The sequence below is a fragment of the Cavia porcellus genome, unplaced genomic scaffold (assembly GCF_034190915.1).
Source record: "Cavia porcellus strain 051 isolate PalLab524CR breed Dunkin Hartley unplaced genomic scaffold, mCavPor4.1 scaffold_1, whole genome shotgun sequence".
NCBI classification, from domain to species: domain Eukaryota; kingdom Metazoa; phylum Chordata; class Mammalia; order Rodentia; family Caviidae; genus Cavia; species Cavia porcellus.
Window position 1 is genome coordinate 137302901 of NW_026947484.1, and position 70446 is coordinate 137373346.

General features: G+C 39.9%; 1 protein-coding gene and 1 non-coding gene across 4 annotated transcripts; one reads left to right on the forward strand and one right to left on the reverse strand.

The window, feature by feature from the left end:
- Positions 1-2603: 2603 nt before the first annotated feature.
- Positions 2604-50004, forward strand: Cd101 (CD101 molecule). 3 transcript variants are annotated; one of them, XM_063256147.1, is made up of 9 exons: positions 2604-4599; positions 13473-13853; positions 15976-16392; positions 17925-18311; positions 21540-21917; positions 22745-23149; positions 35324-35734; positions 38264-38659; positions 47362-50004. In XM_063256147.1, the coding sequence occupies exons 1-9, from the start codon at positions 4596-4598 to the stop codon at positions 47604-47606; spliced, it is 3024 nt and encodes a 1007-aa protein (XP_063112217.1). In that variant the 5' UTR covers positions 2604-4595; the 3' UTR covers positions 47607-50004. The 3 variants fall into 3 exon arrangements, with proteins under 3 accessions (XP_063112217.1, XP_063112221.1, XP_003479077.1); XM_063256151.1 differs by lacking the exon at positions 2604-4599 and adding an exon at positions 4634-8634 and having other exon boundaries at positions 38264-38596; XM_003479029.5 differs by lacking the exon at positions 2604-4599 and adding an exon at positions 4636-8634.
- Positions 15554-15663, reverse strand: LOC111754378 (U5 spliceosomal RNA). The gene has a single exon (XR_002789070.1). It is a non-coding gene; the product is annotated as a U5 spliceosomal RNA (small nuclear RNA).
- Positions 50005-70446: the final 20442 nt, after the last annotated feature.

The following is a 70446-nucleotide window of genomic DNA, read 5'->3' on the forward strand; positions in this document are numbered from 1 at the left end:
CATATATACATTTTTTTTTTGCTGGACTCTATGTATTCATTTAATAGCATGTAAACCAAGAGATGTGATTATCAAAGAAAGAAGTATCAAGCAATGCTATTGGTAGGCCTGGGGCAGTAGCTCAGTGGTAAAGCACTTGCAAAGCCCTAAGTTCAATCCCCAATGCTGGAGAAGAAAATAAAAACCAAACTAATGCTGTTGGTTAACTAGATATTCATATGTAAAAGTTAAGTTGGACTCATATATGTGACACTAAAAGTAAAACCTAAATTGGACTAAAACCTAAGTGTAAGAATAAAGCTATAAAAATCCTAGAAGAAAATAGGGACAGCTTTAAAGCACTGAAATTGGTGATGAGTTCTTTGCATATGACACCAAAAGCATGGGCAGCAAAACTAAAAATAGACAAATGGAAAAAGCTTCTATATGTCTGCCTTAGTCACTTTCTTATTGCTGGAACAAAAATCCAGCACCCACAACTTAAAGCAGGAAAAGTTTATTTTGGTTCATGGTTTTCAGTCCACAGTTGGCTGACTCCGTGGCAGGAAGGGCATGGGGGAAGGGCCTGGCAGAGGGAAGCTGCTCACATCATGGAAGCAGGGAGGGTCTGGGAGGGAGGTGGACCCTTCCTTGTCACATCCCCAGCAGTGACCCATCTCCAGCGCTGTCCCACCAGGGGCCATAAGTTAGCTGTAGGGCTGCAGTGGTCCAGTCGCTTTCCAGAAGTCCCAGCTCTGAGGCTTTTGGAGGACATTCTAGATCGGAACCATAACAATGTCAAAGGAAACAATCAACAGGATGAAAAGGCGACTAATAGAATGAGAAAAATATTACAAATCATCTCTCTGCTAAGGAGTTAATTTCCAGATTGTATAAGGAACTTCGTTTACTAAATAAACTGAGTGAAGAGCTTGAATAGGCAACTCTCCAAAGAATATATACAAGAAGTCATCAAGCATATGAAGAGATGATCTGTTCTGCATCGCTGCCATAAGAGAAATGCAAATCAAAGCCACAATGAAATATTACCCTATACCCCTTAGGATGGCCACTGATAACAGAACAGAAAATAGGAAGTGTTATTCTCGTGCAAGAATGAAGCGAAATTGGAATACACGCTGTGGTGAGAGTGTAAAATGTAACCATGGAAGAACACAGTATTGATGTTCTTCAACAGATTAAAAATAGAACTAACGGGTGATTCTATGATTCCACATCTGGGTACATACTATATCGAAGAAAAAGCAGTATATAGATATCATAGAACATGATGTAATCTTAAAAAGTCTTTGATATACAACACTGATAAACCATGATGACATTCTTCTAAGTGAAATAAGCCAGTCACAAGAATAAATACATATGATTCCTCTCATATAAAATCTCTAAAAGTAGTAAAAAACTATAGCAACAGAAGGAATGGAAGATAATTACCAAGAACTAGGGAAGGGGAAATGATTGTCCAGTGGGTATTGAGTTTTAGTGCTATAAGATAAAAAAGTTCTAGCTGGGGATTTAGCTCAGTGGCATAAGCACCTGCCTAGCAAACACAAGATCATGAGTTTGATCCCCGCCTTAAAGAAAATTCTAAAGCATGCTACCAATTAAGATATGGGCAAAATAATTTAAAAGATTGAAGGTTGAGGGTAGGACCAGGGGGTCACCAGAACATGGAATAATTGTGTACTCTGTTGGCTCCACAAACGTCTAAGTTCTTACTCTGTTTTAAAGAATTCAAGCATGAAATTATAGAGAAGATGACAGAGGTTTGGTTCGTGCAAGAAAATGGTAAAGAGATTCCAGGAACAGACCTGTATTCAAGGGAAAGACATGGGTCCCTGTCAAGAGCTGATAAGTGTGCATGTATGTGGTTTAAGTGGCAAAAACTTTGATACATTTTTAAAAAAATGATTTCTGACGTCACCTGAGGTTTCCTCTTAAATGTTAAACTAACAGCACAGTGGGCCAGTGGGCAGCTAACTGGGAGAGAGTTTGCTAGCATACTTACAGCCCTGAGTTTGAAGCCAGTGCCACAATGCAAAAACTGACAGCTTTAATAATGTCAGATAAGAATTTCTACTGTAATTGCCCCCACATTTATAGATTAGGAACTTAAGACTTAATTCAAGCCCAAGTCTTCCTCTTTTTTTTTTTTCTTTTTGATTTTGAGCTTTTTTAAAAAACATTTTTATTAGTACATCTTTGCAGTGCATAATGGTTACATTTGTTATGAGGAGTTGGTCCCGTACATAGTCTGTCAATTCTGTTTTTGTCCCCTCCCCCTCTCTCCCCTCCCTACCCCGTCCAAGTCTTAGCACCCTTTCCCTTTGCAAAGGCTCTGTTTCCCATGTTTAAATATCACATTGTTTCTATGGTGTGGGAAAGCAAAATGGTAAATAAGGACCAAAATGTTTAACAGATACTGGGAAATAGGAAGAAAATGTTCAAATGGGAAGGGAACAAGCAAGGGAGAGGAGAAAAGAAAGGAAAGGAAAAGAAAAAAAAAAGGAAAAAATGGGAACAAAGGGATGAAGGGAGGCGAGGGGGTTGGGGAAAGAGAAAAATCAGGATATATTATGTACAGGTACAAATTCCCTTTGATGAATGAGGTCATGGATATCTAACATGTACCAATAAAATTTTTTAAAAGCCTGAAAGTTGAAAAAAAAAAAAAAAAAAAAGCTCTATTTCACGAACTTGGGAAGGGGAATTTTTTTCTCCAGTTTTTTTTTCATCCCTTTTCCTGACCCTTCCCTCCATCTCTTGTCCCCTTTCACATTTGAAAAAGACCTCTCTACTTTTTTTTATTTTGAAGGTAATAAAATACAACAAAACAAGACAACAAAGCCAACCAAGACAATGCAGTGAAACTCGTACAGAACTTCAAGGCAGGATCCTGGGATAACAGTCATAGGTACCTTAGTATATCTTGTTATCTTCACAATAGCTGTCCATTCAATCAGGTGTAGCAAAATCAAACCAAATACAGAACATTATAAAGCCTATCGAAATAGTATATTGAATAGAGCAAGACAATTGATGAGAACAAAGCAAAACAGTGAAAACAATATTTGCCTTCAAAGAGAAGACAGAAGGAAATCCCCCATATTTGCTATATTGCATACTGTCATCCTCCCAAGAGATGCTCAGACCTCTGGCCCCAGGTCAGCATAATCAACCCAGCATACAAGCATTTAGTACATTGTTATTTAGCCTTAGTTGCTATCAGTGCTGGCTGTCCTGTCCTCGACACCATCCAGTTGCTAAACAGGTGGGGGAAGGGGAAGTTGGAGAGGTGGGATGTTTGATTCTCAACCCACGCCTCATGGGAGACACTGAACCGTTCTCTTCCTGGGGTGCCTGTTGCCGGCGCCGCTGCTTACCCGGTGGGGCTTGTTGCTGTCTTGTTAGCCCACCTAAGGTCCCTTTTATCTCTTTTAATTTGCACTTTACTTGTATTTTTGAGCTCCTCATATAAGCTTGTGTGTCTGACCCCAAAGACTTTGCAGGTTCTAAATCACTACACCAGCCTCGGTGCTTGAATATTCCAGGCATTCATTAAGTATGTGTTGAAAAGCTGGAAAGGTGCATAAGAACTACACTCTGTCGTTAGGAAATTCATGGCCTTAGAGAAGGAAGCATGCAAATAATGTATTATGGGATAAGAAGTAAAATTACAGAAATTGACCGATGACAGCTCAGAGGAGGGAGCAGTTAGCTCTATCCAAGAAGTCAAGAAAGGTTTCACATAGGAGATGCAAAACCCAGAGTTAAAAACAAATCTTAAGTCAGGTGTGCTGGCACATATCTGTAATACCAGAACTCTGGAAGGCTGAGGCAGAAAGATCATAAGTTTAAACCCAGCCTGGATAACTTTGCGATGTAGCAAATCCCTGTCTCAAAATTAAAAAGGAGAGTTGGGGTGTTGCTCAGCAAAGATCCTAGATTTACTCCCCAGTACTGTATGTATGCATTTACCAGATAGAGAGGGGGCGTTCTCCTAAGCAGAAGAAATCATGTTTGCAGAGTGAAAGAGGGAAGCAGTGAAAAGACAGCCCCAGAGAAATCCGAGTGCTTCTGTACTGCTGCCAGATGAAAGTTGAAGGTAGGGTGCTGAGAGAGTTCGAAAGGGTCAGCTTATAAAGGTCACATCAAGGAGTCTGGACTTGACATTCCAGAAATACTTGGGAAATCACCAAAAACTTTCACCTGGCAATGCATAGCTGTGTTTATGCTTTAGATCACTTACAGCAGAGTGATGGGATAGGGCAAAGCTGGAGATCACCTGAGTTGCATTAGTCCAAATGAAAACTTGAGGCTTTGCATTGTGACAGCAAGAGGTAGAGTTAACTCATGAAAGATCTGCCCCCCAGCCCAGTGGTGTGTGCCGAGAATACCAGTTACTTGGAGGGTAGAAGGAGGAGGATCAGTTGCACCTAAAAGTTGAAGAAAAAGACAATTTTAGGATAAACTAATAGAACTTTATAGTTGGATGTGAAGTCTGGTGGCATCTGGATGTGTATCAGTGTTTTGAGCACTACAAAAAATACCAGTGAAAGACAAGTCCTGGATAACAAGCCAGAAGATGTGTTAAAATGAGTAAGTAGCTTTAGGATCCAGCCATTTTCTACCCATTTAATTTTGGACTGCTAGTCCAAGACTCCAAGTCTTATTTTACCAATCCATGAAATGGGATTAATAATGCCTACCCCACAGCAATACAAGTTATTCTATAAAGTTGCACATGACATGCTTTGCCATAAACTTAATATTTAGGCTGGGCATGTGGAACATGCTGCACTTGGGAATCTGAGGCAGGAGGATGCCTGGGAGTTCAAGGCAAGCCGGGCCTACATAATGAGTTCAAGTCTTTCCTGAGCTGCACAGCAAGATCCTGTCTCAAAAAAAAAAAAAAAAAAAAAAAAAAAAACCTGAGAAGTAAAAGATCTTTGTTCCTGAAGCCTGAATACTTAGAGTAGGAGACCACAATACCTACAGTTTCCCTGAATCTTGGGACTAATATTGGAGCCTGTGAACCAGTAAGAAATTCTTTTCATTAATCTCGCAGGAATGGGCACAGAATTTTCCAGTAGTATATTCCTGGTTGCTTTGGCAGACAGTGGCCCTCTCTCTCCTGCTGAATCCAGAGCTGCATTTTCACATTCCTTTCAAGTGGTACAATGGCAAGTAGTGATTCCCAAGCCAATAGAATAACTGTCTCTTCTGCCAACTCTATTTTTTTCCCCTTTCGTCTTTTTTTCCTTGACAACAGAAAGCCTCTTTTTTCTCTCCAGCAAAGAAGTGACATTACCCTGTCAATGTTAAATTCTGGCAGAAATGGAGCCACTAAAATAGAAAGAGAAAAAATATTGTAGCAACAGCCAGGAATAAGAAGTTGCACAGAATTAACCGGGTTGTTTATATTTTGTGAATACAGAATACTCTGTATTATGAGCAGTGATTGTCTCTGTAGTTAAGGCTTACTTCTAAAATAATTCTGTTTTTGAGGTGTTTGGCAGATCTATTGTATTGATGCCCCTGTTTTTTTAAATCTCCCCCATGTAGTTCCTTCATCAAAGAGGCAGAATCCAGTAATCCACCTCTTACCTTCAGACTTGGCCATGTGACTAGCTTTGGCCTGAGGTTGTTAGTGGTCATTCACAAGTGTTTGTGTGTCCACTGGTTCTTTTGGACCCCTGACATCTCCCTGAAAATGCATAAAGCCAGCCTTCTAAAGAGAGGACAACGGAGCCATCCGAGCCAAGGCCATCTGGGATACGCTACTCTCATCAGCCCAACCACAGACACATGAGCAGATCCACCCAGCTGACCTGTAGCTCGTCAATAAAAATACTGTTAGAGGGTACAGAGGTCTTCTGGTTGTTTGTTACACAGTAGAAACTAATTGATACAGTGCATTTGCATAAAATATTGGTGTTTCGTGGAGACCCATGACTTCTCTAACTGAAGTGGTGAACAAATTCCCATACTTCAAGCTCCATTCATTCAAATAACAGCTTGGAGAGTCAGTCTGAAATCTCCATTCTAGGCAAGCTGCCCTTTAATATTTCCCTAAACACAGCCTATGCATCCTGGCCTCTTTTTTGTGCTGTTAATTTCTTCTTACTGGAATGTCTTCTCTTCCCTGCTTCTTTAAATCATGTCTGATCTCCAAGGATCTACCTAAAATCAGCCTTCTCCAAATGACCCTGGGTGACTGGCCCCTGCCTTTCCAGCCTGTTAGGCCTTAGCGGATTTCCTGTCTGAACCATGAGTTGGCTACTGACACGTGCTATCTTATATACCCAGTTTCTTATTAACAGTCATTTACTAAACTAAAAAATCCAAGTTCCTGGAGGGCAGAGTTTTTTTGGTTTTTTTTTTGTACTGGGAATTAAACTCAGGATCTTGTGCCTGCCAGGCAGGCACTGTGCCAGTGAGTTATGTCCCTTGCCCAGAGCTCTTAAGGTTTCTTTTATCCTCACTTCTTGTATAGAACTTTGAAAAAGAAAATGCAGGGTCTTTCACTACAGACTTTAATATCCATAGGTTAACTGGCATTAAGGGCTAATTGATAGGCATTATTACTAATGAGAAAGAAAGAGAGAGGGATGACTGGTGAATGGACTCTCAGACAGATGAAGGAAAGAGAAATGCTTGAATGAAGTTCCAGGCTTCTGACATGAGTGTGTGGAATGCTGCCCTTTTCTATTACAATTTTCACTAGAAAAATAAATTTTACCCTTAAATATTGGCTTTACCCTGAGGTTTTCCTCACTTTCCTGTTCTCCCCAAATGAAATAGGCTGCCTCCCTCCTCCAAATGTCAGCATATCTCTTTGTCCGCCTCCTAGGGGGCCTCAGCCTATTTCCTGTATGACAAGCAGCGGCTTTTCCTTCCCGCTCACATCCACCTGCACTCCTTGAGCTCAGAGGCTGTGCTTTTACTGTGCCTGGATCCGTAGCACTTGGTAGCTTATCACATAGATGATAAGTATTTATATCTCTTCTCCGTTTTCCTGGTTTTGGGTTTGCAAGGTTGCCCTGTCTGAGCTCAAACTTTGGATCCTGCGACCTCAGCCTTTCAGAGTTCTGGGATTACAGATGTTTGTACACATCTGGGATTACCATCATGCCCAGATGCCTCTTCTGTATTTTAGATGCCCCAATTCAGGCACTCATCATTGCTCATACAGAAAATGGCGAAATCTTGTCATTGGTCTTCTTGCTTCTAACATTTTCACCTTTTTAACCAGTTAGCAAGGCACAAGTATCAGCTTCAAGTTTAAAATAAATTCCATAGAAACAAACAAGCAAGCCCTGGTAACATCTTCCCTCTTCCTCAGGATAAATTCAGGCTCCTCAACCCGGCATGCAAAATCCATTACGATCTGTCCCAGCAAACCTACAGACCCTTCTTTCATGCCAGACTTAACTTTCATCTCCAATAGGAGCGAACAGCCTGCACCGCTTACCCACAGACTTTCTCCCCAGCCATCCCTTACCCGTTTTGTTCCCTTGTTGTTTCCTGTGGCCTGGTCCCATCCACCCTGATAGTCTCTCCTGTCTACCACTTTCCTTCAGCCCAATTAGGTGCCCTACTGCATTATGATTATCTGATTTATGAGGGAGTCTTCTGAGAATAAAGGCAAGGTTGTATACATCGCTGTACATTCAAATTTTACCATAACTCTTAGAACATGGACTAAACTGTTGCAAGCTAGCTGGCTGGAGCAGTGATCTGCCTGTAACTGTGATCTAAAACAACCAGTTTACTGACTGACCTAAATCTAGACTTAGAGGCTAAAGCTGATGTTCTCCCAAGTTCCTGTCATGTGTGATCTTGCATTCAACAGCTAGAGCAGGATTAAATTGGCTGGAGTTCAGTGCCACTAGTTATATATGCCATCTTTGGTGTCCATACTGATACCGGGCAAAGACTCACTTAAATGACCCATGGTGGCGGTGTGGTAGCTAATATTCATTGAGATTACTTGTACTGGATATTTTTCTGTTTCAGATTAATTTATATGTTCAGCTTTCATAGCAATCTTGTAGGGTACATACAATAAATATCCCCATTTTAGAGAGGAGTTTAGAAAAGGTTAATTGGCTTTTCTAAGATCCCACAACTACTTAGAACAGAATCTGCGTGCAAACCAGACAGGCTGATTCTACAGTCTGTGATGTTCACACCTCAGTGACCCCAAGTTCATATTTTCCAGGGACCTTTCTCTTATTTCCTCTTTCAAGATGAAAAAGAAAGGGCCAAAGAGAGAACATTTCTCATTGCTTTTTTATTTCTTCAGTTTACTTAAATTCCCCTATTACTGCCAAATGATACATACTTAGTTAGGATGAGTCCCATCTTATTTTCATCTGTATATGTTTACTTAACCACAAAGGTATTTTTTTACAACTTAGCAGAGAACAACATAAATTAGTTTTGCTTTTTTGCAAGTCATCTGTGTTTCTCAGTGTGTTGAAAACCACACTATAGCTTCCTCTTTACCATTGTAGTGAGAGCATATTTGTCACTGTACTTCTGAGCAGCTTTGGTGACGCTTCTGGGAAAGGTCTATATTGGTCCAAATGGCACACATCGTATATGTGGCATCTTTCTCCCTCCTTCTGAGTAAGTTTCACCATTCTCTGTGTTTCTATCATCACAGGAACTGGTCAACAAGAGGCTGTTGAGTGATGGAGCAGGACAATTTGGTCTTTACAGAATCAACTATGCCACATACTTCTGTGGTTGCCAATAATTTCTGATTTACTGGTGACAGTTCTTTGCTTTCTTGCATAACCCTGAATTCCAGGGAAGGGTGGTGCTTGGTGCTTTACATTTGTCTGCACTGACAAATATTTCACTTTTGCCTGGTTCTGATTCTATCTCTTCTTAAGCCACCTGTCTGGGGAGCATGTGAGTTGCTGTTTCCCAGACTGAGAAGAGACCTTAAGGTTTGCCTGATGTTAAGGTTTGACTAGACACACATGCATTGGAGTGGAAGCTGGGTAGAAGAAAAAGTTAAGAGACTAAGCTAAAAGACGTGTCTGTACTTTGCTTATGATTAATGTGGGAATTACCTACTGAGAGCCTAAGACAGGAGCAGGATGATTATTTATTTGACTTACCAGGCTGAGAGACATTTATACATGTTAGAACAAGCTTATGGAGGTGCAATTTGGAGGTAGAGGGAAGAATCATAGGAATCAGGCAAGGAAGAAGATAGTTTTAGACTGGACAGAGTAGGTACCAGGTTCTTTTTTGTGCTATAGCTTTCTTTAGCATCCAGAAATGCGTTGGGCACCCTATCTGAAATTTTTGTTTTGTTTTGGTGGTTCTGGGGATGAACACCAGGTTCTCAGGCTGTGCATACTTATGAAAGCACTCTACCACATCTGCAGACCTCAGAAGCATTTTTAAATGCAAAAAATAAGATGCATAGGATTGTAAAGGACATTAGTCACACTAAAATAGTTATCAAAAATTTTAATAAATTCTGAAATAGTGATTTATTTGACTATGTATTATATAAAAGATATGGTAAACGATCTACTAAACACTAAACATCAGTGAAGTGATGAATATAAATAATATTTTAATATGGCTGCATGGATGGCAATATGATGTGAAAATATGTGATTCACTGTCCACATTCCCAACTGAAGAAAATACTAAATTTCTGAGATTAATGAAAATAAACTATACAGATTTTTGTTCACTGTAGTTTATGAGTCTTTTAATTTTATTTGTGGACCCAGATTAAGAAAGTTTGCTTTCAAGAGGTGGGTAGAGTTAATGCAGGCTGGGATTTTGGAGGAATTGAGTGAAGCTGTAATCAGGGTATCCAGGTCTATGGCTGAAAAATTTAAAAATATAACAGTACAAGGGGTTGCTGAGTAAACACTGGCTAAATTGACTTAGCTGCTTTATCTCAAGGGACATGTTGGTGAGGATCAGGTTTGGGCCTGATAGGGAGAGGGGTATGTGGCAGGGAGTTCACTAGGATCCCTTGCTGGGTCATCCAAGGCCTGTCAGTCTGGCATGGCAGGTGCTGATGGGCAGGTGTCCTGTGGGATCCTCTGGGGTCAGACGGGTTCCTGTTTAGTTGTCTGTGATTCTCAAGTGTATGTGCTTTGTGTATTTCAGTTGTACATTTGCTTTATGCTTAGGAGGAAACTGGGTTTATATTGTACAATAATTCGGATAATTGCAAATTCTCTCTCTGGTTTTTGTTGTGTTGGCTCATTGTTGTTTGCTTGTGTATTATTTTGGTAAGCAAGCCAGAGGCCTGGAGGAAGGGAAGCAGCAACCAAGATTCAATTCCTGACACCTCTTAAACAACTATTTAAGTCTTTTTCTAACTTCTGATTCCTTTCAAGCACTAATTTTGTATGGAACCCAGTTTTTATGTGAAGAATATATAAATCAGGAAGTAACTTGAAAAAGTTTTGGAAACCTGCTATTTGTCATTACAAATGTAGGAGAAAGGAAGGAAATTAATTAAATGATAATAAATTGGTCTGTTACAGATAGCTGTGTATTGCTGTGGCCTCATGAGTCGAAACTAAACTTTTAAACGTCAAAGTCAAGTCCTTCATGAACCAAAATTCCAACAAGTCCTATCCTTTCTTTTAATCATCACGCAGCCTTTCCCTCTTCCAGTTTACTCCCTGTTTTCTGAACAAATCTTTTGATTCCTACGCATAGTCTTGTCACTAAGTCTCCTTCACCTAAAAGCCCTATCTCCCCATTTGTTGATCTTTGCAATTTTCCTGAGTTCACGGGAAGAGCCCATCTCTCCCCTAAACCTCGTCTATGTCCTTAATCTCAAACGGTGTAATTTATGCTTTTATCAAATCACTCAAAGCATTTTATGTCTTTCTCCTAGAGAGATGACTATCTTTGACTAGATTATAAAATCTAGGAGGGCCTATTCCAGACTCCTCTTATCTTAGGCTCTGCGACATCTGAAATACAATTAAGTGGTTGAATAAATATTTGCGTTGGCAAGTAAACAGTAGAGAGTGAAGTGCTAATTTTCGCAGTGAAATGTTTTCAAATGTACTCATCTCACTGAAAAGTGACAGAAAATGTTGGAGAAATGTTACCTAGCCACCAAAATTAACATTTATGGAAACATGCTCTGATATAAACAGGTTAGTGATACCTCAAAAATCATATTTTTAAAAAGTTATGGTGAAATATATAGAAAAAAGCTAACAAGACACAAATGTGCAGCTTATCAAATAAAAAACTAAAACCTGCAATCACCACTCAGGTCAAGAAACAGAGATTGCCAGGACCTTAGAAGTGTGCACGCATTCTGATCAGAGTCAGATATGAGCACCCCCTCAGATTACAGTGCCTCCCCCACAGTCACTCTCCTGATGCTCAGACCACAGCTTCCAAGCTTTTTAATTCATTGCTAAAGAATACAGTGTGATTTTGCCTGTGTTTAAACTTTACAAACAATGGAATTATTTTTGCACATCAACAGAAGGGTCACAGTGTCTTGAGCCAGGCATGGTGGCTCATGCCTGTAATCCCAGCACTCTGAAGGTTCAGGCAGGAAGATCACTATTAGTTTGGGGCTGGCCTGGACTAAAAAGTGACTTCAAAGCTAGCCTGAAATACATAGCAAGATCTTCTTTCAAAAAACCTAAATAAATAAATAAAAAAGAGTCTTGCATAATTGAGTGAATGTAATCGTCCATGTTATTACAAATGGTTGTCATGCATTAATTTTCAATTCTGTATAATACTCTGTTTTATGACTCTGCCATTCTCCAGTGTCTTTTGTGCTGCTGATGGGCATAGAGGTTGCCTCTTGTTTGGGGCTACGGTGAACAGTGAGGCAATCAATGCAGCCAAGGGTGCAGTGCACACATTTCTTTAAGGCAGTGTTGCTGAAAATGTTTTAAACTGCTTCTGTAGCATGACTTTTTGGTAATAGTTTATATTTTCCTGAGGTGATTTAACTCATATTTCTGGATGGTTAATACAAAAGGTTAAGATGTAGATATAATAACTAGGATGTGTTAATAAATCAGTGTATTTAATTTATCACTAGAAATGTGTATGGCTAGTTGATTGACTGGGTACTGGTTAGTTAGTTTACCAGTGTGAAACTGAGCACGTACACATGCAGGTTGTGGCTGGCTGCGTCAGGTGAGTACTTACTGTTCCTGTCCCTCCCTTTTGTTTTCTCTAAGCCCCCTTACATTCTTTAGAATTGCTTTTATTTCATCTAGAATGTCCATTTGTGGTCTTTTCAGGGTCTCTGTACTGTTATTTTTTTCTTTCCTTGACTTCTTTTCTTATGTAGCCTCCTTTTCTGGTTGTCCTTGTGAAGGGACACAGTTTAGCATATACTCTGTTTCTTGTGACTTCTATTCTTTCTAGAAACTCTATTCTGTTAACTCCAAAACAGCAGCTATCACTCCCTTTTAGGCTTCTGATGTCTTTCAGTCTTCTCTTCCCTTGTTCACTGCATCCTGGCTGCTAGAAAGAGACCTAGTCTACCCTTGCAGTGTCTCTGTCATCCGTTTTGTTTTTTCAGAGACAAAAAAATGAACTTGCCCATAATTAATCATACTAAACATAAACTTTATGATTTCTGAAAAATGCTGGATTAAATTTTTTTCTAAAGAAATGTTACTATTATTTTTTCTTTAAAAAAATTAATAATTAAGATTTGTTTCAATAGAACACATTCCATAATGATCCCACCTGAAAGCTTTTGTTTAAAAAAAGAGAAGAACTAAAATAAATTTTGATCCCAAAACTTGCTGGATTTTATGGTCATCCAGTATGAAGCTTTTCAGTAAAGCTATAGTGACTCTCTAGAAATTAAAACGAAACAAAACAAAACTCTCCACATTATAGAAAGGAAGTGCCACTGCCACTTCAGATGCTAATTTTGGCTAATCTTGCATCAGATCTGGCTGAGAGCTGTAGATATTTCTAACCAACCAGCCAGAAAAATTAGGGCACTGTGGGCAGAGTGACAGACTTTGCTTCCCCAGCAGCCACTCTCCAAGAATAGCGCTGGAAACTGAGATTTGAGAACGTGCTGAATTTTCCCACAAAATAGTATAAAAAATAAATTATCACACATTATATTTGCTTTAAAACTAATGCATGTTTTATGGATGTAGCTATGTTTTATGGATGTAGCCACCATGTTTTATGGATGTAGCTATGTTACATAGATGAAGCTGAAGTTTTTTTTTTTTAAGAGGCTAGCGATTACCATGGAAGTTAAAGTTATAAAAGAACAATTAACTCATAAATCCCCTCCACTGCTGCTTAACCATAAAGAAAGTGGTGAACATTTGAGTTGATTATTTCTAATAACCTGCGGTCTCATTTACCAGAATTGTAATATAGGGAACTACATAATGTGGTACGCTGGGAACCAGAGCACTAATCTATTTTTATTCCCCTCTCTTTCTCCTGTTTGCAAGCTAAGCTCAGCACAGGCCAGAGAGAAGTAACAGTTCAAAAAGGACCGTTGTATAGAGCTGAAGGTTATGCTGTCAGCATTGGCTGCAATGTAACTGGCCACCAGGGACCTTCTGAGCAGCACTTCCAGTGGTCTATTTACCTGCCCACAGCCCCAACCAGGGAGATACAGATCGTTAGCACCAAGGATGCTGCCTTCTCTTACGCAGTATATGCACAGCGGGTGCAAAGCAGAGACATCTACATAGAGAGGGTACAGGGAAATGCAGTCTTTTTGCACATCTCAAAGCTCCAGAAGAAGGATGCTGGCGAGTACGAGTGTCACACGCTGAACACGGATGAAAAATACTACGGAAGTTACAGTGCGAAGACTAATCTAACTGGTAAGATGCTTGTCCCCTTCTGCTGCCCGACTTCTGAGTAGCCAGTCTTCACCCTCACAAGGCCTTTGCTAGAGCTAGATTTTGCACTATTTTGTTTGATTTGGGAAAGGAGTCCACCTAACTAACCCTTTGGATAGTTTGGAAATTTGTTCCAAGTAGGTATTTCACATTCTCTAAAACCTTCAGTTTTCCCAATCGAGCTATATTTAAATAGCATGAGGCCTTCCCAAAGCCTCATCTACAGATCTTCATAGGTTGGTAAGAGCACAGCTTTAGACCGATCTTGAAGTGTTCTCATAATCGTGGAGTCCTGCTATCTTCTTGGAGGCAGAACAGTACCTTGGTGAGAAAACTGGTATCAGGTAACAAGTTATTAACCTGGAAATTATTATTTTCAAAGTACCATTCTCTAGCACTTTTTCTTATAAGAAGATCATATTCCTTGCAACTGTCATTTTGTCCCTTGGCCTAAATATCTGCCACTCCCTTTCTAGCTTAGTGAGTTCCTAGATATCTTTCAGGAGTCAGTTTTGTATGACCTCTTCTGTGGAACCCGTCTCATCTTCCTTCCTCTTGACGCTCTGTTGAGCACATTGTTATTAACACTCACCCAGATATGTGGTAACTGACTGTTAGAATATACCTCGCCCATCGTTCTGAGATTCTTGAGAGAGAATGTTTATCTCAGCTTCTAGCGCAGTGGCGAGTACAGCAGAGTAGATGCTTGCAGAGAGCCCTCCCTGGACCTTGTCTCAGTCAGGTAGGTTTATATTTATAATCCTATGGATACATTATTGGAATTCTAGCAAGTTAATTACAAACGACCACTTCCAGTGCAACCCAGTGAGGATAAAAACACTAAGACATATTTGTAGTTATGGGGAGCCCAGGGGTTCTAAGTCCAGCCAGGATGAAGGTTCATTGGAACAAGGGCTTCGACCCAGGGCCCATCCTTGGATTTTATTAATTCGTGAAAAAGGGAGTGGCTTGAAGATGAGTGACTGTGAGATGGCAGGAAATATGTGAGTGTTGTGAGCTTGGGTTAGATAGGAGACCTGAAAGCATCTCTGCAATACATAGAGAGAAGGACATGCAGAAAGACCAATCTGCATAACACAACTATGCTAGCATCTAATGTTTTGGGGCTAGTGCTTCAGTTCTGATATGTAAACTTTTCTGCCCATGGGAAGTCATACCATCTTATCACATGGTTCCATCCCAGCTGATATCCCTGGAGTGGTGGCTCTTCATCCTGCCCATTCACCCATGTTTTTTGGGAGTCACAGCGCAGTGAAACAGCTATTGTTCCTAGCTACAAAGTTCACACATCCACACCACAGCTAGCCCTATTTACATTGCTTAAAGCCAATTGAAGAGGAAAAAATAGCTTAGCCAGCTCTGTACATATCAATACATGGATATAGGGCAAGCTGTAGCCAAAATAGAAATAATTGCTCTTTATTCAAGGCCAGTGGTCCAGGTGGTCCTATACAGATGTTCAATAGTAATCCGTGGTTCAAACTATGTGTTCACTTAACCTTGAGCTGAATTATTTCCTTTGAGGGAGAGGAAAGGCAGCATAGTAGGATGGTTACAAAAACTTTAGTAAAGATTATATTTTAGTTCTGGATGATAAATTATAACCAATTATTTGAGAACTTTTTTCATAAGAAGCAGAGCAAGACCCAAGAAAATGAAGTGATATGACTATGTTCATGTGGTCAGATGGGGACATATTTAGGGTCAGAATCCACGGAAATCTTTAGTAAAAGTCGAAAGATTTATATGCTCTGAAGAGAAACCAGAGTATGTCAGGTCAGAATCTAGGTCTGGGAGTTCCCAGTGCTTTCCCCTATAAATACTGTATGTCTGAATAGCTAAAATAACTGCAGCCTATGCTAATGGAGCAAAGTCAGAGACTATATATATCATCGAGCCACTTACTTTGCTGGGTTCCTTGGACTGTACACAATGCCAGTGGTTCCACTGCCAGTAGGGAAGCTTATGGTTGGTGAAAAACCAACTCAAAGGACGTGTTTTGCCGATGAGGGTTCAGAGCTCCATCTTCACTGAGTTGGGCAAGCGTGGGCTGGGCATATGATCATCATTCCTTTGTTTTCAGTTATTCCAGATACTCTCTCTGCCACCATGCCTTCCCACACTCTGAGTAAGGAGGAAGGTGAACCATTAGAACTTACCTGCGAAGTGTCCAAAGCCACAGCTCAACATACTCACCTCTCTGTCACCTGGTACCTGACACAGCAAGGAGGAAGCAGCCAGCCCACCAAGATTATTTCCCTCTCCAGAGATTTTACGTTGACCCCTGGGGCTTCATATGCAGAGAGGTTTGCAGCTGGTGATGTGCAACTCAGCAAGCTTGGGGTCACTACCTTCAAGCTCTCCATAGGCAGGCTCCAGCCCTCAGATCAAGGCCAGCTGTTCTGTGAGGCAGCTGAATGGATTCAGGATCCAGATGAAACCTGGATTTCCATCACAAAAAAGCAAACAGATCAAACAACGCTGAGAGTCCAGCCAGCAGGTAATTATCTTCTTGGGAAATCTGTGAATTCACTAGTAGTGAGTAGAAGGAATGTTTTAAATTTTTTTAAAAAGACTTTTGCCGACCCAAAAAAACTTAGCTAGAAATTTTGAATCACTTTCGTTTTATCATCTGGGAAGCATAACAAGAAGTACGTTCTATTTTGGCTTTGTTCATAGAAGCATTTATATGGGACAAGAACGCTAAATGATTAGGTGGATTATGCAAGCCAGACATGGAAATAGTTTTGTAATCATTTTTTTTCTAGGCACTTTGTGAGAACATTATCTACGTTATTTAATTTAGTCCTAATAACCTATGAGCCAACCAGTCAACTCCCTACTTCAGAAATGAGGACCCTAAATGCAGTGTGGTAAATGTGCCCCAAAGCTCACCCAGCAGAGAAGAGGTGGGGCTGGCAGTCAAAGGCAGGCCTGTCTCTCTCCAAAGCCCACTTGGCACAGATGCGAGGCCTCAGAGTAGCTCCAGTCTGCAAGAGGAAGATTATAAGTTTGAGTCTATCCTGGGCAACTTAACAAGATCCTGTCCTGAAATTTTAAAAGAGTTGGAGGGGGTGTTGGACTGTGTCAGTGAGAAAGCCCTGGGATCTTCTCCTTGTCCATACTAGGATTTCCTCTACCTGATTTCTTTTTCCATCTTGGATAGTGATACTCTTCATGATCTACTAGCATTTTTGTCAAAGTAGGCAGACCTTGCTATGGTTTCTAGTTCTCTGCATAGTATTTGACCCAATAAGAGGGAGTTGCTAAAACCATATTCACTAATGAAACCACGATCTCGTGGTGGATCACTGAAGTTTTCTTTCTTTTTTTAAGACACATGTTATTCTACTCCATTAAAAATTGTCCTGTTAGCCTCAAGTACCCAAGTTCTACTCAGTGAGTCCTACAAAGCCACATTACACGTGCTTTTGACTTAGAAAAATTCCCCTGGATATTAGTAGATGAAAAAAGAGAATAAGAAGTAAGGACCAAGGTTGTTTTTCTGGTAGCCCTTGTACTTAGCGTACATGAGGCCCTGAGTTCAATCCCCAGCACGAAGAGAGGGAGGGAAGAAGAGAAGGTGAAAGACACAGAGAGAGAGAGATCATAATTTACAGCAATTTAATATTTTGTTTTCATTTACAAATCATATCTAACTATATAATTTGCACATCTGTGAATACTTTCTGTGCAGTCTGGGGACTGATCTCAAAGCTTTCTCACTGAGACATTTCTAGACCCCTTCCCCTTTTAAAAAGTTTGAGTCAGGGTCTCATTAAGTTGTCCAAACTGGACCCAAACTTGTAATCCTCCTGCCTTATCTTCTGAGAGTAGATTTTAAGCATGCACTACCATGGCCTGTTTTTACGGATTTTTTTATTCTAGTGCTTTGGTGGGGAGGGCACTATAGAACTGAATGTCACGTGAAACGCAATCTTCATAGTAAGCTTATTAAGGTCTCAACTGTCTGGTACTGAAAACATAGATGCAGTGCTCTTTCTAAATACCTGCTTTGCTTTTTCTACATAGTGAGAGATTTTCAAGTCAGCATTACTGCTGAGAGCACGTTTGCTGAAGGGAAGCCCTTGGAGCTGGTTTGCTTGGTGGTGGGCAGTGGCCAGGACCCACAACTTCAGGTTGTTTGGTTGCTCAATGGGATTGAAACAGCCCACATTGATGCTGGTGGAGTCCTGGATCTGAAGAAAGATTACAAAGACAGAGCAAACCAAGGACAGCTCCAGGTTTCAAAGTTAAGCCCCAAGGCTTTCTCCCTCAAGATCTTCTCTGCAGGCCCAGAAGACGAAGGCACTTACACTTGCACAGTGACCGAGGTGGTAAAAACTGCAATGGGCTCCTGGCAGGTGCTGCAGAGAAAGCAGTCACCAGTCAGCCAAGTGCATCTGAAGGAGCCATCAGGTAAGTGAAGTCGGGACAAGGTATGGATCAGCCCTCTCTTCAGCAGTACAGAGGCTTCCTTGGCACAGCAGAAGTCTTCCCGCGGAGTTGGACCACCTGCTGGGGCGACAGTGGGGTAAAGGAAGACACATAGGCTGGCTGGGCATTTTTGGAGTCCTATTCCTGAGCCATTAAATAGGCTGTGACCATATACACACCTCTAAATCTCAGCTTCTTCATTCATAAAGCAACAGCACACAATTAGATGATCCTTAAGCCTCTTCTTGCTGTCTTAAGTTCTTTGATTCTGTTAATTTTTAACAGTGTAAGTTTGTATACATTAACTTTTTCATCTAGGCAGAGAAGAGCCATATTAATGAAGCCCTTTGGTTGTGTGTGAGGGGGAGGAGAAGAAGGAGGTAGGAGAGGGAGAAAAAGAGGGAGGGAGATAAGAGGAAGAGAGGGAGAAAGGGAGGAGAGGAAGAGGAAGAAAAGAGGAGAGGTACAGAGTAAAGAGCTACACTTTCCACTTCCTGTGGAACCAACAGCCACGTTAGCCAAACCTGAAACTCGTCATCCAGTTACCTTCTGTTACTGCGCTGTTCCGTTAGCCTGCCGTGAAATGACAGCCACAATTCTAGCCCAGAATGAGCAGCAGGGTTGTGAGTGAAGCTGGCCACTCCATGCCCTGCACTTGGCTGAGCTGTGCTGAGATGCCTGCTGAGTGTGTGCATGAAACTAGGGATGTCACTGACGTGCTTGAGCTGTGGTCTGTCCTCTAAAGGGTCAGGTACTGGAAGCTTGGTCCCCGTGTGGTGTGGTGAAACTGAGGTAATCTAACCCTGGGCATGCATATGGGCCCCACCCATACACATGCATTAATACCGCAGGGAGAGCAGGTTGTCAGCCTCACACATTTGTTTCTGCAACTCGGAACAGCCTAATAGCTACTCACCTCTCCTTTGCTTTGGGAAGATTGGATGACTTTTAATATGTTTGAATAATCAGTGTCTTATGTGTGAAGTGAAAACAGATAAATCCCTGGCTAATATTAGGATTCTTCAGGCTGAATGTTAAATTCAAAGTCCAGAAAGAATAATTGCCCAAAAGCAAAATGAAAAAATGTTTAAATGTTAATTAAAAACTGAACTAAAATGAAGATATTCTTGTTGCACTGGCTCATTAGCGGCATCTCCAAAGACAGATGAACTTCCCTTTCATGTTCATTCCGTCTCGCTACTGGCTAGGAAGGAAGATGTGCATGGTTTGGCCTCGAGGGGCAGGCCAGGAAGTGTGATGGTGACAGTTTTTGCACTAAACATTTGATCTGACTCTCTAGGATTCAGGAAGAACAATGCAGATAGGTTTATGCATTTGCAGAGAGCTAAATTTCTGCTTTGTGTTTCTCAGGCTCCCTGAAATGTGTCTGCAATCTTAAACCCAGGATATGAGAATGTCTCCTTGTATCAAGGAGGCCTGAAGGTCTGCTTCTTGGTATGCAGCTCATCATGCTATCATCAGGGTTATCTTCTGAAGCTAAAAATAAGTCTTTGCATAGGGCGGAGTCCAGACTGGGCCCGATATGTAGAAGTAGGAGAGCTTATTAGCATATTCATTAAGTTTCCTGATTAACATTCTGTTTTGAAAGTCAAACTATTATTTGAATTACAAGCCAAGCTTTGTCATTCTATCCATATTTCAAACAGAAGGGAGTACCCTCTATCACTGTGATGTCAATTAACCACACCTAGTTATTCATTATTCCTTATCATGAGGCAGTAATAACTTCAATAAATTAAGGAAGCCTCATTTTTAAAAAATGATGTGAGTTGAAACAATAATGGTTAAAGTAGTAAAATTGTGAGCTTCTCTTCAAATTTCTAAACTTCATGTATAAGCCATTTTATCCTGAAAAAAACTTTAATGTATAATTATGTTTCTAACACACAAAATTCGCAAGCAGGTTTGCTAATCTTTATTTATTTTTTTTTTTTTTTTGGTTTGCTAATCTTTAAATCCTATTTATGGGTATTAGCCTTCGTTCAGCCTTTGTAACATGTGTACATGTATACATAAAACAGCCCAAGACTGAACTTCCTCAGCAAGGAAGAAAATCTGCAAGTTCATTTAGAGCCTCTTTAGATTTCTAATGTCAATTCTATTTTGTTTTTCTCTTTTGCTTTGAGCTGCCTCTACTTGTGCCCTTACCTCTCATTAAACACTAATGCTAATAACCGACCTTTTCAGAGTATTTTCCCCAGCCAGCCTCAGCTGTTCGCTCGCGTACACCCTTTGTTTGGTTCTCTAAACAATGCAATAGATGGGTGCTGTTATTATCCTATTTTACAGAAAAGAAAATAAGGCTCCAAGAGGTCAACTGGGTTGCCCAGGGTAATTTTGACTCCGGGGATCTTGGCCTTAAATTTAATGCTGCCTTTGTAAGATGCATAAGCTCCTGATATAGCTCTGCATAGCCCACAAAGCAAATAGAACAAGACCCCACATGGTTAGCATTTTTTGAATGAATGTCTGCATTTCTACAAATCTCAGATTTCCCATCTAGAACTAGCTTAATGTTTGTAGTTTTAAATAGTAGTTTAGCAATTAAAAACACTCTCCCAAATAAAATGTACCAATAAACTTAATTGATAAAAAAGAGTGCTCTCCCTTTACCAATAACACACAGATAATAGTAGACAGATATATATATATATATATATATATTCCTCAAAATAATTCTTTTTATTGTGGTATTGTGAGTAGAACTCTAACGTCATTCTTCCCCATTCAAAACACATGTTAAACTAATTAGGAATGAATAGGGGAAGAGAAGTAAGAAGAAGAAGATAGCATTGAACTCTGAAGGCCTGAATTCTAAAAGGATAAACTTTAAATGAGCACAGCTTCATCACTTTCAGGTTTGTATACCACCCTAGTTAATCTAACAAAATACTACCGAATATTTTCCCAACTAGAATTCCTCAAGACAAGCTACCTTAACAAACTAACAAGTAAGTGCAAGTGGTACACTGTTACATGTAAGTAAGCTCTCCTGACACACTTTCTGCTCCCTTCTTCTCTCTATTTCAGTGTCTAGCAGATCTTTATTCTGAGGATGATGCAGGGAGAAACAACCTTATATGGTTTGTCACAAACTGGTCAGATCTTCACTGATAAGATTTCATTGTAATTTAGAAAAATTTTCATTTATTTGAATCACTTTTTTCTTCTAAAACCTGTAATCCATAGCAAGAAGCGTGGTTGTGTCCACCAAGCAGCAAGATGTGTGGGAAGGAGAGCCACTCACCCTTCTCTGCAAGACAGGTGGACCAGAGCGTCCTCTGTCCGTGAGCTGGTGGCACATCTCTCAGAACCATGCCACGCCCATGCTCGTAGCTGGCATGAAGCAGGATGGCACTCTGCAGCTGGGCAACTCCCCTGGGGGCCCAAGAAGTCATGACAACACAAGGCTGGACAAAGTGGACTGGGCAACCTTCCGGCTGGAGATGGCCTTCACCACAGTCGCAGAGAGTGGTGTATACCAGTGCAGAGTATCAGAGAGAACCCAGAAGCAGGCTGGAGATCAGTATTGGGCTCACAGTATTTCAGTCACTGTAAAATCTCTAAGTAAGTACCAATAAAATCCTTTTTTGAACTTGAAATTCATTTGCTGTGCAATTTGGGTGCCATCCTGAGTCCCTCAGTAATGATACGTGTATCCGAGGGCACAGAATACAATCTCTGGTACTGGGGCTGTCAGTTCTCCTTGAAACTTTTATTCCTCTCCTTTTATTCCTCTTTACAAACCCTATCTTGAGAATGCAACATGTTAATTGGCATTCAAAGTTAAAAACAAAGTCCTATCAATTGGAGTGGTCTTTTTTCTTGCTTTTTTTCTTTTTTTCTTTTTTTGATACTGAGGATTGAACTATCACACTAAACTACATCCCTAGTTCTTTATTTTATTATTTTATTTTGAGACAGGACCTCCTAATTCACAAAGTTGTCCAGGCTGGGCTTGAACTTATAACCCTCCTGCCTCGATCTGCGGGGCACTGGAATTACAAAACTATAACACCGTACCTGTGATCAGAGTAGACCCAGATAACTGTAGCTGAGCCTTGTATGTTTCGTCTTTCGACAGCTGTGGTGGAAGGAAGGAGGCAGAACCACAGGCCAAATGTGCTGCTCGGCAGTATCTCTCTAAGCAGCAGCTTGGAGAAACGCTATTTGTTGTGGCTGCTGAGAACAGTCATAGCAGTAGGTCAACTTTGGAAAACTAAGGTCAAATTCAGAACAGACTACACTGAATCAATGTCTACCAAAAAATATATTATAGTCTAAATGTATGAATTCATATTCCAACATGAAGAGTGGCACTAGGAAAATTTGGAAGTACGATGCTTTGATTTGGTAAACGTATCAGAAAATGTGTTTTACTTTTCTATCTGCAGAATCAAGTTTACAAGTTTCTCTGATGAGCCGTCAGCCAAAAGTAAAATTACTGGACACTTTCAGCCTGTCCTGCATAGTGGGGACCACCTACTCTGGCCTTGCGCTGCCACTCACCGTGACGTGGAAGTTCCAGCCAGCCGGGTCTCAAGTCTTTCATCAGATAATTCGAATTGCCCATAATGGCACCATTGAATGGGGGGATTTTCTCTCTCAGTTCACCAAGAAGACGAAGGTTTCACAGACTTCATATCATTCTCAACTCTCAATCCATGATTCCACCATGGAAGAGACAGGAATGTATCAGTGTAAAGTGGAAATTTATGACAGAAATTCCCTCCACACAAACAGTCCAGCCAGGGTTTCTGCCACCTCTTACCCACTGCAAATATCTGTCACTTTACCAGGTAAGCACCTCTTGAAATTAATCCTGGCTTTTAGAAAATCATTTTAATTTTGGGTATGGAAACAAAGTCCCCACTCCCCATGTTTGTACTGTATAAATAAAGTGCCAACCTACATTAAGTTAGCATGTCCATGCTGGATATTTAGCTTAGTAGCATAAGTGCCTGTCTGGCAAGCATGAAATCGTGAGTTCAGTACCCAGTACCAAAAAAAAAAAAAGTTAGCATGTCCAGGATAGCCATATTGGTTGTTAAAACACTTGAAATACTCTTACACTGGCTAATAACCATACTCAGTGTCCTTTTCTCATCTGTCTATAAATTCCCATCTACGAAAGGGTCTGGAATGGCACAGTAGGGGCCCCAAAGGCTGTACTCCAGGTGGAGAGCGTCTTTTAGGTAGGTCACTACCCATGTGTTGGAAGTCAATTAATGTTGGGAATGTCCTCCCTACAGGTAGGAATAATGTAGATTCTATTAGGATATACTTGTCTGCTTATTTGTAATGTGCTAATACGTAAGAGTCAGAGAGTTTATGACTGTAGTCGAATACAATCCGCCTTGTCAATTGGTAACAGAGCATGGAAGTTAGGAGTGAGACACAGCGCACGCAACGTTCTGCTGTGTTGCGCATCTTCTCTCTCTTCACTTGCATTCTCTTAAGACAGAAAATTTGAGGAACAGTGAAGTCATCTAGGTCTGAAGAGCACTGGAGGCAGCATGACAAAACCATTGTTATTGCTTCTTTAAATTACTGATGTGCCACTTAAATGTGATAACATGTAACGTATAATGGGCCAGCAGTGTCTGATACAGCAAGCTTTTGCTGTCATATTCTCTTTCCTGATGAGCAATATTTTTGGTAGTATTTGGGATATTTGAAATTGTTGCCATGCACCTTTCTTCTTGACATTTCTTTTTTTTCCCTTGGCCCCATAACAAGATTTTCTTGCTGTCTTTCCTAACTGATGGATCCTTGTTCTCTTTTATACAATTCTCTTCTTCTGCTGATTCATTCTTTAAAGACAACTGTTCCTTTGGATGCACCTCGGTTTTCTCTCTTCTCATTATATAATCTCCTAAGGTAGATTCATCCCTACCTTTTATGTTGACAACTCCCAAGTTCATTTTCCTAAAAAATCTTCTCTTCTGATCTCCAGAATCACACCAGTCACTTCTCAGACATGTCTGTACTCATTGTGTCATAAACTCACCATTATTGTCCAAAGCTACTCTTCACCCATTGGTTCCCATGTTCTACCACCTGCCAGTTACCCAAGTACAACTCCTGTGTCAACCTCATGTCCAAACCCCATCAGCATGGCATGCAGGTCCTTTATAATCTAGTACATTTGGAGATTGAATATGATTGAATAGAGAAGGAGCCACCTTGGAGCTGCTCAGAGGAAATCAACTAATAACACAGGTAATTGGAGGAAGGGAGGGACGTACATCCTGATACCAAATCAACCTGACTTGTAGATCAAGCAAGATATAGACATAGGACTTTATAAAACACCAATCCTGCCACAGGGCCATCAGTGGCACTGCCACCTGTGTGCTACCGTACTGGAAAGTCTCCAAGAAACTGATGGACTGCAAAAATGTGGCTAACTCAAGTCAAACAGGATAGATTTGGAATATTAAGCCCCTTGCTTCTTTTTCCTTCTTTCATACAGAAGACATAACAGGAGCATTGCAGCAAATTTCACTGGCCTTGCTCCCTCCCCAACAGGCACCAGGCACCAGCTTTTTTTTTTTTTTTTTCCCTTTCCCTTGTACCCTAGCAGCTCACTGGAATCCCTTGCAACAAGGGTACAAACTTCAGTGGAGGTGGTATAAGATCCTTTCTCCCCTTTGGCCAGTGGTTTGAGAGAAGGATGCAGGCAGGCATGGTACAACACCCACCTACCCCACCTAGATTAAATCAAAACCAAGCAGATTTGAGCTGTCTGACTTTGGCAAAAATGAGTCAGTAAAGTTAGGGCCCACACTGCTGGTGGTAAGAGCAGTGAGTCAGCCCACAACACCTCCTTGCTCTGCAACAAGCAGCACAAGTGGAGCAGAGGAGGCTGTGCAAGAACTGGGAGGAGCCACCTGTACATGGGGCTGAGAGCAGCCTTGGTCTATCTCTTTCTGAGAATGCCATTGCAACTGGGAGAGCAGTGCAGAGTTAAACAGGGTAAGGAGTGATCAGGCTGCCAAGGGACATATAGAAAGTTACCAAAGACTCTATCCCCAGCTGCCATATCCAGAGACCAAGATGAGCCCAGAACCCAGCACTAACTCTATTGTAGATCTGGCTGGGTTACCCAGCAGTCTGGGAATCTGACTTGGACACTACCACACTACCTGTGGACACCAGAGGAATTTTATCATTATAATTATTATTTTATTTCATTTTCCTTTTTCTGTCTGGCAAGTTTTGCTTTTTTACATTGCTTAGGTCTTTACATTTACTTTTATTTTGTTCTAATCATATTCCTTCTCTCTTTCCTCAACTATCTCTCCTGATTTTATGATGTTTTCATGTACATGAACATTGCCTTTATGTTTGCTTTGATAATCTTTTGTTTTCTCCTTCATTCTCTCTTCTACTTCCTTCTCCAGTTTTGCAAAGTGTGCACAATCATCCTTTTTCCTTCAGCCTTGCTTTACTATATTTCTCTTCATTTATCTCTCTGTTTTACCCCCTATCCTTCTTAAATTTCCCCCACCATCGTGTAAATCACTGTACTAAGGGGAAATCCTACATACAAGTTCCTAAATTATGTTGGATTTATGTAACTATAGATCTTGCTCTTATGGTTAAAAGTGCCAAATTAATAATTAGTACAGTTTGTTAGGTTCTAGGATGTGCTTGATGCTATTGTTATTGCTAACCATACAACTTTGGCCAGGACACCATATCTATTGTAGTCAGTCATTCTCCCTTATATGACAACACTGTGATTGTCTGGGTTTGTAACCATCACTGTAGCCAAAGAACCAGATGGTTAGTCAAATAGATGGCAACAGCTCATCTTCTATAAATTGGGAATGTGGGATCTTGGGACAGACAAAAAGGCCAAGAACAACTTATACTTAGAAGACATCTCTGAAAAACAGGCATTTCCTAGGAAAGCCTTGATAAAGCTTCTACAATAAGAAACATAAGCATCAACACAGAAAATTCAATAAAATTTTTTTAAAAATAGAAAATGATCAGACTTCCAGCCCACCAAGGTCAAATCCAGGGGGCTATGAGATAGAGAAAATAAAAAACCAAACACCTGAATGTTCTGGAATAATAGTAATGGAAATAAAGCAAACAGACTCACAAAAGTATCAGGCTGTAAAGGAAATCAGTCAAGAAGTAATCTCTCAGGTAAAAAAAGAGATGACAACCATAATGAAGAACTTGCTCAACAAATTTAGAGTAAATATAGATAAAAACATTGAGGAGCATTGAAAAATGGTGGCAACCATGAATGCCCAACATAGGAAAGAAATGGAATCCAGAAAACAGATTCAAACAAATATCCAAGAAATTAAAAATTCCATTGGAAATTTGGAAAACCAATTGAACAAAAATGAAGACAGAATATCAGAACTGGAAGACAAGATTGTGATTAGTGATGATGAAAAAAAAGATCTCTTAAAACCAGCAAATGACCAGGAAAAAACAGTCCAACAGCTGCAAGATGATGCAAAGAAGAACATAAAATTGATCAGTCAATGAAAAAGATCAGGTGTCAGCACAAATGATGTAAAAATCTGTTCACAGAAGTAATGGCAGAAAACTTAAACCAAACATGAAAAAGAATTTGACATACAGATAAGTGAGGCATACAGAATTTCAATCAATCATGATGAAAATAAATCACACTAAGGTGTATAATAATCAAGATTCCAGAAATTTAGTACAAGAACAGAATATTAAAACCTATTACAGAGAGAAGAAACAAATCACTATAAAAGAAAGCCCATCAGAGTTACAGCACACTTCTTAACACAAATCCTTAAATCTAGGAGAGGATGGAGCAAAGCATTTCAAGTCCTGAAAGAAAATCACTTCCAACACAGAATGATGTATCCTGCAAAGCTATGTTTCAAATTTCATGGAGAAATCAGATACTTCTATGACAAAAAAACTGAAGAAATTTATGACCACCAATCCAACTCTACAAAGAATTCTGAGAAATATTCTGGAATGAGATGGCAAAGAGCACAATTCTAAGAACTCCAATAGAAAACAACAATCAAGAAAGGCAAGCAAATAAACAGAAAAGACAGAGAACCAACAGCATGAAAATAACTAAAATAATACATATCAGTTATAACCGTCAGTGTAAATGGTCTCAGTTCACCAAACAAAAGAAGCAGAGTAGAAGAATGAGTCAAGAAACAAGATTGAACAATATGCTGCATACAAGAAACACATTTAACTCAGAAAGAAATTTGTAGGCTGAAAGTCAAAGGATGGTAAACAACACTCCATGTGGCAAGAACCTGTGAAAAAGCAGGAATAACTATTCTATTTGCAAACAATGTGAACTTTAAGCCAAAACTTATTAAAAGACACAAATAAGGTTACTATCTACTTCTTAGGGGAAAACTCCAAGAAGATACAATAATCATGAATATATATGCACCAAATACAGCTGCATCCAACTAGATAAAACAAATATTAATGGACATGAAAATCAAATAGGCACTAACACAATTATAATGGGGGACCTTAATGCATTGTCAAAAATAGATCAACCTGACAAAGAATCAACAAAGAAATAGCAAAACTCAACAAAATCTGTGAACAAATGGATCTAGTAGATAGATACAGTGTCCCACCACACAAAAGTCAAAATGCACATTTTTCTCAGCTGCACATGGGATGTTCTCCAAAATAGATCACATGCTAGCCCATAGAACATGCATATGTAAATGTAAAGAAATTTAAATTTTCCCATGCATAGTATCTGACTAGTGCAATAAAATTGAAAATCAATGGCAAAAGAAACCACAAAAACTCCATGAGCACATGGAAATTAAATAACACCCTACAGAACAACCAATGGGTCACAGATGAAATTAAAGAATAAATTAAACAGTATCTACAGTTAGATGATAATGCTGATACAACACACTGGAACTGATGAGACACAATGAAAGCAGTTCTAAGAGGAAAATTTACCATAGTGAATTCTCATGTCAGGAAAACAGAATGAGCTCAAATAAGCTCTAGATGTTGAACACAAACATCTAGAAAAAGAACTAGTCAAAGCCAACATTTTTATGAAGGAGGAAATTATAAAATTCAGAGCAGAAATGAATGCAGTTGAGACTCAGAACACAATACAAAGAATTAATGAATTGAGTTGATTCTTTGAAAGATAAAATAAAAGTTATCAACCCATAGTCAGCCTTACCCAAAAAAAAGGAAACAAAAGACTCAAATTCATGCAATTAGAAATGAAAAGGGTGAAATCACAATTGAACCTGTAGAAATCCAAATGATCATCAATACCTACTCAAGAACCTTTACTATGATAAACACAAAAGAAATTGACAGATTACTAGGTACATATGAATTGCCAAAAATGAATCAAAAATATATAAAAATTCTAAATAATTATCAGTCAATGAAATAAAAAAGGTAATTAAAAACTTACCAACAAAGGAAAGTCCAGGCCCTTATAGATTCACGACTTAATTCTATAAGACATTTATGGATTATCTAATCACATTACTCCTCAAACTCTTTAATGAAATTGAAAAGGAAGCAACACTCCCAAAACCATTCTTGTATGCAAGCACTACCCTGATAACAAAACCAGAGTTGCAACAAGCCAAAAGAGAGAACAACAGGCCACCTTCTCTAATGAACGTAGTTGCAAAAATCCTCAATAAGATACAGGCAAACAGAATGCAGTAAATCTGCAAGAAGATTATACACCATGACTAAGTAGGATTCATCCTCAGCATGCAGGGATGGTTCAACATACACAAATTAATAAATGTAATGTACTATATTAACAGAGCCAATGATAAACATCACATGATCATCTCAACAAATGCAGAAAAAGCATTTGACAAAACCCAACATCCATTCATGATAAAAGAAAAAGCCTGCATTGGGATAGTCTTTATCTCAGTCTGATTTAGCCATCTTTGACAAACCAACAGCCAACATACTAAATGCTCAAAAACTGAAAGCTTTTGTTCTAAAATCAGGAATAAGACAAGGATGTCCACTGTCACCATTTATATTCAATATAGTTCTGGAAACATTTGCCAAAGCAGTTATACAAGAGAAAGAAATAAAATGAATTTTATAAAAGGAAAAGAAAGCCGTCAGGATTGGTACCCAGTGCAAGTGGGGAGAATCAGCCAACCACCCCCCCCCACACACACACAAATCTGCCCACCTCCATTCGGACTGGTAACCAGCACAGGTTGGGAGAAACAGCTAGCCAAGTCCCCACATGTCTACCAACAGCAGGAGCGTGTCAGAGGGGTCACACACGTCTAGAGAAGCCCACCCTGCACCCCACTGCCTCCCTGGAAACCTAGGTTAAGAGAAACTCGGGTGCCTGACTCATTCCTCTACACTACCAGTGGGCAGCCAATGTGGGAAATGCCTGGGACCCAACAACCAGTTTGTCTGGAGAAAGCTCAGAAAATGTCAAGACAATGGATCAAAAGACAATATCAGACCTCCAGTCTGCACAGAAGTCTGGGAGACATAGACATGGAAGATATGTTAAGTTGCACACCTGAAATTTTAGAAAGGATAGCAGGTAAAGAAACAACTTCATGATCAGATCAGAAATAATATCTTAGGTGGAAGAAGATCAGAATCAGATTAGAAATAATATCTCAGGTAGAAGAAGAAGTGACAAACATAATGAAAAAATTGCTGAGCATATCTGAAGAAGACATAGATATAAAAGATGAGCATATTCCTGGTAGCAAAAAAAACAAGGTAAAAGAACAACATAGGAAAATGATGGAAACCTTGAATAAACAGTATAGGAAGGAATTACAGTGCATGAAACAGATTCACAGAGATATCCAGGAAATTAAAAACTCCTTTGAAAGCTAACCAAACTGCTTGAAAGAAACTGAAGATAGACTTTTAGACCTTGAAGACAGGATTGCAGCTAGCAATTGTGAAAGGAAAGATCTCTTAAATATAACAAGGAACCAGGAAATAACTATTCAACAGCTACAAGACGAAGAAAAGAAAAATAATTTACAGGAATCAACAAAAAAGCAGGTCAATATAAATGACATAAAAAGACTAGTTACAGAAGTAATAGCAAAAAACCTTCCAAGCATGGAAAAAGGACTAACATGCAGATACATGAGGCAAATAGCCCTTAACTAGCCATTACCAAACTCAGTCTACCCCCAGACAAATGATAATCATGATACAAGAAATTCAACACAAGAACAGAATATTAGAGACTGTTAGAGGAAAGAAACAGATCACCTATAAAGGAAAACCCATCGAAATCATGGCACACTTCTCAACACAAACTCTTAATTCAAGAAGAGCTTGGAGGGAAGTGTTTGAAGTCCTAAAATAAAACAACTTCCAACCCAGATTGATGTACCCTAAAAAATTATCTTTCAAAATTAATGGAGAAATAAGATACTTCCATGATAAAAGAACAACTGAAGGAATTCATTACCATCAAACCAACCCTACAAAGAGTGCTGAAGGATATTCTCAAGAGAGATAAAGATGACCATGTTTCCACGAACAGCAGCAGAGAGGAATAGCCAAACAGGGCAGGCAGTTTAATGGCAGGGAAAGTAAGGGGCCAATTGCAGGAGGATAAAATGGCAGAGGTGACCAGGACATGTTGGTCATAACCATTAATGTAGATGGCCTCAATTTACCAGGAAAAAGAAACGTGTACAGAGTAGATTAGGATCCACCAGCATGCTGTCTCCAAGAAATACAGTTGACTCAAAAAGAAATTCATGGACTGAAGGTCAAAGAAAAGAAGCCAATGTTCCGTGTGATGAAGACCCAGAAAAAAGCAGAGGTACCTGCCCATCAACCACAGAATAGATAAGAAAGGTATGTTATTTTTATACAATGGAAAGCTACTCGGCTATAAGGAAGGACAATCTCAAGGCTTTTATAGGTAAATGGATGAAATTTGAGATCATTCTCATGGGTGAAATGGTTTGGACTCACATGGTGAACATCACATTGTCTCCCTAGTATGAAAAACTGAAGGAGTTAGTGGGATTCAAAATGTACCACAGACATTGTAAAAATGAAAGGAGAAGAAATGTCTAAAAGGGAAATTGGTAACCAATGTTAATTTCCTGTCATCTAGTTTTGATGTCCTGTATCATTTTCATTGTTTTTATTTTGTTTCTGTTTTGTTTTGTTTGATTTTATTATGTCTGATAATATAGACAGCTATTTTGAAGATAGCAAGATATAATATGGTAGCCATTGTTGATCTCCTATTACCTTGTTTTGAATTCCTGTATCACTTTCATTGTTTTGTTTTGATTAACTTTATTCTGTTCTGTTTTGTTAGATTTTATTATGTCTGATAGTATGGGCAGCTATTTTGAAGATAATAAGAGGCATTATGGTAGCTATTGTTGATTCCCTATTACCTTGTTTTGAAGTCCTGTATTGTTTTCATTTTTTTGTTTTGATAGGCTTTAATTCTATTTCATTTTGTTTGGTTTTATTCTCTTTAAAATAACAAAATTTAAAAAGGAAATGAAGTTGCATTAATAATGCAAAAAATCGCATTATTTGCAGATGACATGATACTGTACATAGAAGATCCTGAACACTCTACCAAAAGACTTTTAGATTTAATAACCAAATTCAGTCACATAGCTGAATACAAAGTCAGCCCTCAAAAATCAATACCAATCCTGTACACAAACAACAAACTCACTGAGAGAGAAATTAGCGAAACAACCCCTTTCACAAGAGCATCCAAGAAAATGAAACCCTTGGCAATCACTAATGAATGAAGTAAAAGATTTCTAAACTAAAAACTGTAGTACTCTGCAAAAGAAAACTGAGGAAGATGTCAGAAAATGGAAGGATATCCCTTGCTCTTGGTTAGGAAGACCCAATATAGTGAAAATGGGCATACTCCCAAAGTTGTAATACAGATTTAATGTAATCACAATGAAATACCATTAATATACTTCACATATGAGCTGGAGAAAACATTCTAAAATCCATTTGGAACCAGAAGAGACCTAAAATAGCAAAAACAGTTCTGGGCTACAAAGGCAAGGCAGGAGGCATCACAACCCCTGAATTAAAATTATACTATGAAGCTACTGTGATAAAATCAGCATGGTCCTGGCAAAAAGCAAAACAAAACAAAACAGACTTGAGGATCAGTGTAACAGATTAAAAGATGTAGGAGCAATTCCAAACACACTCCGTCATCTTTGACAAAGGGACCAAACACATTCACTGAAAGAGAGTCCCTTTAATAAGTGGTGGTGGAAAAATTGACTTTCCACATGCTTAAGATTAAAAATCAACCCATATTCCTCACCATGCACTAAACTAAAATTAAAATCGATCAAAGATCTAAATATTAAAACAGAAATACAAAATCTGCTGGAAGAGGGAATAGGTAGAACTCTTGAAGACATGATTGTAGACAGACTTTATGAACAAAACCTTGATTGTATTGGAAATACTACAAAAAATGAACAAGTGGGATCTCATCTTATTAAAAAGCTTTCGTACAACAGCAGAAACCAACAGAAGACCACTCCCAGAGTGGGAAAAAATTCTAACCAGTTGTTCCTCAGACAAAGGATTTATATCTAGAACATATAAAGAATTTAACAAAATCAGACCTCCCACATTTAAAGACTCAATCCAAAAATTGGTGTCAGATGAATAAATATACATTTCCCTGATAAAGAAGTACAAATGGCAAATAAATACATGAAAACATGTTCAACATAACTAGTCATATGACAGATGCCAATTAAAACACTGCTAGATTCCATGTCGTTCCAGAAAGAATGGCTATTTTCAAGAAGTCAACCGGTAACAAAATGTGGGAAAGGGGAGCCTGTGGGGGAAAAAGCTGTCCTTATCCACAATTGATAGTAGTTGATTGATGCAACTACTGTGCAGATTGCTAAAAAAAAAAAAGCTAGGAGTAGATTCTCTGTTTAACTTAGCTATTCCTGTCTAGGTATCTTTTCAAAAGAATTAAAATCTTCATGTCAGGTGATATATATCCCAGCATACTTTGTAATAACTAAATCTTGAAAACAACCCAAATGCCATCAACCAATGAATGTATAAAAAGATGTGCTTTATTTATACAATGGAATACTACTCAGCCATAAAGAAGAATAAATGAGATATTTATTGCTAAATGGATGCATGTTGAACTCATACTCTTAAGTGAAATAAATCATACAAACATATAAATAGCACATTGTCTCTCTGGTGTGCAAAACCAAAAGTATAAATAAGGACCCAAGTGTATAATAGATGTTGCAAAATAGAAAAGAAATTGTTTAAAAGGAAAGGGTAACTAGGGAGGGGTAAAGGGGAAAGGAAGAAAGATAAAAGAAAAAAATGTGAAAAGAAAGATAAAATGAAAACAAAGCTTTGTAAATGAGAAGTTGAAGCGAGTGGCAGGGAGTGGAGAAAGTGGAAAATCAAAATAAAATATAGAGATATAAATTACCTATGATGAGTGTGACCATTAAATATGTCTAAATTGTACCAGTAGACTTAATAATACAAAAACCTAGTATATTTATGTCTTTCATGCCATTTCCTTTTGCGTTTTATCTTCCATTCAAACTTCACTCACACAGAATTACTTGTAGTTCCTCAATAATTTAGGTTTTCTCAGTGTCTTGTTCAAGTTGCCTTTCTTCTGGTACTGGGGGTTGAACTCAGAGCCTTTGTACTAAGCTACATCCCAGCCACTGTGTTGCTTAAGTTGGGCTCCTCTTGCCTCAGCCTCCTAGAGAGCTGGAATGACAGATGTGCACTACTACACCTGTCTAGATTTCTTCTTTTATGTGAAATTCTTTATGCTCTTCTTCATCAGAATAATTCCTGTGAACCCTTAAGACTCGGTTTAGTGTTCCTTCTCTTGAGAAAACTCCCCTCACTCCTGTACTTAGATGGGTATTCTTCCTGCATGCTCTAACAGTTTCTCTGTCTCTGTCTCTGTCTCTGTCTCTGTCTCTGTCTCTGTCTCTCTCTCTCTCTCTCTTTCTCTCTCTCCTCTCACTCACTGAAGGCAAGTATCCACAGAGCCTTGAATAGTCTGGCATGTGATATGGCATGATATTAATAAATGTTTGTTGGAAGAAAATAGAAGCCTATTGCTAACATAAATAAGCACTTATTAAGTAGACTTGGTGATATCAGCAAGAAATTAGAATAAGATTTGGAAGCAAGGCTTATTGCATAGCTTTCTGACAAGGCAGAAAAGTCAGAGTTAAAAGATTTCTACTCCATGTACATATGATGTTCCCTCAGTGGAGTAGCTAAAAAGAGACTTACCATTTTAATAACGCGTGTATTCTTTTTGTTTACTTTATGTTTGAAAGCAGCTATAAGTAGGCTTTGGCAAATGATGAGTCCAGAAGTGTACTATGTTTACCATAATGAATTTATAAGTGATAATCTGTGCCACTTTTTCTCAGTTTGATACATGAAATGCTATAGAGTTTGTGTTTAAATACTGAAGCATTATTGTGTGAAAAAGAGATTGGGCTTTACTATGTGACACTTCCCCTCTCCACCCAGCAAATGATAACTAGGGACAGCAGGTGGAAGTTATGAAGGGAGAAAACTTAATGGGACATCAGACAGAATTCACTAGGGACAGAGCTGTCCCAAGGACGAACGATCTGCTTCATCAGCCCGGGAGTGGCTCAACAGCCACGCGTTCAGCGAGGCTGCTCTTTTTTTTTTTTTTTTTTTTTTTTGTCTTTTTCAGTTTTATCAGTACCGGGGATCGAACTCACGACCGCCTGCTTGCAAGGCAGGTGCTTACGCCACTGAGCTAAATCCCCAGCCAAGGCTGCTCTTTCACATGTGTGATGGCTGAAGGAAGTGTTGTCCTAGGTGATCCCTAACATCCCTTCTGCCTCACAACTGGATTTGTTATCAAAGTAACTGTTTTCATTCTTTTCATGCAGCGAGCGAGCTAAGAGTGAATGCGAGCCGTCAATACCAAGAGATCTCCATCAACTCCAACACAGTCATAGAATGTAGCATCTTGTCCCGGCGTACTAAAAACCTCAAGTTAGCCATTGCTTGGTATTTTTCTCCCATTTCCACTAGTACAACTTGGCTGAAGATCTTGGAATTGGACCAGACCAATGTTGTAAAATATGGGGATGAATTTCACACCCCACGGAGAAAACAAAAATTTCACTCTGAGAAAATGTCCCCAAACTTGTTCCAGCTGCACATAATGAGTGTGGAAGACAGCGATCAGGGTGTGTACTACTGTGCTGTGGAAGAATGGCTGCTGTTTACAAATGGCACTTGGCAGAAGCTTGGAGGAGCGAAGTCAGGACTGACAGAATTGAGACTCAAGCCCTCAGGTAAAATTTGCAAGTGTATTAGCACACGTCTTTCTGTAAAATACCCACCTTCTCTTGGACAGCTTCTGTAGAGTGTTTATGTGGAAGTAAAAAGACAGTTTGGAGTTACAAGAATACTGTCCACCTATAAATGACCGTAGGACCCACCAGTGGGTGGAGGTCACCCCATTAATCTGGAGTTTAGAGGAACTCAAATAGAAACAAGATCCTTTGCATAGATTTGTTTATCAGCCTGGCCACCTGGCCCATGCAACTACCCAGGGTATTGTATCTCCAGATCTCTATAATAACAAGCTGTGTCACTCCAGTGGGACTCTACTATAATTTGGCATGCAACAAGTAAAACGAAGCATATTTCTCCCACTGTGAACAGAAACTGTACAACTCTATGGGGATGTGTGGAGAAATTGCTTTTCAACATTGGCTGCCTAAACATAAGGCAAATAAGAGTAGTTAACTGCTGGAATGGCTTACTGAGGGAATCTCCTCTTCCTCAGGAGATCTTTAAAAATGTAATGGAAGTTCCATCCATCCACATTGCTCTAAGCGTGCTGCTGCGTACATGTAGATGGCTTGGTTAGCACTCTCAGCACTGGTTAGGTCACCTCTACTGTTGATTAAAGTTAAATGAATGTCACAGCCCAGGCTTGGGGACTGGATGAGATCCAATAGCACGGTGCAAATAAGTTGATCTATTTTGGCATTACTATTTTCAAGGTAATGTCAAAAAATAAGTTTACAAACACTACTGTACATGAGGCAATAGGAATGTAAAGATAAATAAGGCAGAGCCCTTGCCTGTAAGATGCTCACAGCCTGTGGAAGCAGCAGGGTAAGAACAATAGCTTAGTACGAGGATCTCCTCCTGCCGTTCGGGCTCCCCTTTTCCTTCTTGGGGACCGCTTGCTGTCTTTGCTAAACATGAGTGTTCCTCAGGGATACATTCTTGGCCCTTCTTCTTATTCTGTGCTTTCCTGAAAACGATCTTGAACATTTCTCCAGTTTCAAGTACTACCTTTGAGATGGCAGCTCTGGGTCTTTATGTGTAGCCTCACCTCTTGAGCTCCAAGCCCTTCTACCTGATGGCCAGCTGCATATTCATATGTGGATGCCCAGATACCCTCATCCTGAGCCTGCCCCAGTTGCATTTATGATCCCTGCCAACCCACAGAGCCATTTAGAGTATTTCTGGCCTCTGCTTCTGTGTGGCTGCCATTCCTATCTCACCAGCGTCTTAGCCAAAACCTGGACATCATGTGCTCGTTTGTTTTTACTAGGCAGTGACTTCTTGGCTCAAGCCAGCACTCCTCATGGGAAACAGAGGCTCAGTGTGGTCAGATCTTTTATTATAGCAGGAAATTCTGGCAGTCTTTTTTTTAAAAATCACATCTTTCAATCTGAAACGATTTGTAAGTAAGCAAATTCTCTTAAAAGACAGAGGGCATCAAACGAAAACTCTGAGGGAGGTGTGACCGTGGGTTGCCACTTGTACGCTGTAAATAAGGGAATGAACTAATGAAGAGGTCCGAGGAAAAGATATCCAGATGTACTGGTCAGAACTGTGGGTGGGGAGAATTCTCTCTGAAGTTAAAGGAAGAATTTCAAGAAGAAAATAGACTATAGTAACAAAAACCACCATGAGGACAAAAAAGAAAAAAAAAGACTGGAAGGTTCCTTGGGCTAGAAAACTGGACCTGGCCGAGTGTAGTGATAGAATTGGAAGCCAGGCTGCAATAAAATAGGAAGTAACTCGAGGTGGGAAAACAGTTTCATATATTCTTGCCTCAAAAATATTTTACATGTTTCTCCAAGAAATAAAGGAAAGACTAAACTAAAAAAATGCCCAATATCAAAGTTGTTTTTAAAAGATAAATACATTTGTAATGGAGTTGAAAATTTAATGTACCTTATAATTTCTTTATTTGTTCGATTACTCTGGATTTCATTCCAAGTGTTCACCTGCTACTTAGTATGTGTGTGTGTCAAAATCTGTTTGTATGTCAAAATCTGTTTAAAACATATTCTGGTCTAATAATTTAAATAGTTCCTGTGGGTGATATTTTAACACTTGTATCAAAATGTTCAGTCTCTCCAATAACCTCTTCTCCCTCTGCATCTGTATTCCACATACTATCTCAGTGTGCTGGAGGAAGATAATTTGCAAAGAACAGGGGTTAGTGGTGCAGTGCACAACTTAAAGGGGTGCTGGAAGCCTTGCATAAATCCTCCAGGAAAATGAAGAGAAAGCTGGCCAAGGGGAGGCCAAGGCACAGTCAGAGGACCCAGCTGAAGCTGGACGGTTTGCAGTGGCAGGTCCATTGGGCAAAAGGAGCAAGAAAAGTGACTGGTTTGATTTATAACAAAGAACATTCAGGAAAATGTGAAACGAAAGGACAGGGGTCAAAGAAACTGTTAAAGATGAAAGATGTGAGGTCTAAAGAGCACCAGGTGGGATCTCCCCAGTGGAAACAAGTTTTCAGACAGGGAATCGAGTCTGAATGTCCAACTTACTGCTGTTTTGTCTTCTAGGAAGCAAGGTACATATCTCCAAAATGTACCTGACAGAAAATGCCACTGAGCATGGAAATGTGGACATCCACTGCAGCTTTGAGGGCTCGAGGAGCTTGACCTCCCTGTACTCTGTGACATGGTTCTGGAGCAGAGGACACACCAGGCGTCACATGCTGGCACACCTGCAGCACGACGGCTTGCTGGAGTACGGAGATGAAGGGCTCAGGAGACACCTGCACTGCTACCGTTCATCTCCTACAGACTTTGTCCTGGAGCTGCATGAGGTGGAGGAGGAGGATGCAGGGATGTACTGGTGCAGTGTGGCCGAGTGGCAGCTGCATGGCCACCCAGGCAAGTGGGTCAACCAAGCATCAGATGAGTCACAGTCAGTGGTGCTCAGAGTGCTGTCTTCAGGTAACTAAGGTCACAAGCTCATGCTCATGAGAGCATTTATTTCTCTTTGTATGCTTTCCTTCCAGCTATGATTTGCTTTTCTTAAAGGTGAAGATGATTTCCAAATTTTCTAAAGAAAATGATTTTGAGCTGGGCATTGGTGGTGCTTGCCTATAATCCCTGAGATCAGGAGGCTGAGCCAGGAGGATCACTGTGAGTTCAAGGTTAGCCTAGGCTACAAAGTAAGTTCAAGACCAGCCCGAGCTGTATCGCAAAATCTTGCCTCAAAAAAGACCGAGGAGGAGGAGGAGGAAGAGGAAGAGGAGGAGGAGAAGAGGAAGAGGAAGAGGAAGAGGAAGAAGAAGAGGAAGGAGGAAGAAGAAGAAGAAGAAGAAGAAGAAGAAGAAGAAGAAGAAGAAGAAGAAGAAGAAGAAGAGAAGAAGAAAGAGAAAGAAAAGGAGGAAGAGAAAGAGAAGCAGAAGAAGGAGGAGGAGAAGAAGAGGGAAAAGGAGGAGGAGGAGGAGAGGAAGATGGCTTTACCATCCCTCTCAGTAGCAATTCATTTGAACAAGGCCTGCTTGAGGCTTAGGCAATAGATATTTAAATAATAGAGCCTCTGTCTGATATATTCTTTCTTCTCTCAGAAAGAAGGGCTATCAACATCATGTCCTTTTAAATAGCCAAGTAATGTGTGGACCAGGCATTCTAACCTCTTGGTAGATCTTTTTCAGAAAGCTGTTAGCAATGGAAATGAGAACGAAAGTGAAATGATGAGGTTCCACTTTCATTTGGCTGAACTAGAATTGGTTACATCAGGTTGGAAAATACTTCCCTAGTCAGAAAAGAAAAACAAGCCGGGTGTGGTAGTACATGCCTGTAATCCTAGCACTTGGGAGGCTGAGGCAGGAAGATTGCTGTGAATTTGAGGCCAGCCTGGGCTACAAAGTGAGTTCAAGGCCAGCCTGAAATGCACAGTGAAATCCTGTCTCAAAAAGACAGTGTGTGTGTGTGTGGGGGGGGATAAAACCAGAGCAATCAATAAGTAAGCACTACCCTCCTTGTCTGTCTCTGTACTCAAAAAACCTGCCAGAACTTTGTTAGTGATGGTGATGTTAAGCCTTTCCTTATTACAACAAATACCTGGCATAATCAGCTTATAACGATGAAAGGTTTATTTGGCTCACAATGGCAGAGATTGAAGTTCATGATCAATTGGTCCTGTTCTTTTAAGCCCATAACTGCACATCATAGTGGGAGCAGTTAGCAGGGCAAAACCACTCACTTCATGACTAAGAAGCAAAGGAGAGAAAGAATTGGAGACTAGAGTCCCACTATCCCCTTTAAGGACATGTCCCCAGTCCCTAAAGACCTTCTACTAGGCCACATCTCCTAAAATCTCCATGGCCTCTAAATAAAGAATGAGCTTGACCATGTGGATCTTTGAGGGACACTTACTCTGCAAACTATTTGGTGTGTCTCTTTTCACTGTGCCTTGAAAGACATGAGGGAGAAAGGGTGCCCTACAGAACATATTTACAGACTCCAACAAGGAAGGCAGCTACTCAGAGTCCCTTGGGCCAAGCAATGGCTCTGCTCAGTCAGGCATGTCACAGGCATTTATTAGGCATGTATTAGTAATAGAAGCAAAGCCTTCTCCATAGACCAATAAATCTTCTTTGGTGACCAATAACTGGCTACAGCACCTGCCAGTTGATTTTTTTTAACTATCTTGTTCCACTGAGGTTCAAGGAAAGGATGAGAGGTGAATGATACAGCTAAACTTGACACAGGAAAGGGCCTTTGGAATGGAGTTATGGTCTTGGTGCCTTACACTAAAAAAGGTAAATGAAGGTGACATTCCCAAGACACTAGGTGGCCCTCATGGCATTTCTTAGGAGGGCAGGAGTGTTACTGAGAATGTACGACAGCTCCTCAGGAGCAGGGATGGCTGCATCTAAGCCACGCACGGGCTGCTGGAGTGGAGGCCAAAGTTATGTGATGGTTCCCTGGAGCGCCATCATCCTCATCTGTCTTTTTTTTTCTGGTACTGACAACTGAACTCATTGTCACTCTACAATTGAGCTATCCCCAGTCCCTTTTATTTTTTTATTTTGAGATAGAATCCTGCTAAGTTGTCTAGACTGGGCATGAACTTGCAATCCTTCATAGGCATGTGCCATGACACCCTATGTCAGGTCCATGTCATTCTTCAGCAGATTTTTTTTTTCTCCTAAGTATCCAGGCGGAATTTTTTTTCTTATCAGCTTTTCATTCCAACAGTTATAGGAAGTTCCACACCGCTGAGCACATTCCATACATGTTTTCCCCCTGGAATTCATAGGGTCTGTAGCAGTTTTTGCAGTAGAATAAATAGACAATAACTGTGAGAAGTATATATTATGTGACTAGAAAACACATCTCCTCTGAGGCAGTTGAGACAATTGAGGTCCTTCATTTTACAGTTAATCTCTGTGGAATCCTTGCACACAGGAATAAGGTTTTAAAAAGATGAACTTTGGAAAGGAAACATTAAAAAACAGAGTGGTTTCTGTACTCTTCACAACCAAAAAAAGCTCAAAAGCCTTTGCCACGACCCACTGAGGATTCTAAGCAAGACTCATATCAAGGATATTCAAGAAAATTCTTGTAATATAGCATCTGGGTTCCACCACTCTTGGTTCCTTCCTGGTCGTGGAGTCTGGGTGATGAAAGGTCCCCAGAGGTTGGAGTCAGATAAGCCTCGGCCCATCACAGCTTTACCATCCACGAGACATGAAATTGCATCCTAGTTACTTGGGTTCTCAAAGCCTCAGCTTTCTCAGAAAATGAAGATCATAATACAAATGCTTTAAATATATCTAGGGCAGTTCCTGTGATGTTATAAGTACTAAAAATATGTGAACCCCTCTTGCCTTTATACCTCCAAACATGCTACACACAGGCATTTACATGCCATATGTAATATTTTGATAAATATATGAGGTTCCAAGAACATAAAAATATGTATTACAAAAGAAAAAAGAAAAAATGTATATGACAAAACATGTTCCCACAGTTTGTAGTCTCGTAGGGGAATCAAATCCAACATGTTGGTGTCCTCAAATAAGTGTTCCAAGATGCTAAGTTAACACCTGAGCTAGGGGGAAGACCCAAATGGGGAGGAGATCCCGGAAGGGGCCCAAGGGTACAAAACCTTTGAAAAAGGGGAAATATGGTTTAGCGAAAGGAAGAGGTAGGCAATATGATAAACAGGCATGAAACTTCATGTTATAGTTAGAGAAGTTCAATATTGGGACTGGCAAGAGATGAGACTGGGATGGTGGGGGGATCCAGCCCTCAAATGTGTCCAATGTACCAAGCTAAGGAATTGCACTTTAACATGTTAGCTAAGGGGTGTTCCTGAACAAGTCCAAAGAAAGCAGTGCCATCATTGGATTTACATTGTAGAGAGCTCCTAGGGAGTAGTATTCAAAAATGAATAGTGGAAAGGCAGACAGAGCAGAGAGAACAATTCAAAATCGATGAACAAAGATGAGACAAGAAAAACGCTTGAGCGAAGGCAGTGTCAGGGAGACTGAGAAGAACAAGAATCAAGTAGTAGGTATAATTTTCAGGGTTTAGAGACTGGTTAGATGTATGTGGGTGATGAAGGCACAGAAAAGGGAAAATCAAGAATGTGCATTTGGCATAGATAGAAGCAAAATAATGCCAGAAAAAAGTTTAGAGGGAGAGATCACTTCAAGTTTGAGTAATTTGACCTGGATATAAGCTCGGAATACCTTTGAGTGAGAGAAAGAATGTGTCAGATAAACATTGAGAATCCCAAATGGGATCTGCACCAGAATTGCACATTAGGAGCCATTGATTTGTGGCCGGTAATGATCCTCAAGGAGGGACTTTGAGATATATACCATTTATTAGGGGAACAAAGAAGCAGAACCTACAATGGGGGCTGAAGAAGCAGTCAGGAAGTAGGAGGAGAAGCTGACTTTGATGCTGTGACAGAAATCAAGCACAGAGAGGATATCAAGGGGAAAGGAGAGAAAACAGACTGAAGAGTGCAAAGAGATTATTAAGATAAGAATGAGAGGGGCTGTGGATTTAGCTCAGCGGCTAAGTGCCTGCCTTGCAAGCAGACAGTTGTGAGTTCAATCCCCGGTACTGATAAAAAGGAAACAGACAAAAAAAAAAAAAAAAAAAAGATAAGAATGAGAAAGCATCCATTGCGCTTGACAGTACCGCACAATTTCAGAGAGGTCATGAGAGAAGGCAGAGTGTAGTAGGTTGAGGAGTGAGCATGTGGACACATCAAGTGCAGATTACACTTTTAAGAGCACAAAGGGGAGGAGACCATCACAAATGGCAGGCAGTTTCAGGGAGAGTGCTTTGGTTCTGCTTTTTTCAGATTTGGTTTAAAGAGATGAAGGACTTGAGTACATTTACATTTTACGGGGGGCAGAGCCAGTAGAGACAGAAGACATGAAAGGGCAGTGGATATGACTGCCAATCCAGCACCTGGCCACCCATATGTTCCACCCCCTTACTGCAGTGCCCTCCCCACCATCCTTTCCTGGTCACCATCTGATTATTTACCTACCTACTGAACTGCCACCATCTCTGTGACTTATCAGCTCTCTTAGTCATCACACCTACAGTTACTTGTTTCATAGTCACTCTGGCTGGCAAAGACAGTCTGTGTCTTATTCCCAGCGTGAGCATCATCCTGGCACAGAGTAGATGTTCAGCTACTACTGAGTCACCATCACACTCCTGGTGAGCACTAGTCATATGTGTTAAAATCCAGGGCAAATATAATACACTATGAATCTTAGCTTCTCAAGTGAATTTTTCTCCCCCTCTAATGGGTCATCCTAGATTAACTTGGTTCTTGGACAATATAATTGAGCCATGGAACATGTGGCTCATGGGAAGACAGAAGAATTAAGCTATGGCCCAAAGAAATAAACCTTGCCTTTTATTCACTATCTTACTTTTTCACCAGTGACTCACCTGGCACAGAACTATAGCTGCTTGAGTCTTTTTGCCTTGTCCCCTGGTGCTAGATATTAATGTATTAATCTGAAGCATTATCTATGATTAATTGATAGGCTGGGCTACAAGGCTTTTCTGGGGGACTGGATTATTTGTATTGTGCAGCTCTTACTATTTCCCAGCTTTTATTTGAATAAGGATTTATTTAAAAATTCAGTTCTTAAAGAAGATTCACATGCTTATCACAGTGAAATTTCTTGAGAGGTCATGACATTTATGCTTTTCCATTACCTTCCACAGGCTTGGCATGTGGTCCTCAACAAATACTTGATGAAAGTGTGAGGGAGTCTTTAATTAGACTGAACCAGGATGGGTTCACTTACTATAGGGTACACTTACTATCAGGGAACTTTTATCTTTTGGCAAGAGCCAATTCTCTCACATGACTGCATATGGCATGGTCAATTTTCACATTTTGAGTTGGTGGGCAGGGAGAAGTTGGCAGCCCTTTGTTATCCTGTGCTTCTCATGAGTCAGTATTTCTGAGGTGGTATCAAAAAGAAGGGCTCCTTCTACTGTGTATGGAAGCAAATGATAAACTAACCTCATGATGAAGTATTCTCATTACATTTTGGCTGTATTTTGCAGGCTTTGTATTTGAGCATCAGGCACTTACTCAAATTGATTCAAAATGCCAAACCTTTTTGAGTGTCACCAATTCTAATCCAAATATGGGTGAGAGGCAGATGTTGGGAAATGGTGATGGTGGGATCCAGAGCAAACACTGCCCTCCCAGGAGAGGTAATTTAGAAGCACCAGCGCTGACAGTTGCTAGCTGTCGGCCAATTTAGCATTCTGAGGAGTGCACTTAGCTGTCCTTTGAAGGCAGATTGCTTTAAGCAGAGCAGCCTCCTCCCCATTAAGACAGTCAGGCCCTCTGGCAATCCCTTCATGGTGAAGCCTACAGTCCCAGGGCAGAAATCCCATTACCAGGTTTCTTCCTGCCTCTTATATGCCAGCTGCATCTTACTCTGCCATCCTAGCAAGTGATGCTTGGTACTGCAGACCCTCCTAAGTCTCCTCCTCCCATGACTAGAAAAGGAAGCCAGAGCCCCCTAAGTAGTCATGTGACTCTCAGCTGGATATCACCCATATCTGGGAAAAGAAAGATTAGCAGTCCAAGAGAGCTAGCTTTCCATTGCACTGTCAAAATACCCTAGATAATCAACTAATGATGGAAAGTTTTCTTTTGGCTTACAGCTTTGGAGAGTGTAATCTATGATGGTTGGTAGGTCTGTTGCTTTGGGCCTGTAAATGGGCAGTACCTCATGGCTGCAGTGGCTGGCAGAAGAAATTGATCATTTCATAACAGCCAGGAAATACAGAGGGAAGAGAAGAGAAGGGAACAGAAGGGAATAGAAGGGGAAGAGAGGGGAGGGGAGAAGAGTTGTTTCATAATCCCCTTCTCTTTCAAGGGCATCTCAGTGACCTAAGACCTTCCATAAGGTCCCACCACTAAAAGGCTGTAGGACTAAGGCTTTGACATATGAGCCTTTGGAGGACATTCTGGATCCAACCTATAGCCCTTGTGGTCCCTGTGAGAAGGCTCTAGCCCTGCTCTCTGGCTTGTCTCTTGAAAGGTTTTCTGTGATTTCCTCAGCTTTCCCAGTAACATTCTAGCTGATATTTATTGCTTGCTGACTAAATAAATACCCGAGGTACTATGTTAAGTGCTGTATTGTGCATATTCTCAACACAACTCTAGAGATTATTGTTTCTGTTTGGTTGATAAGGAAACTAATGATTAGAGAAGTCAATAACAGTAATTTAAAGAGTCATCTGTGTCTGAAATATAGTAGGTGTTCATTGGCTACTGTGGACAAATGTCCAGGACAGTCCTCTTACCACCTGGACTTGCTTTTTTCTCTTTCAGTGCTGCAGCTTATGCCTCCTTTTAACTGTACTTTCAAGTGCACTCTGTTGATTACTGGCAGAATAATTGTAGTCAAGCCAGATCATTTTGATGATGAGTCCAGTTGAATGCAGAAAGGGGACTTAAAGAATTAAAAGCTAGTTCTGCCACTGCTTTACCTTTCAACAAGAAAAGCCAAATTTAGGATGGAGAATGCAAAGGAGATTAGACAAACTCTAAGCCAGAAACTTTAGCAGGTCTTTCCAGTCCCACTGTGAGCTATCAGCCTGCAGGGAGGATATTTACTTTGTATGACATGGGTCAGCCATGTTCCCAGTTTCCTGTGGTCAGCACTCATGTAATTGACCCATTCACTAGGTTCCCCTGAGGTTCTATGGGTGAAGTGCTGTATAAGGTCACAGGAGCCACAGACCCTACCCTTCAGGAGTGTTCAATGCAGGACTTGAGCAAATGTTTAGATTCGGTCTTGGTTCCCTAAAAAGAGCTACTCTTCAACATGTAAAACACATTGGCAATGTCAGCCATGGAATTCTGGTACTAAGAGTTTGGTCAAAATGCCTTCTAACCCTGTTTTCATCTCTGAGAATCTAAAATCTCATAAATCTTACAGCTTTACCTTTGAGGAAGAAACTGCTTATGTCATTACAATTTTCCAAGAAAAGCACAGCTATACTTAGCATTAGATTTTTTCAAAACAGTCCTGATTTTAAATATGATGTCATACATAAGTTACTAGGAAACCACATTTCACGGCTGGTATCTCTTTAAGCATATGACTTTCTGCTTCAGCGTCTGTAGACCTAGTTATTTGGCCAGTGGCTCGGGGAACCGTTTCCTGGAACCTGTGATATTTGCAGTCATCCTGCTTAGCTTCCCTGACCAGGGAGGTTGGTACATGCTCTGCATGTCTGTCTGCTGATAGTGCTTCCCAGGGAACTGCAGCTGCCGGAGGATCATAGGCTTTAGCAGGCCTTTATGTAGTATCTTTGGCCTATGTGTTTGCAGCCAATCTGACTTAATTCAGATCAGCAGTTATTGGTACATGCCCTAGGCACTGTAGGGAATGCAAAAACAAATGACACTATCAGATATACTCAAGTAACTCTAATGAACCAAAGAAGATAATGAAAGAGAATGGAAGAGTCCTAAACAAAGGGGTTGTGTGAGAGGGGACCAGAAGAAGAACTGTAACCAAGTGGAGGTAGGACATAGCGGCTGAGGAGGTGTGGTCCAGCTGAACCCAGAGGACCAGGAAGATTATGTGCAGAAGAATGACCTTTGAGGAACATAAGGAAGATCCCCGGATGCTGGATGCTTGGGGGCCACGGTGGGTGAGGAGAAAAGTGCTTGCTGGCAGGTGCAGCTGGGTAAAAGGACGGTACAGTGGTATGTGCTTCACAGGCAGCTTTGGGAATATTTCACTTAAAAATTCAGGACAGGCAGCACAGTTGAGAATGAGGGCTGAATTATAGATATCTTTTCTGAAGGAAGAAGATTAAAGGAGAGTTTTCTTCCCTTTTTTGTTTTGTTTTTCATTTTGGCTGGTAGTTTTAAGTAGGTCACTGGAAGCTCTGTTGGTTGGCAATTGCTGGGCAAGTGGGAATCACGCAGCATGCGCCTGGGGGCCTCTCTTCACCCCACCCTGCACTCACACATACAATTTAAAGAGTATATGCATTTGGCCCCATTATTTTTACATACATTTGCTTGTGACAATAATTGGAGATGTGCACATGATTGATTAGTCCGTGGAAGCTCTATACTGACATTCTCTGTGATTCTTGCTCTTTTGTTGCAGAGCCTACGTTTCCTGCCAGGATCTGTTCCTCTTCACTTTTACTCTATTTCCTAGTCGCCTGCCCCATTGTACTGTTTGGCCTTCTGTTGATTTCCCTCCTCTGCTTGTACCAGAAGGCCAGGAAGTTGTCAAGGGAGAGCCGGAGCACACAGAAAGAAAAGGCCCTCTGGGTAGGCATGAAAGGGGCTGAAGGCTGGATCACAGGCAGAAAAGAAGATGAAGAAGAAGAAGAGGAGCACCACTGAATCCTGAGAGCTGGATTTGAACTGGACTGGCTGGGGTGTGAAAGAATTCTGATTCTGTCCCTTACTGTGTCTGGGGCTTTGGGCATGTCCTTCGAGGCTCACAGCAAACATTCAGTGAGCATTTAGGTGCTGCCTGGAACTGTTCAGAGTTTCTTTGTGTATTAATTGGACTAGTATAGCCTTTAGGAGTAGGTAGCATCAATATCCTAGCACTGCCCTTGCACAGCCCAGGCCCTCGCACAGCATGGAGGAGCAAATGAGTTCCTAAGGGCTGAGCCATGGTGGGGACCTTCACTCCCTTCACTCCTGTCTTTCATTGCTGATTTTCCTGGAACACCAGTTCTAGGTGATCTTTGTGCTCTACATAAGAAACATAGAAGTGTCAGCAAGGCAAAAGGAATTGGGAACACGCTCTTGTTTACTTCAAATTTTCCTCTACAACCAAAATATAACTTACTTCCAGAGAGAAATCCAATTATCTTCCTTTATCTCATCTGCAAATGCCCACTCGACAGCTTAAGAATAGAAGAATCAGTATTAATTCTTTCACAAAACGATAAAACACTTCATATACTGATGAGAGGGTGATTGTTTTGTGCTAAAAGACTTATTAAATCATGAAGGAAAAATGTTTCTCCTGTTCTTCATGGTGGGGTGTGTTTGTGCAGTAATGTATCAGTCAGTCTGCCAGGGCTTCACGTCTCCCCACCACTGAACGACCCATGGTCTGGCTACCCATTTTCTGTGATCTGACAGCGCTGAGCAGTAGGAAAAGACTGTGGTAGTATTTGGAGGAGGAGGGGTCACAGGGCCTCTAGCCCTCCTATACTAGCAAGGCTGGGGTTCAAGACAAATAACATATAAAATCTAACTCTTAAAAGTTCTCCAACTCACAGCCTGGAAAATTCCCTGCAGGGCTGAGGGGCCCCTCAACTTTATTTCAAAAGCTTTTCAGACCCAGGTGTAGCCAGAATTTGAAACCAATCAATACCACCTAACAAACTTGAAATCTGTTTATCATGTTTGTGACCAACAGGCTTGCTTTAACATTTGGTAATTTGCATTTCCAATGAGAGCAATTTATTTTTAATTATTTTATCAGAGAAACAGTCTTCTCCCAATGAAATGAGTTCCTTAGCAAGCAGATTTTTTGTGACTGTGAGAACTCCCTCCATAGACCTGCCGATTCTTTAATTCACCTCCCTTTATATCCTCATTTGAAGTACTCCAAATGTTTTCTCTTTTTTTCTTCCAAATGTTTTCTTAAACATGTCAACACATTTACTTCTCTCTCACGTAGGGGAGCATATTTTTTCTGATTACAAAGATGAAATGAAGACTTCTTAAAGAGCATGATCCCTTACCCCTATTTTACAGAACATTTAATTTTAATTAGGATTTTGAAGTGAAGGAAAATGGAGCCCAACCAGAGCATCACAGAATGGAAGGTGATGCTGAGCACCTCTACCCCACCACTTCCCCTCTCTCTGATTGACCTGGCCTTTCTGCTCTTGGCTCAAATGACACTTCTCACCTTTGAACCCAGCACTGGACAGAGACATACTCAGGTATGAAAGGCTCCCACCAGGGTGAAGCTGGGGAAGTATTTCCCAGCAAATGCTTCCTCTCTGTCAAGCACTGTGGCAGGTACAAGGGCCCCGCAAAGACTCAGACACAGGTTCCCCCCATTTGTTCTGGATGCTCTCTGTCACGGATGAAACTGACAGCACATTAGATTTTCTTAGAAGCTACATTGCATTGTTTGTCACTATTGTGAGTTTCCAGACAACTAAAACTCCAAAATCTTCCTTTTTCAACTTTTGAACATTGCTGTGATCCAGTTCAACAGACACTTTACATGAGGCTTCTCTCCAGTTATACATTTGTTCATTTTAGTGTTTGAAACCTAATGGAGAACTTCCCTTTCACTCATCAATTTTAACTGTTTTGTACTGTGTCACCACCTGGTTTTGCTTTCAGTTTTTTTATATGAATGCCGTTAGGCAACAGGACAAGACTCCATCTAAGGAATTAACAAACCATGGCTCAAGGGCCAAGTCCAGCTTACCATGAGGGATATATATATATATATATATATATATATATATATATATGTTATTATATATCCTCATATATATGATTTATTAGAATAGAGTTGTTCCTGTTTGCTTTTGTTCTGTGGCTTCTTTCATGGTAAAATGACAGAGCTGATTGAATTCCAAAGAACCCAGATGAGCTACAAAGCCTAAAGTGTTTCTCTTTGACCCTTTATAGGAAATTTGTCAACCCTGCTGTGTCTGTCTTGGGTATGTGTTATGTTTCTGGAAAACTTGACCTATTATATCTTAATCTGTTATAAATTTGATTTGATTTAATAAATAATCTCAGGCTCTCAGGATTGCTGTCTAGTCCAAGCCATTCTACAGTTTGATTCCTTCCTTACAGGCTCATATTAGAGCTCATCACCTCTGCACAATTCCACACCATTGTATTGAGAACTTATTTTGTGCAAGGCGAGTTGATGCAGGGACAAACAAGGCATGGTTGTTCCCAGGGGAATAAGTAATTTATGTGGAAGATGAATGCAATGATAGAAAATTAAATGCCATGATAATTTCTCACAATTGCACATGATCTGTTCATCATCTCAGTGTTATAGGATCCCATGGAAAGGAGATTGTTGTCTCTGTCCTGTCAGTAAGGAATTAAAACTCAAAAAGTTTGGGATTTATCCAGGATCACATAGCCATAAATAGAAGAGCCCTCCCCCACAAAACAACAAACAAACAAACAGAAGAGCCCAAGTTGAGGTCTTCTAATAATTCCTAGACTCTGCACAATAGACACTATGCTCAAATTTATGGCAATGGGAAAACCTGCCAGTAATAAAAGTCACCTACCTCACATGGTTTTTATGGTGACCAAGTCAGATACTTACATGGAGATAAGTTTTAAACCATTCAAATAGTAAATGAATGTCAATGTAACCCAAGTTATCAAAATTCCTGTCTCTCTTGTACAGAAGTGAAATCAATAGTATTTCAGGCCTTCATCACAGGTTGCTTACATGGAGTTTTGGCCATCTACAGTATCTTTCAAATACTTTGGAGAATTCCCCAAGCTCCTTAAAGTCATTTGAGCTCACCAAAAAAGGATATCCCACAATTCCCTGCTACTCTGCTCAACTCTCAAGCTCTGCTGTAGCTTGAATACTGCAAGCCCTGGGAGTGCCAGACTGCCTATTTTTTGTGGTAAGCAAGGAAAAGCACCTTACCTTCAGTTTGTCTTTGCATTACACCTCTGCTGTAGGCTTCTACCTTTATTTCTGTAAATATTCTCTTATGCAAACAATTCTATTTACTTTGATCAAATTTCTCCTTTCTTTATACAGTCCAGACACCATCTAATCTGGGGCCAGGCTGAGAGACAAAACACGCTAGCTATATCCTCTCCATTTCCCACCTTTTCTTCCCAGCTGCCATGCTATATTACCTTTTTACACTGTCCCCTTTTCTTCCTGCAAGTAAATGATGCAGTTTCACTTATGGAGAGATTTGGAGTCAGGGAAGTCTTCATTACCTGTAGGCTCAAAAGAGACATCCGTTACACTGTCTATTAATATATAACTGTAATGAAATAAAATGCAACTGGCATTTAGAAATAAGAGAAAACTCCACAAAGGAGATGTCATTTGATTTGGACTTACAAGCAGGGAAATATATTAATAGGGGAAGCTAGGGTGTAGGCAGAGGGAGCCCCATAAAAAGTGTAGAACAGTTGTGGTTTAAGTATCAGTTGTCTGGAGGAACAAAGAGATAAATGAGAGAAAAACACAAAATCCAGTGGGTGGGAGGGGCAGGAGAACAGATCTTGCACATGCATAAGAACTTGGACTGTATATGATTGACAGTGATGAGCAGCTATGCCTTAGGAGAATGAAAAACAGCAGCACAGATGTTGGCAAGGGTTGGGATGTGGAAGTTGGTGTCACCAAAGCGAGGCACAGCAGCAGCCTGCAAATAATCTTAATTTTCCTAATTTTTATAAATGGAGATAACACCAATTTTGTCAGTGTTTTAAGTATAGAGCAAACCTATCAGGAAGCTTTGAGTATCACATCAGACTCAAAAGTAGCTAAAATACATGTCAAATACAATATGACACATTACAAGATTCTTCTCTTGTTTAATAAGTATTTGTTAACCTAATTTCCTACCAGTGGATATAAGATAAGAGACAGCTACATTCATTCACTATCTCAATTGGTTTTCAATTTTTTTTTTTTTGATGCTTACTTTTACGTTTAATGTACTTGTTAGAGGTTCTACCATGTCACCTTGGAACACAAGGCTCCCTCTGGATCAGCTCTGACAGCCAAACAGAGATGTTTTGACTGGAAGCATAATTATCACGTTAAACCATTTGCAGAGACAAAATACCACATCAGATAAGGACAGTGATTAGGTTTATTTGCTATAATTAACCAGTATAGAAAAACCCAAATTTCCTGCTCCTTTAAGATTACAGTGGTAGTCGTGGGAAGGATACGTGCTTCCATTTTAAATTAACTTTTTCAGTAATAGGATTCTGGGTCAATTTATCCTAGTTTTGTTCTGGTACTTTCTGTTCTAGCCATGTCAAATTACTCGCTGGCTCCCAAATGTGTTTCTGAGTTTGCATCTGTCACTCCAGGAGACTTTTCCTTTTCTCTGACCCTTAATGCCCCACTGAATTGACTTCGGACTTGCCAAGGGTGTTTATATAAGATACTGGGGGAGAATAGAACTCTCTATGCTCTAATTTGCATGTTCTGGACTGGACATGTTCAAATTGAAAGAGGCGCAATACAAGCCACAGTCTTGGAGAGTCCACTATCCCGTTACCCCTTCGGATGTGATCCTCAATGGCAGACTCTCTTGGGCAGTTTCTCTGTGGCCTGGTGGCACGGACATGGAGAAACCCAGTGCTATGGAACCTGCTATATCACTGGTGCAATTGCACAGCTTAATACTTTACTTTTGTCATGTACAAGACAAATAGCTCTTCAGTGTGAAGGATTTTCAGCATGTTTTAGTTACAACAAAAATCATTGTGAGTACTGGGCCAACAGAACACACTATGACAATATTAATTCAGGTTCTTTGATAACACACATGTGCATATATAATAAGGCTCTAATTAAGACACGTATCAGTAACAGTCTTTTGGATACATTAATACTATATTACAAGGATCATCAACTTAGGTGTTTTAGGATGCAAGCAGGTAAATGAAAAGAAAAACAATTGGTGTGGAGATGGTCTTTCGGGAGTGATGAAGACTCCAGCAATTGGAGCATGCATTTCTATTTAAAAGCGCTCTTTCTATATAAGATATAAGATACTGCACAGGTAATTAAAACACTCTAGAAGATTGAATTCTTTCCTTTGTAGTTTTGCATCACATCCTAAAGCCATCCATAGACACCAGATCTCTGTAATCAAAACAGTATCTGAAGATTATGCTTACCTCTAAAGATCAGGGAGCTATTTGCCTATGTTTTCTTCTAGAAGCTTTGTTGTCTTACCACTGAAGAGAAGGTCCATAATATATCTCAGGTGAATTTTTGTAAGAATTATTTTTTGTGTAAAATATGCAATAGAAACCTTGAACACTACTGATGGGAATGGTATAGCTGCTGTGCTTTCATTTCTTGGCCTTTTTAAACTTAAAAAATAGAGATAGAATTACCATTTGATCCAGCAGTTCCACTTTGGGGTATATACCCAGACACCAGTAAGCAGGAACATGTGGAGGCTTTGTATGCCCATATTTATGGCAGCCCCATTACTCCCAGCAACCAAAAGGCAGAAGCAGCTCAGTGTCCATTGATGGATGAATGCACGAACAAAGTATATATGTGTCAGCTTTGCAGCACTATGAAAAAACAATACCTGATTTAAACAATTTAAAAGAAGAAAAATTTGGCTCATGATCTCAAGGATTTCAGCCCACAGTAAGCTGACTCCAATGCTCTCAGGCCTAGAGAAAGATGGAAGCATCATGGCAGAAATTCATGGCAAAGAAAAGCTGCTCACCTCCTGGCAGCCAAGAGGCAGGGAGAGAGGAAGGGGCTGGGGACCAGAGACGGACCCAAGTGGTATGTCCAAGGTCTTCTCCCTTCCATGAGGCCCCACCTCCTGTTTCTGTCATCCTCTAATACCACTGAACAATAAGCTTGTCAATGGATCAATCCACTTGATAAGGTCACAGTCTGCATAATCTAATTATTTTCCAAAAGTCCGTCTGAGCACATGAGTTTTAGAGGTATATTTTCTTTTTCTTTTTTCTTTTTGGGTTTTTTTGTTTTGCTTTTTGAGGCAGGGTGTCACTATGCATTTCAGCCTGGTCCTTCACTCACAGCAATTCTCCTGCCTCGGCCTCCCAAGTGCTGGGATTACAGACATTGCTACCATACCCAGCTACTGGGGATGCATTTTCTTTCTTTTTTTTTTTTTCTTTCTTTCTTTCTTTCTTTCTTTCTTTCTTTCTTTCTTTCTTTCTTTCTTTCTTCCTTCCTTCCTTCCTTCCTTCCTGTCTTTCTTTCTTTCTTTTTTTTTTTTTTTTTTTTTTTTTTTGGTACCAGGGATCGAACTCATGACTTTGCACTTACAGGCAGGTGCTTACACCACTGAGCTAAATCCCCAGCCAGGGGGGATGCATTTTAGATCTAAACCATAATATGTTATGGAATATTGGTCATCTTTAAAAAATGAAGAAAATCCTGGCAGATGACACAACATGGATGAATCTTAAAGACATTATGCTGTCTGTACGTTTAAATGTATAGGATTGATAACCATATTACTAAGTTTTTGTTGGATAGTTGAACAGAACTGTTTACAGTTTCACTGTTTGAATGTCCACTTTGTATGCTTCACTTTTGTAACCTGAACAACTATTTGTAAGAGGACAATATATAATTATCAACTAGTGATTTCTTACCGTTTATTTTTTCTTTGAAATTATGTATTACTTCTACCCTTTTTCTGTTATGTTTATTCTTTCTTTAAGCAAAATTTTAAAAAAAGACATTATGCTGTCAAACAACTGACCAAATGAAAAATATGCTGTGACTGTATTTATACTCTGAGTAGTCAAATTATAGAGACAGGAAGTAGAGCGATAGTTATCAGGGCTGGGAGAGGGGATAATAGGTTATTATTTTTATTGGGTTATAGAGTTTTTGAGGAAACAAAAAACGTTCTGGAGATAGTGACAGTTATATAATGCTATACACTTAACTTTAAGTTAAGTACACTAGAATGTGTACTTCAAATATTTAAAATAGCAAATTTAATTTTATGCATATTTTATATATTATATACATATATTTTAGCACATTTAAAAGTAAAAAGCTAGGAACCACTATATGCACCTGTAAATCCCAGCACTTGGGAGGCTGAGTCAGGAACATTTCAAGTTCAAGTGCAGCCTTGTGTTACTTAACAGATTCTTTTTTTTTTTTTTTTTGTATCAGGGATTGAACTCACAACCTTGCACTTGCCAGGCAGGTGCTTACACCATTGAGCTAAATCCCCAGCCACTTAACAAGATTCTGTCTCAAAAAATAAACAAACAAAAAAGTTAAAGGTCGAGATTCATTTCTGTCCATACGATTCCCATTTGCTCCTGTATCGTATTTTTAGAGTATCTTTTCTGGAGTGCAGAGGCATTTAAAGAGATTCCATTTTCATTGGTTGAAAGGTCAGTATTATTAAAATGCCTATTTTCTCCAAGATGAATAGAGTCGATACAGTTGTTAGCAGTGGAGGGGGTGGGGAATGAAAAGCAGGAATTCCCAGCCCCTGGGCCATGGGCTGATGTGCTCTGTGCCCTGTTAGGAACTGGGCTGCCTAGCAGGAAGTGAACAGTGGGTGAGCAAGTGAAGCTTCATCTGTGTTTACAGCTGCTCCCGTTGCTGCCATTACTTCCTGGGCTCTGCCTCATCTCAGATGAGTGTTGGCGTTTGATTCTCATGGGAAAGTAACTCTACTGTTAACTACAGGGAATTTAGGTTATGTGTTCCTTATGAGACTCTAATGCCTGATGATCTGAGGTACAGCTGAAGCAATGGTACTAACACTGGCTGGAGAGCCGATGCAAACACAAATTAACATTAGAAGAGAGGTTTGACTGCCAAAAACCATAAAATAATAAATTGCATACAGACTCATATTGAAACCCTATCAACGAGGGGAGAGTGACAAGCTGCAACTGGTGGTAAGTTTTATAGTGAGGTGATGGGCTTCAGTGGCATAGCTAGCGCAGTGGTGGGCGTTAAGTCAGAGTCTACTTACTTTAGGCCTGCCTGTCATTTTGTTGACTTCTTCTATCGACATCTATTTTCCACGATGTACACTTGTTTCAATCTCAGTTTTAGTAAGCTCACAAGCCAGCCCTATCTGAAACTAGTAAAACACAAATGTCATTAGACAGCTTATTTGAAAAGGGAGAAAACCCCAAAAATGATATAGCAGAAGACACTAAGACTGCCAATAAAAAAAGAAAGGTAAAAGAAAATACCAAGACTCCTATTTAAATCAGGGATTCATTGCTGTGGGTGATTGACATTCCTCAAACCTGATTGTATGATATATAGCGACTGGATATTCAATAGAACCATGAAACTTTCAGAAATGCTTTGTCACGTGCAGACCAAGCATCTTGCATGAAAAGACAAGCCTTTGAAATTTTTCAAAAGAAAAAATGTGAACATAAATAACAGAAGCAGTTATTGAAGACTATCACTTTATCAAATGCATCTGCACTGAGAGTATCTTTCTTAGTGTTTAACCACATTTCTAAAGCTAAGAAGCCCCTTAGTATTAGTAAAAGGTTGATCCTGCCTGTTGTGAAGGAGATTTGTCTTGAATATATTGTAAAGGTGAAGTTCAAAAGATAGCACATGTTCCTCTTTCAGCTAGCACCATAGTTGGATGAATTGATGAAACAGAAGAGGATATTGATCACAACTATAAGGGCTAATGAGTCACCATGGTTAAGTAATCCAGATCAACAAATCTACTGTCGCACACAAGATAACAGTGTTGGTTGTTATGCAATATATTTCTCAGAAGGTTGCACATGAGGATTAATTATCTGTATTTTTATTGTCAGCTCGCACCACAGCTGCAGAAATATTCAAGTCTTTGACTGGTTGCATATCAATAAAACTGGTCACTTTGTGTCAGGATATGCACAGAGGAAGAAGTTGCCACGACAAGATTGTTACAGGCAGCTGAGCTAGTTAGAAAAATTATAGACAGTCAGACAGGGCCAGGCCCTTGAAGAAGCTGGCACAGAGAACCAGATATCTGATGACCTTGGAGGGGACACACACCTCTTGCTGTGGTCCAGATCTCAGGATGGAAGGCAAAACAAATGCAACCACACTCTTAAGTATAATCCTTAGGGATTAAGTCTGGATCACTTTGAGAAGCCAGGCGTCACCATCCCAGCCCCCTATAGGAAGAGTTACTGATCCATAAAGAATGCTTGCTTTCTACGTGACTCGCTTCCCCATTTGTCCCTGATTTAATCGATTTTACTTGAACTATTAATCTTACTGGTTAAACATAGCTCTGTCCCACCTCATGCCCATTTACCTCATGAGTTTCCAGTTTTCCCCCATTTTAGACCCACCTCACCTTGTGATTTACTCTATAAAAATCCCTAGAAAAGACAGAATCTTTGGAACCCACTTGAGACCCCTTGTGTCTCTCTGTCAGACAGAAGCTTTCTTTCTCTCAATAAATATATTCTGCTCTTAACTTTCTAAAATCGTCCCTAAAATTCATTCTTCGATTTTAGAGAACACAAACTCATACTGCATAGAGTAGGTTGGGAGTTTCATTCCTCTATATCAAAATGGCTTTCTGGGTTCCCTACTCTGAACAAAGAGGTTTATTCTGAACACGAATGTATGTACTGTGTCACCCACAGAGAAATGCTGGCTAGTCAAAAAATGTCAATGGAATTGAACGGGGCATTTTGCAGGATGTGATTACAATTATCAGTCACATTACATGCTTTTAATTCATGTTTCTACCCAGCTCTGTGGGAAGATGGACACAGAGCACCCATATCTTCCTCTTCTGCTCAGAAATGAGACAGCCTTCTAAAGGCAGATTGCTGGCCATAGTTTCTGAGTTATGAGAACTACTCCAAAGATTTCTTCTACAAAAATGGTCAACACCAACAGCACATTTTGGTGACTCAGAACGATTCATAAAACTTGCTTACTCATGTAATGTATTCAATTTGCTCAACAAACTCTGTTTTGTCACTTCAAGGGAGAACAGCAGTTGCTTTCAAGCCAGCAGGTAAAGTGGATACTTCACAGCCAAACTGGAATTATGCAGGTGATAGGTGAACAATGGGGATTTTTACATGACTCAAACATTAGCAGAGATTTTTAAAGAGACAGAGTCTTCTTTCTCTCAGGTGGTGTATGATTACTTATCTTAGTTTTCAATAGCATTTGAGTATTTTTTCCCAACCATAAAAGATCCCCAAACTGTGAAGAAATGGATCTACGACCAATTTGCAAATAAGCCAGTAAAATTGATTTTGACCTTGCTAAAAGAGGATCATCTACTTGAGATTGCAAATAACAGTGGCCTAAAAATATGTTGGAGACAACTTCAAATCTCTATATGTTCTAGATTAGTCAAGGCAGAATATCCTGAGGTTGTCACAAAAAAGACTTGAAAGCCTGTTTTGATTTCCAATATCTTATCTTTGTCAAGCATATTTTCCTTCAGTGACAACAACCAAAATAAGTCATAAGCAATGCATTTCAGGATTCCCGGTCTCCTATCAGTCTAGATGGGACCACCCAATTTAGGAAAACAAACTCAGGGATTGTTTGGAATTGTGGTTTTGTTTAGGAAAACAAACTCAAGTGGTTTGTTTGGATCCCTTGATTTTGCACTACGGTAAATCATATTATTAGTCCATTATATGTTGTAGCAATAATAGAAATAAAGTGCCCAATAAATGTAATGCATTTAAATCATCCCAAAACCACTCCTCCCCTGGGAAAAATCATTTTTCACAAAAACTGTTACATGCACCTGAGCTAGTTAGAAATATTATAGGCAGTGAGACAGGGCTAGGCCCTCCAAGAAGCCGGCACAGAGAACCAGATGTCTGATGATCTTGGAGGGCACACACACTTCTTGTTGTGGGCCAGCTCTTGGGACAGAAGGCAAAACAAATGCAACCACACCCTTACGTATAATTTCTAGGGATTAAGTCTGGATCACTTTGAGAAGCCAAGAGTCACCATCCCAAACCCCTTTAAGAAGAGCCGCTGACATGACTCGCTTCCCCATCTGTCCCTGATTTGGTCAATGTTACCTAAACAATTAAACTTATTGGTTGATCATAGCTCAGCCCCAGCTCATGCCCATCTGCCTTGTGACCTCCCAGTTTTCCCCAACTTTAGACCCACCTCACCTCATGATTTTATTCTATAAAAATCCTGAGAAAATACAGAATCTTTGGGAACACGGTCTGGACCCCTTCTGTCTGTGTCACAGACAGAAGCTTTCTTTCTCTCAATAAATATTTCTGCTCTTAACCTCCATTGTTCCTAAAGTTCATTCTTTGATTTTAGAGAACACAAACTCGTTCCGGATATATAGTATGCCAGGAGTTTCATTCCCCTGTATCAAAACCAGTCCTGGGTACCAATAAGGTAAGGATTGCTGCTCTAGAAGATAACTAGTAATTTATGGAGATGTTTTTTCTTCTAGTGATACTGGGAATTGAATGCAGAGCGGTTCTATTCACTTTTGATGTTTTTAGGTGGCCCAGGCTGGGGTTGAACTTGTGATTCTTTTGCCTCAGCCTCGAAGAGTGCTAGGATTACAGGTATGCAACAACACACCTGGCTTGGAGAAATTTTTTATGTCATTTAGACAAGTTGGGGGAGTGTGCTACTGGCATCTGGTGAGCAGAAACCTGGACGGCCTCTAACATTCTGAAATGCATAACATGTCCTTCCTCCCCACAACAAAGAGTTATTTGGCCCAAACTTTCAAAAATCAACTTGAGAAACCCTGATTTTATGTTATCCTAATTCAAACCCCAGTATTTTTAGGGACTGTCAAGTTCATCTAACAATAAAAGAAAATACAGTCTAAGATCAACAAGGCCAACTTTAAGAATAAAAAGCTGAAGTTATTATATGCTTAAATTCCAGAGCATTCTATAAAACTAAAATAATTAAGGCTGAATGAAATAAACCCATGTATAAACAAAGAAACTAACCAAGAATTGAGTCTAGAAATATATGCATATATATGTGTATTCCTAATTTCCATTACAAGTTTGACTGTACTAGGGAAATTGTTTTCTTTCTAATTAATAGTGCTGAGTAATTGGATGATAATATGAAAAATGGACCATGGTTCTTTCTTTACATTGTATCAATTAAAATAAAAATGATATATTAAGCATCATTAGAATTAAACATTTCTGGTCATCAAAAGACATTATCAAAGTGATGAGAATACAAACTACAGACAAACATAACAAGTCAAAGCATAACTAACAAAAACTTATAACTAGACTGCATACTGAACCTCTATAAATCAATTTTAAAAGGAGAGAGCACACAACTCAGTTTAAAAATGGGTGACAGACATTAACATCATTTGAAAAAGAAAAAAAAGACCATGGATTTTGTGAAAGAAAATGTCAGAATGGTCAAAAGCACGTTGGTCTAGTCAGTGCTTTGGGAAGCAGAAACTCAAGGAAATACCTATGAAGGAGAAAGGAAGGTGGAGCTGGGGAAGATAAGAACCCCTGACCCTGACATAGGTCTGAGTCCCATGAAAGGAAACTGGGAGGAAAATGGATTGTGTAGGAAGAGCGTCCGTCTGCAGAGCAGTTCTGAGATATTCCAAGTGAACCTGATATAGTCTCTGAACACAGATTGCCTGTTATAGAAGTACCTCATGGGGACACAAATGGCCTAGCTCTAAGTATTTCTGTCATGTTTAGACTTTGGCTCGGAGCAGCCTAGAGAAAGTGTGGTATCAACATGAACATCATGATACATCTGAAGCTGTAGATGCTGGAGGTTGTTGATCAGCTGTGTTTTCTATAGCATTAGTAAGGATCCCTGTAAAGGAACTATGAATGGTATAGTACACAGCCATTGCATATAGGAAAAAAATTCAATGTTACTATTATTAGAAAAAATGCAAATTTAATATGTGCACCAAGATGGATACAATGTGAAATACTGACAACATCAAATACTGATAAAAGAATTTGGAGCAATCAGAACTCTAATACATTATTGGTAGAAGTGCAAATTTGTTCAAGTATTTTGTAAAATGAGTTGGTAGTTTTAGTACCTGCCCTACAACTCCTGACATTTACTCAAGAAATTAATAATAATGCTCATCAAATGACATATGACATAGCTTTATTCATCATTACTAAAGACTAGAGATAATCCATTGTCCATCAATAGTAAGTGGATAAATTATAAGTGTTTTTACATACTGTAAAATACTACATGGTAATAAACTATTGACATGCATAACAATATGGATGGTTCTCACAGTCTTTTTAAGTGAAAAAACAGACACAAAAGGATATTATTATGGCTTATATCTAGATGTTCCTCTAAAGCCTCACGTACTCATAAAGAGGGCTTTTTGGAGTTGGTTGGGATATGTGATACTGGGGTTAAGGTACTAATGTGTTGTACTAAATTAGTGCACCGATTGATATTAACGTAGTTCCGGGTATGAATAATGGAAACCCCTACCCTGGGTGTGGGTAGCATCAGTGAATAGGCTTATACCCTGAATGCAATATAAAAGGAAACAGGAAAGGCAGGCTTACTGCTGCTGACGCTTGCTGCTTCCTCCCTGCATTGCCATGTTTCTCTTCTGCCAAGTTCCTCTGCCATGCCTCCCTGCTTTGGAGCCAGCCAACCGGGGATTGAAACCTCTACAGTGAGCTGAAATAATCCTTTCCTCTTTTAACTTGTGAGTGTCAGGTATTTTGTCTCAGCAGTGAAAAAAGTAACTACGATAGATTTGAAGTTCAAGATAAACACAAAAGGATAATGAAAACACTAATCTATGGTGAAAGAAATCAGAACAATGATTTCTTCTGGCAGTGGGTATTGACTAGGAGTTACACAAAGGGACCTTCTGAGACAACTGAAATGTTTTACGTCTTGAACCAGGTAGTAGTTTCCTGGGTATACATATGTGTAAAAACATCATTAAGATGTATTTTTGAGATTTATCATATATAAATAGCTTAATTAATTGCATATATATATATATCTGTTTATAAATAACTTATATCTGAGGATTTTTTAAAAGCATTTTTTTTCAAAAGTATTTGAGAACAAAACAGGGACCAACACAGAATGAGGAGTTGTAATATAGGAGAGAGATTATAAGATTTATGTATTCAATACACATCCTACAGTATTGACTAGGAGCCAAGGCTTATAGGAGCTAGCTGGGCAGAAGTCATTGACAAAGTCCCTTCTTTCAATAAAGAAAGGAAAAAGGACTTAAGATTTACTTTGTTGAGCAATTGCCATGTATTATAAGGACTGACTCAGTTGGGAGGAAGCTGGGATTACTTTGGGCTTTCCAGAGAAGCAGAAAAAAATATGATTGATAGACATACAAAAAAGTAATTTTATTCTTGAAATTGTCTCACACAGTTGAGGCTGAGAAGTCCCACAGTATGCTATGTGTAAGCTGGAGAGCAGGAAAGCTGGTGGTGTAATTCCGTCTGAGTCCAACAAACTGAGAACCAGGGAATCTGATGATGTAACTCAGTCTGAGGGCAGAGCCTGAGAATGGAGAGGGGGAGAAAAAACCTATGAGTTCAAGAATCAGAGACCTAACGCACATGGCCAGCAGAAGATGGATGTCCCAGCTGAAGACAAGAAAGATGCCTTTTGTTCTATTTGCACTCTGAGCACATTGTATGATGCCCACACACATCAGTAGGAGAAGATCTTTTTGCCATATTTGTTAATTCAAATGCTATTCTCCTTTTGAAACATGTTTACAGACACACCTAGAAAAAATATTTTACTAGTTATCTGGGTATCTCCTAACCCACTTGAGTTGACACATCAAATCAATCATCACAACTATAAATCAGGGAAAAAACAGTTAAATATTATGACCATTAAGCAGCATTGAGTATCATGACTCCAAAAGTAGTGCTGTTTTTGTTGCAGAATGCTTTCTCTAGTTTTAAAGACCTGGCCATCTTACTCTAAGCAAAGAAGACCATAGGAATAGGCAACAATGATAGGGACTTGTTTTGTCACTGGGTCTCCCAGTTGGCTCTGAAAGGATGAGATGGATTGGGACTAGGGGACCAGAGGTCTGCTTTGTATTCTTTGCTCTGATTCTACAGATTTCCACTCAGCCTAACCCATGATGATTAAATGGCTACTCTGTGCTGCCTTATGAGGCTGTTTAAATAGACACATGAGAGCATGTTTTTGTTATGATTTCCCATAACTGAAGGCAGATGCTACAAGTTCTTATGTTTGTCTTTAGGGAATCTTTGTATTGTTTAATGGTCTATCTGACAGTAGCTATTTGTACCACCCTGCTGGCAGCAGGAAATTGAGGGTTCTTTTATTTTCAATGCCCAAGATGCAATCAGCCCCATACAAGAGTGCTGGTATCAGAATGGCTTATATTCTCTAAGTGTGGGCCAAATACCTTCTAGCCCTAAAACTGGTAATGCTGTGTGTAAAAAGCAACACTACTGAAGGAAAACATTAACCCATCATAAAGGAATATGAAGTAGCTGGATAATGCTTCAATACCAAGTAAGGGTTACCAACTAATTCTGCCCAACACCAACTCCTAACACACATATGTTGGAATACTCTCACTGACACTTCATGGATTGAGAAAATACAGTCAGTGTAGTATTAGGTATGTGTTACCCATTCAATAAACCAAAGAATTACTCCACTGGCAACAGATTGAATGTCATTTTTAATAAATATACTTGCCCTTCCACACCAAAAAGTAGTAAATATATGAGTCCTCACTAAAAAGTAAGCTTCAATGAAATAAAATTGAGACTCACATCTTTCCGCTCTATTTGCTTCATTTAGATGGTGTGTGCAATGCCTACCTCTGGTAAGTTAATAAATAGGTGTATGAGGTTTAGATTTAGCCGCCTAAGTTCAAATCCTGACTATACCTTCGATTAATTAATCTCTTTGTCTTGGATTTATAATCCATGAAATGGGAGTGATAATCCTTATTTTACAAAGTTACAAGGATTAAATGAGATACACATATGAAGGAATTAGAACTCATAAACGTTGGCTACCATCATTATCATCCCAGTTAGTCCTTTTAATCCTTTATACTTCTGAAAAAGGAAACTAGACACTTGCATTTTACTTCCTAATTCTTAGCACGCTAGTAGAAAGAACAAGATGTAGAAATTGAACATAAACATAAACATGGGCTCTGCTACAAAATGTGATGACTACTTGTTATTAAGCCCAAGAGCTTAATTTAGGGATAGTTAAGTGTAAAGTCTCAGGAAAAAGTCAGGATAGCAAGGCAATGTGGACAGCAGAATATTTGGATAGAATAGTGTGAGTGCTTTATTATAGTTAAATGAGAAGTCAGAGCATTTTAATCCAAAAGTTCAAAGTGAGAATATATAAATGTATGGGAATTAATGAGAAATGGAGCCACCAGAGACTCCTATCCTGAGGTACTTTAGACCTGTATTAATTAGCTCATTCAATTTACAAGTAGATTTGAATGCAAATGGCACATTTGGAAAACAAATGTTATGGCAGAGAGCAAATAATTAGCTTGGGAACTTATATTGGTGCCATAGCAAAATACCTAGGCTGGAAGGCCAAGACAATAGAAATATTTTCTCAGTTGTGGAAGTTAGAAGTTGCAGATTAAGGGGCCAGCTGATTAGGTATCTATCTGGTGATGGCTTGTACACAAGCCACCTTCTGAGTGTATCCTATATGGCCGAGAGGGCCACATCTCTTCTTGTAAGACCACCATACCATCATGAAGATCTCACCCTCATGATTTCCTCAGATTCAATTATCTGTTCAAAAACCTCACCTCTAAATACTGACACACTCAGAGTTAGAGCTTCAACACATGTACTGTGGGGAACACCATACAGACCACAGCAACACCGACAGACCAACGAAGTAACTGAACTGTGGCCTTGCCTGTTCTTATATGATCTTTACATCTGCTAACATGGTTGAGGCAGGGCAAGTTCTCCGAGTGATACGTTTGGTGTTTCTTATTGTGCATGCACACACTCGAGTAGCATGCACAGTCTAAAAGCAAAACCAGTCAAATGAACTGAGCAATATTTGCCCACCTGCCACTTAGCCACATCCCAGCTCTTCCATCAGAAGCAGGCAATCACTCAAGTGACAGGAATGGTGTCATCACGAAAAAGTTTAAGGGTGAAAAAGGACTGCTTAAACATACATGCAGGGCTCTGAGTGAAACACAAGGAACCTGGGCAATTCCTCCTCCACAGCTGATAGATCAATTCTGTTCTTTTGTCTGACTTGAACTAAAGAAACATTGAGGGGGCATAAAAAGTAAAGAGAAGGGGTCGGGGTGGAGAACTGGAAGAGAAGAAATGGGGGCAATTAACAGGTAAAGAGTAAAAAAAGCAGAAATAAAAAGCCAACAAACCACAAAAGAAGAACTACACATTCCCTGACCCACTCAAATTCTGCTCTTGGGCTCTAGTTGGTCTTTCTGATCTCTGAGCCCGACAGTGTTGGAGGTTCCTGGAGGCACCAGAGATTGTGAGACGTGAGAAGGCTGTAAGCTTGCAGGAAGAAACCACTGAGACGCCCGAAAGGCAGCAAGCTCCCCGACACTGAGGCCCGGTCTCACTGTCTTCTTGCATAACAGAGAGAATCTATTGTGTATGGAAAGAGGTCTGTTGGCTTCCGCTTCTTGTAGGTGGAAGTTCAGTTCAGGAAATGGAGGGTGAGAAAGTACTGAAGAGGAACTAAACAGTGAGGAGTGCTGAACCTTTCACAGGGGATGTCCTGATCCTTAGCACCACACTACCTAAGGAGGCGCTCTCAGATCTTATCAAAAAAGCATCCACTTCTCACCGTAACAAATCTTTTGCTTGTAACTCAGCACCTTCCTAGTCTCCATCCAAATGCATGTAGATCCCGATAGGAGCCCAAACAAGTGGGCAAAGGAAAGCAGTAGATTGGATCAGAAATGAGAAGTGGCAGATACTATGAGGCAAATCCACAAGATAAGAGATGATGTGGCTGAATGAGTCATCAGCCTTCGTAGGAGACAAGAGTCTTTGTCCTAAAGAGCCACATCCCTCTGTGGTCTCCAAGCTGCTTCCTGTGCTCCCCTCAAGAAAAAGTCACGCCAGATCAGCCTCATTTCCTTTTCAGCTATGTTTGCAGGCTAGTAAATTGAAGGGCAGTAATAGAGCTAATATGCATGAACTGCATGGGCATTATGTGATCCCATGCCTGACTGAAGACCACACTCAAAACACAATGATGGAGGCACAATTTGGATGGAGGAGGTCTCTCTCAGTGGTGTTAAAGCACTTTGACTGGTTCAGCATTTTTACCAACACTTTAGATGAAGGCAAAGAGAGCAAGCTTGTCAAGTGTTCATTTGACAAGAGTCAGGAAGTAGCACTAATAAGTCAGCAGGCAGAAAGGAGATTCAAAGATATCTAGACAGGCTACAATGAGGAATCAAAACTAACAAGAGGAAGTATAGAATCCATAGTTAAGTTCTAACGATTAGTTGCACCAGGTAGAGGAGGCTTGTGTCTGTGTGTGAAAAATGAAGGCAGTGGTTTTTGTTGACTGCACACTCAATATAAAATTACTAGCATATTTGTTAACAAAAGAAAGAGCAGCTTCATAATGCATAATAATCATATCCAAAGTAAAGGCAATAATTATTGCATAGTGGTTTTCACACTGAATTCTATTTGCAGTGCCTCAGATTGAGCAAATATTGAAGAACATTGACAAAGGGGTCTGGAGGGGAAAGATGTGATTGAAACAGTTGGAACTGTTTCTCTGGGGAAGGAGAATGCATATGAAATGTGGAGAGGATGAAGTAGCCAAATTCAAATGCTTTAAAGCATTAGATGTGTTATTTCTAACTCTAGATGGTAAGAAAGTGGATGTTTCAGAGAAAAAGGTTTCTACTCAGTATACATTAGAATTAATGGACAATAGAGAACATGCTGCTATGACCAGAAGTTTCCAGTTTCTTCTTTTTCTCGGTTTTTCTCTAGACCTAGACCTAGACCTAGACCTAGACCTAGACCTAGACCTAGACCTAGACCTAGACCTATCTTTTGACAGAATCTTGCTAAGTTGCCCAGGCTGAGCTCAAACTTGCAATCTTTCTGCCTCGGCCTCTAGAATACCTAGGACTATAGATGTTTACACTACATCTAGCTTATGACCACAGATTTCTAAACGAAATCTTTTGGGGATGCTGTGGAAAGGATTAGGAAGGCATGGTAGGTAACGTTAGAGCCATTTCTACTTTAGTTTTATTCATTCCATTCAATAGATTTGTATTGAGTTTCTCTGTGCTGTGTATATAGACAGTGATGGAATAGTGGACGGGGAAGATACTAAGCAAATAATACATGCCAAATATTATGTAGAAAGCAAGCAGGATGCTCAAAGAGGAAATGACAGAAAAGGAGCTCTGCAGATAAACCAGATAGGGCAAGTTTCACCGAGGTGACACCTAGAGTGAGGCTGCGTGGATCAGGGACTGTACTTGTAAAGAACTGGGTAAAACATCCCAGGCAAAAAGCATCATTTGCATGAACAAAGGTGTGTAGGTAAGATGAAGCGTGGTGTGTTGAGGAACAGCAAGCAAGTCAGTGTGCAGGAACACAGCAAGTGAGGAGTAGGGTAGCAGTGGATGAGAGGGAGAAGGAGCAGGGCCGCATCACACATGGTTCATTTGAACCAAGACAGGAACTTGAACTTTTTCTCCAAGTCTAACAGCAAGCCTCTGAGGAGTTTTACACAGACAAGTAACAAAATCTGACTTATGCTTTTATAAGGTTAATGAATTCCTTGGCACTGCTTTAGTACTGAAAAATAGCAGATAAAAGAGGGCTGCTCTGTTCCACCTCCCAGGTTAACTGAGAAAGGTTACATGGGGGAATCAGCCCAAACTCTGCCAGGGTTTTCCTAGCACCTTCAATCTCAGCAGTTAAGGAGGCTCAAGGATTTGATGGCGAGAGTCTCCAGAGCCAGTAGTTCTCTCTCAACATGACAACCTGGATTATGTCCTTGTGCCAGCTGTTGCCTTCCAGAACAAATATAACTTAGGGCAGTTGCCAAAAAGCAAGCGCAGAGCCACAGGAGATCTTGGGACTCAGTTATCTGGAGTGGTCAGAGTATTAGGAAACAAGCAAGCAGCATCTTTGCTTTCTGGTAACAGTTGAAAATTAAGGTTGGGGAAAAAAATTAGAAATAGGCAACATAATTAGTATAGAGTTGAAAGAAAAGGGGAAAAGACAACTTGGTATAAAATATGAAATTAGTACTGGAGTGGTGGTACAGGTCTGTAATTCCAGCACCCTGAGAGGCTGAGGGAGAAGGATCAACAGTTTGAGCCCAGTGTGAACAGTTTAGTGACTCACAAAACACCTGCCTCAAAATACTGTATAGAAGAGGTCTGGGATACCGCTCAGGTGAAGGTTCTGGGTCCAATCCCCAGCATTAAAACAAAACAAAACAATATTTAAAAAGGAATTAGATGTGATAAAGGAGGTAGGAAAAAATAAAAGCAAGAAGGATTAATTACAGAAAGAAGATGAGGATTAACAGCTAAGTTGAGAAGGATGAAAACTTAAGAGGTTTATGGTAGAGGTGCAGAGATGTGGGGTCCATGGCTACCTTGTCATGATATAATAACAGTGATGCCAGGTGTGGTAGCTCATGCCTATAATTCCAGCACTCAGGAGGCTGAGGCAGGAGGATTGTTATGAGTTCGAGACCAGTGTAGGCTACAAAGTGAGCTCGAGGCCAGCCTGAACTGCATAGAGAGACCCTGTCTCAAAGAGACTAAAAAAGAAAAAGAAAAGAAAAGAAACACCAACAATCCTGCCTCCTTATATAAGTACTATTTTTTAACATTCTTTATTATGTTTTCCTATATGTCTTCTTTTAATATCATCATTGGATTTTTAAAAATCATATTAATACATGCTAGTTATACAAGACCAAGAGTACACTAACTTCCAAAGTTATACGAATGGAACCAAGTAGCCTTAAAAGCTAATAGTTTGTTCTGGTTCAAAAAAGAAAAAAAATTGAATTCAGGGCCTTTAGGCTGAGTCATCTTTTTTTTTTTAATTTGAGACACAGTTTCACTAGGTCACTAAGCTGCCCAGTCACTGGCTGAGCTTGAACCTTAAACCCAAATATTTTTGATATGACTATAGTCAGAGTACACAAACATTATACAAACTATTACTATGGCTTTGAACTCTTTGGATTAACAACAATTAATGTCATTTTTACTTAGGTTTTAAATTTCATACAAACCTTCAAAGGAAAAAGTCTTTCAAGGCCATTTAAAAAGAAGCAGATAATGACTAAAAAGCACATGAAAAGGACTGCAGCACCAATTGTCAATAAGGAAACTTAAATTAAAACAAGATACCACTTCATGCCTGCCAGACTGACTACAATAAAGAAGGCTGACAGTAACATGTATCGGTGAGGATGTGGAAGCCTCACACCTTGCTGGTAGAATGATAACACTTTGGAAAATGGCTTGGCGATTTCTTTAAGAGTGAGCCATAGACTCGCCTTTAATGTAGCAATCTCACACATAGGTATCTATTTCCAAAGAATAAGAACAAAAGTCTACATAAACACTTTCATAACATCATTCTCCATAAACCCAGGGAAAATGACTCAAATACATACAATTTGGCAAATATATACAATATATATGCTGGGGATTTAGCTCAGCGGCATAAGCGCCTGCCTTGTAAGCAGGCAGTCGTGAGTTTGATACCTGGTACCGATAAAAATGAAAAAGACAAAAAAAAAAAAGGTAAAAAAAAATATACAGTGCAATATGATTCATTAATAAAAAGAAGTGAAATTCTACATGGCACAAGATGAATAAATCTCAAAAGGATTGTGTACCCAAAGCCAGAAGCAATAGATATGTTACATGATTCGGCTTATATGAAATGTTCAGGAGGTGAAGTTATAAAGATAGAAAGCTGATAAGTGTGGCTGCCTTGGGGTTGGGGTGGAAGTAGAGACATTACATATAAATGGGGGTGATGAAAATATCCTAAGACTAGTTTGTGGTGCAGCTTTACACATCTACTAAGGAAAATACATATACAATGAATTGAACACTTACAAAAAGCAGAAGGACATGCTTTGAGCTACTCTTGGTGTAGTATTTTAAGAATGGTGAAATTTGGAATCTAATACTGCAAAATACTGGTAGAACAAAAGAATTTGTTAAGACTCTTGGTTTTTCAGATTATAAGCAAATTAGTCCTTAGTGTATCATTCTTCTATGTCTATGTCAAAGGACATGTTTAAAATAGTAATATATTTGAAAGGCACAAAGTGGGATGAAGTTGTTACCATTACATATCGTTAAAACAAAACAACGAAACCACCTTGTTTGCTTTTATGTTAATATGCTGCTACCTAGTGATCATTTATGAAATGGCAGGGCTTCCCCCAACCTTTGTA

What these genes read in the sequence shown, in the direction of transcription:
- Cd101 (XM_003479029.5), top strand. Translation starts at nt 8,592, where the DNA reads ATGGCACACATCGTATATGTGGCATCTTTCTCCCTCCTTCTGA. An exon ending in GCTGAGAGTCCAGCCAGCAG is followed by an intron (nt 16,393 to 17,924) that starts GTAATTATCTTC and finishes TTTTCTACATAG; the next exon opens with TGAGAGATTTTCAAGTCAGC. An exon ending in GCATCTGAAGGAGCCATCAG is followed by an intron (nt 18,312 to 21,539) that starts GTAAGTGAAGTC and finishes TGTAATCCATAG; the next exon opens with CAAGAAGCGTGGTTGTGTCC.